This window comes from Hypomesus nipponensis, chromosome 1 (genome assembly GCF_054491055.1).
Source record: "Hypomesus nipponensis isolate SF chromosome 1, ASM5449105v1, whole genome shotgun sequence".
Taxonomy (NCBI): Eukaryota; Metazoa; Chordata; class Actinopteri; order Osmeriformes; family Osmeridae; genus Hypomesus; species Hypomesus nipponensis.
Genome location: NC_140361.1, coordinates 18,089,087 through 18,150,415, shown reverse-complemented (window position 1 = coordinate 18,150,415; position 61,329 = coordinate 18,089,087). Strand labels below are relative to the sequence as shown.

General features: G+C 44.3%; 2 protein-coding genes across 17 annotated transcripts; both read left to right on the top strand.

The window, feature by feature from the left end:
* The first annotated feature begins 6,020 nt into the window (after positions 1-6,020).
* On the top strand, positions 6,021-48,109 carry LOC146302869 (SLAIN motif-containing protein-like). 14 transcript variants are annotated; one of them, XM_084697353.1, is made up of 10 exons: positions 6,021-6,120; positions 6,301-6,350; positions 6,898-7,572; positions 12,833-12,969; positions 36,581-36,709; positions 43,470-43,610; positions 44,922-45,251; positions 46,091-46,237; positions 46,764-47,061; positions 47,204-48,109. In XM_084697353.1, exons 2-10 carry the CDS (start codon positions 6,304-6,306, stop codon positions 47,265-47,267), a joined length of 1,968 nt encoding a protein of 655 aa, XP_084553479.1. In that variant the 5' UTR covers positions 6,021-6,120; positions 6,301-6,303; the 3' UTR covers positions 47,268-48,109. The 14 variants fall into 14 exon arrangements, with proteins under 14 accessions (XP_084553479.1, XP_084553485.1, XP_084553477.1 ...); XM_084697359.1 differs by having other exon boundaries at positions 6,037-6,120; positions 6,301-6,415; XM_084697351.1 differs by having other exon boundaries at positions 6,046-6,182.
* A 412-nt stretch (positions 48,110-48,521) lies between these two features.
* LOC146302868 (zinc finger protein 711-like) lies at positions 48,522-59,434 on the top strand. 3 transcript variants are annotated; one of them, XM_084697349.1, is made up of 9 exons: positions 48,522-48,657; positions 49,971-50,046; positions 50,405-50,502; positions 50,683-51,414; positions 52,150-52,299; positions 52,445-52,585; positions 52,707-52,844; positions 55,955-56,104; positions 56,201-59,434. In XM_084697349.1, the coding sequence occupies exons 3-9, from the start codon at positions 50,424-50,426 to the stop codon at positions 57,406-57,408; spliced, it is 2,598 nt and encodes an 865-aa protein (XP_084553475.1). In that variant the 5' UTR covers positions 48,522-48,657; positions 49,971-50,046; positions 50,405-50,423; the 3' UTR covers positions 57,409-59,434. The 3 variants fall into 3 exon arrangements, with proteins under 3 accessions (XP_084553475.1, XP_084553476.1, XP_084553474.1); XM_084697350.1 differs by having other exon boundaries at positions 52,704-52,844; positions 56,204-59,434; XM_084697348.1 differs by having other exon boundaries at positions 52,704-52,844.
* Positions 59,435-61,329: the final 1,895 nt, after the last annotated feature.

Sequence of the window (61,329 nt, the reverse complement as noted above, 5' to 3'; positions counted from 1 at the left end):
CCCTCCCTGACAGCCGATGACTTCTCCTCCTTCTTTGAGAAAAAAGTCGCCAACATTAGCAGTCGGTTCCCTAAACCCACCTTTTCTTCCATCTCACCCTCCACGACTGACCCAACTAAATGTCTCAACTCTTTCTCTCCCCTGTCCGAGGCATAGATCTCTGACCTCATTCTCTCTCATCGCCCCACCTCCTGTCCCCTTGATCCTATCCCTTTCCCTCTCTTTCAAACCATCTCCCCCTCCATCATAACTTTTCTTCTCCATGTCCTAAACTCCTCTCTTACCTCCGGCACCTTTCCCTCTGCCTTCAAACAGGCCAGAGTTACCCCTCTGCTCCAAAAAACAATTGAACCTGCTGTATCTAACCAACTGTCAAACTCTCTCTCTCAGAACAACCTGCTTGACCCCAAACAATCGGGCTTCAAGATAGGCCTCCCCACAGAGACTGCCCTCCTTTCAGTCACCACTGCCCTCCAGTCTGCCAGAGCGGCTTCGAGGTCATCCGTCATCATTCTGCTGGACCTTTCTGCAGCGTTTGATACGGTTAACCACCATATCCTGCTCTCTAGACTTTCTGAGATGGGCATCTCTGGCACTGCACTCCAGTGGATCTCATCGTACCTTTCTGGAAGATCCTACCAGGTCTCCTGGGAAGGAAAACTGTCAGGCCCTCGCCAGCTCTACACTGGTGTCCCACAGGGCTCCGTCATTGGACCCCACCTCTTCTCTCTGTACACTACCTCCCTTGGACCAATCATCACCTCCCATGGCTTCTCCTACCACTGCTACGCTGACGACACGCAGTTGTACCTATCGTTCCCCCCAACTGATCCGGGGATCTCAGCTAGGATTGAGGCCTGGGGCCGGTTGCACAAAGCACCTTAAGTGAAGATTTTCCTTAAAGACAGAGTTAAGGTTTCCTTAAAATATAATCGGTTGCACAAAGCACCCTTAAGTATTTTCCTTAAGGTTTCCTTAAATGTTCCCTTAAATATTTAAGGTTTTCTCCTTAACTTTGTCTTATACTTAAGGAATCCCTTAAGGAGCGTTGCATGAAAGACCTTAGTAAACAAAGTAAGGAAGAAAACTTAAGGTACCTCTGACTTATTCTTTACCGCAACATGGCTGTGTTTATGGAGATAAATAAACCCATCCCACACCTATGGCACGCTGTTAAGCTACTGTGCTGCAGTCTAAACATGAATAGCTACTATTTAAGCGTCGGCTACTGCTGTAAATAAAGTAGCTATAATATAAATATAGTATAGACTCACGCCAGTAAATGCAGTGTAACTGTTGATCTCATTTTGATCTAGTTAGCTACCTAAGAAGTACTGTAGGCTAGCGCTCACTTTTCAAAAACGTTAGGCTACTGAGTAGCAACAAGACCTATGCTATGAGTAAAGTTGATATCTCCTGTTTTATTGGACTCCCTCCTGAAATTGGTTATCTCTTATTTGGACATAACAGTCAAGTTATCATAGCTAGCTCTAGCATATATTTTTTATTTCTTGAATTGACCGGTTCACCAAACTTATTGAGGTTTATTTTTGATGCAATTTCGTCCTACAATCGTACGTTTCCAAAAAACATTGTTTTTTGTTTGCAGTTATTTGTGGATCAAATTTACGTTTTAGTATGCGCTTTCTTTTTTGTATTCCTGAAGAAGCACAATATTTTCCTCCTCTGACCAATTTGGTTTTCTTGCTTTCTTTTCGTAGGTCTATAAGCTAGCTACTAGCTAGCTCTAGCCACGAAGGTGATGCACTAGATACAACCAAACAACGCGGTCACCGTGGAAACGGTCGAATTTTACTGCTGTAAAATCACGTTAAATGTAGTAAATTCCTTAACGTTTCACCATAGCTAAGGAAATCATTTAAGGGATTCTGTGCAACCCCCTTAAGTAAATCCCTTAGCTAAGGAGAAATTTACCCTGAAGTGTCATACTTAAGGTGTTTTGTGCAACCGGCCCCTGCCTCACAGACATCTCCTCCTGGATGACTGAGCACCACCTCCAGCTGAACCTCACCAAAACAGAACTTCTCATCATCCCAACTAAACCCTCCATCTCCCACGATCTGTCAATCACACTGGGATCTACGACGGTGACCCCTTCATCCTCTGCCAGGAACCTTGGGGTTACCATGGATGACGAGCTCTCCCTTACAGCCTACATTGCTGCAGTCTCCCGGTCGTGTAGATTCACCCTCTACAACATCTGGAAGTTCAGGAGATACCCGTCTGAGCACTCCACCCAGCTGCTAGTCCAAGCACTGGCCCTCTCCAAGTTGGACTACTGCAACTCGCTGCTCGCTGGTCTCCCAGCATGTGCAACCCGCCCTCTTCAGAGGATTCAGAACGCAGCGGCCTGCCTGGTCTACAACCTACCCAGACGCTCCCATGTTACCCCGCTCCTCATCTCTCTCCACTGGCTACCCATCAAAGCCCATATCAGATTCAAGACCCTAGTACTGACCTTCCGAGCGGTGAAAGGGACTGCACCCAACTACATCAAGTCTCTCTTGCAGCCTTACACCCCCACCGTCACCTACGGTCTTCTACAGACAACCGCCTGGTGGTCCCACCTCTCAAGACCGCCCGGTCCCAACACAAGCTCTTCTCCTGCCTGGCCCCCCAGTGGTGGAATCAACTCCCCACCTCCATCAGAGACACAGACTGTCTCCCCACCTTCAAGAAAAGGCTCAAGACGCACTTGTTCCAGGAGTACAACGGTACTTAGGAATGGTTTGCTGAACCCAATGCTTGTCTCCTCAAGGATCACAATGACTCTTGCTTCGAGACTTGTTGCTCTTGGTTAGTGGCAACTGATTTAAACTGTTGTATTCGATTTTTGTTAATTTTATTTTTACTGCTGCTGCTTTTTCTACAGGCACACTTGCACCTAGAGATTCATGTTGTTTAAATTGTAACTCGCTTAACTACATGCTCTTATGGTTCTTCCCTTTGGCACTTATTTTTGGGTTGTTCACAATGTGTGCTTCTTGTTTTGGCTACCCACAATGCTTTGGGGCTATCTTGTTGTTATTATCAGTGACATTTGCACTTTTTAAAGCTCTCTCTTGGAAGTCGCTTTGGATAAAAGCATCTGCTAAATGAATAAATGTGATAGGGTTGTCTCGTCTCGTCTCGTCATCTTCCGCTTGTCCGGGGATCGGGTCGCGGGGGCAACGACCTAAGCAGGGAGGCCCAGGCTTCCCTCTCCCCGGCCACTTCCACCACCTCTTCCTGGGGGACCCCGAGGCGTTCCCAGGCCAGCCGAGTGACATAGTCCCTCCAGCGTGTCCTGGGTCTTCCCCGGGGCCTCTTCCCAGTGGGACGTGCCCGGAACACCTCACCAGGGAGGCGTCCAGGAGGCATCCTAATCAGATGCCCGAGCCACCTCAGCTGGCTCCTCTCGACGCGGAGGAGCAGCGGTTCTACTCTGAGCCCCTCCCGGATGACCGAGCTTCTCACCCTATCTCTAAGGGAGAGCCCGGACACCCTGCGGAGAAAGCTCATTTCGGCCGCTTGTATTCGCAATCTCGTTCTTTCGGTCACTACCCATAGTTCGTGACCATAGGTGAGGGTAGGAACATAGATCGACTGGTAAATAGAGAGCTTCGCCTTTCGACTCAGCTCCTTCTTCACCACGACGGACCGATGCAGAGCCCGCATCACTGCGGACGCCGCACCGACCCGCCTGTCGACCTCGCGCTCCATTCTTCCCTCACTCGTGAACAAGACCCCGAGATACTTGAACTCCTCCACTTGGTTCAGGATCCCCTCCCCGACCCGGAGATGGCACTCCACCCTTTTCCGGTCGATAACCATGGCCTCAGATTTGGAGGTGCTGATTCGCATCCCAGCCGCTTCACATTCGGTTGCGAACCGCTCCAGTGAGAGCTGAAGGTCACGGCCCGATGAAGCCAACAGGACCACATCATCTGCAAAAAGCAGCGACCCGATCCTGAGGTCACCAAACCGGACCCCCTCAACAGCCTGGCTGCGCCTAGAAATCCTGTCCATATAGGTAATGAACAGAATCGGTGACATAGGGCAGCCCTGGCGGAGTCCAACCCTCACCGGAAACAAGTTCGACTTACTACCGGCAATGCGGACCAAACTCTGGCACCGGTCGTACAGGGACCGGACAGCCCCGATCAGGGAATCCGGTACCCCGTACTCTCGGAGCACCCCCCACATGAGCCCCCGAGGGACACGGTCGAACGCCTTTTCCAAATCCACAAAACATGTGTAGACTGGTTGGGCGAACTCCCATGTACCCTCCAGGACTCCGCGGAGGGTATAGAGCTGGTCCACTGTTCCACGGCCAGGACGAAAACCACATTGCTCCTCCTGAATCCGAGGTTCGACAATCCGGCGGACCCTCCTCTCCAGGACCCCTGAATAGACCTTCCCAGGATGATAGGGTGATAGGGTTGTATTTATGTAAATGTCCACATTGCCTCAATATCTTTGTGTCAATAATTCAGATTTCATTTTGACTGATGGTTTTTCAAACCATCAACAAATGATTACATCATTCTGAAGTAGTATCATGTGCAACTTCATGCAATTTGACAGTGAAATGTAGACAGTTTCTTAGCATTTGTCCCAAAGCTGACCAAAGGTAATACTCTGCCCTTTCTATTCATAAAATCTCAACAGTTGATGTGCAGCAGAGAGGATAGAAACTGACTTGTAACCTTATGCTCATGAGTTTAAATCCCCGTTCAGCCTATTGTTGTTGGCCAAACATGAAGTCGTATTGCTTCTACATTGTACATTTTTTAAATATTTTGCCATTTTGCGGAGGAACCCGCATCGCTGCTTGCAGCTATATTTATTCTTGTTGTTTGAGGAATAACGTGGCAAAGAATGTCTAATATAGAAATATACAAAGCTTGCTACATAAAGTAGGGTGAGTTCAGGTAATGTGGGACATCAGGTAAAGTGGGACAGTTATGCATTTTGATGAGTTAATATGTGCAAAACTGACATCCAATCACCAGAGCTGATCTTGACTCATAAATACAACACTTCTAGTCACTATGCAGTGGTTTTTATTTTTCTGACATCATCAGAGTAGGCGTGATCTGGCTTGACAAGAGGTCTATACACAAAAAACGCATTGAAAGTTCAGCGGCATATGACATTATATTTCTCAATGATAAGGCTGGCAAAGGAATTTAAATGAAGTTACAATGTGTAAAATAATGCTTTGTTAGAAGAAAAAAAAAAAACATTTTATGTGACTGTCCCACATCACCTGATCATGTCAGGTAATGTGGGACAGCATTTTTCAGGTAACGTGGGACATCTAGTAATGCTGTGTTTATGCTATGAAAAATAATTTAATTCAACAGTTCTCAAATGTTTAATACCAATGCATCATACTGCACTTAAGTTCCCAACTAAATAACAACTTACAGTGTAAGTCTTACGCTGTCATCGAACCAGCTCTTTCAGACTTGTAAGCGTGACCGTTAACGCTAGTCCAACAAAATGCTAACGCAGCGGGACTAGCTAGCAAGCACATAGACTGCAGATCACTAAGATTTACATCAGTTAAACTTTATGCATATTGTATAAGTCAACCCCCACAACTAAATTAGTCTTGCCACACCCTTGCACCTAGCATTGTTCTATTTAAATTAATTATTATTATATTAGCGGACTAGGCTGACAGACAATGACTGACACACTTTACCAGACAAGCTGTCCCACATTACGTGAAAATGCTACCTGAAAATGCTGCCTGAGTGAGAGAGGGGGTCATGTTATGTTTGAAAGTTTGTAGCTTCTAAAATATTGTGTTTTCCCATTTCATTCCAATGAAAATGTTCCTAAAGCCCTAAAACAGTTTACAGAAACACCACTGGGGCGAATTAACAGTATTTTGTAAGTCTACTGGAGCCTCTACCAAAAAGTGTCCCACATTAACTGAAATCACCCTACCTGTTTTGTTTGATGACTGCTCAGGCATTTCAGATATAAATTGAGATTTGCGCTGTTGTATATTTCTGAATGCCATGGAAACGCTCTTGGCCGGGGTTTCCCAGATTCGTTAAGCTCTTAAAAGAATAGGAACTCAAGCGTCGTAAACAAGGGGAGGAGGTACTGGTAATCCTGTGAATGTGATTGGGCTAACTAGTGTCCATCATCCAGCTCGTTTGCTGGTAACTAGCTAGCTAGAAGCTACTATTTGGTATTAGCTTTTCTTGGAAAAAATCTAGCAGATGGTGTAACTATAGACTTGGCTTAACATGTTGCTTTTTTGTTTGAATTACATTTCAGTATATGGTTGCACTTGATCTATGGACGTACACTTTCGCGCCTAGAATCTTGTGAGTTAGCGATTCAGCAATTACATTTACATAGCGTACAATACAAGACTACACCGGCTCTTCTGGTAGGTTTGTTTTGCTTAGCGTGTTGGCTAGCTTGGTTATCTAGAGATCATGTACCGTTTCATCATTTGAATAGCAGATATACTATAATGTTAACTGGCGTGCACATCATGCAACATTGATTAATGTTTATGTATCGACCGTTGCTTGCGATTTTTGACGAATACTGTAGCTAGGCTACTGTAGCTCGGACAGTTCTTGCTGGTTTGAATGCAAAGTAACCAAACAATAGCTAAACCCAGCTCGGGTACAGCATTTAATGAAAGCATGGAGCAGTATAGTGTCCGTGTGAGCTCCACAACATAGCCTTCCTACTACCAATTCAGTGCAATTTATTACCAAATGTTAACATAACATTTAACAAGTTATATGCCAAAGCGCCGGGTACATGGTGGTGTTTTTGTTTCAACATTTATTGGTTAGGTGAATTAGATCTTTAACTCCTGGAGGCATCTTTTCTCACTTTTCTTTATCTCTTATCTAGAGCAGGTATCATGGTGGTGCCGGATAGTGCAGGAGTACTCCAGCCGCAGGCAGACCATGGCATCAGCACCAGCGGGCTGATTAAGAACTCTGCGCCGGGATATGAAGAGGAGGAACAGGAGCTTGCAGGGGTGGAGCTGGAGGAGGTACGCAAGTTGCAAGAGCTTGTACGAAGACTGGAGGTCCAAAACCAAAGTCTCCGCAACAGGGGTGGCAAAAACATCCACCATGGTGGAGCTACAAACAGCAACCACCCTGTAGGCAGCAACATCAACGAGCATCTCTCCTGTGATGAGGTGACAAACGCACCCCTGAGTTTGGTGGACAGAGTTGAGGAACTGAGTAGCCGTGACTTTGAGCTGTCTCCCCCGCAAGACAGTAACAGCTGCAAGGATATGTCTCCTCTACCTCAGACTAACAGGCTAGAGGAGGATGATGGCGAGGAGGATGGAAGTGCGTGCGAGGGCTTCCTAACCCTGCCCTTCTGTAATGGAGGTCTAGGACAGGGGCAGATTCTAGAGCAGGGATGCCTAACCCCAGACAGCCCTTCTCTGGATAGCTATGAGTCAGAGACCATGGCGGAGAGTGACTCAGGAGTGGACCAGTCTGCTCTGGATGAAGTGGATGTTCTGGACCTAGAAGAGGAGGGGGTGGAGGTTGGGGATGAAGACAGCTGGTAAGTGTCACTAACGGTGTCTGTGGTTTTCACAGGGGGCATTCTACTTCCATTTTCTTTTAAGATACAGATGTGAGGTATCCGTTACTACGTAGCGTAATGGGAATTAGGTTGCGAGTTGGGTAAATAGTTGGTAGGTAGCACTACCGACTGATTAAATAAATATTGTAGTTCATTTCATCATAAACATATGATAAACCCACTATTTTATAGTGTTATTTTTTCATGTCTTTTAATATGTAGATGGGAGGAAGTGCTTACTATGATATTGGATTAAGGACAGCCTCGAACTACATCTGAGGTACATGTCATACTGAGTGTGTGCATGTGTTTGTGAGTTTACCAATATCCTATATCAGTCCTTGCAGCCAAAACAGTCATGTCAGTTGTTCAGAAAAGCACCCATCTAAAACTGGCTTGCTGTTTGCCTGACTCCATAGCTGTTTGGTCATTCAGAAACCTTGACTTCAAACCAAATCTTGACTAAAAGTATATGTTAATCCTATTAAAACTGGTAAATTTAATTAAAGATTTTTGGAAGACTATTTGAATTTTGGGTGAGACATTTTGGCATGCTTGTTCGTTTTCATCAGAGTGAACTGAAGTTGTCAACACACGTGTTGATTTTCTTGTGTCCAGACATAGCTGCCCTGACATATTACCTTAAATAATGTTAAATCCACTTGATATATAAAAATATATATTTTTAACACACTTGTTTTGGATCACTGCTGTGCACAAAGACAGGACTGTACAGTACCAAATGTGCTTGCACAGTTGTGTGTGTGTGTGTAAAATTACTGTGCGAAGTTGAGGTCCATTTAAAAAGCATGGACTATGAATTTATGGTAATGGCATACATTGAGAATGAGTAGGTTACGAATAAAATAGAATGTGACAAAGAACAAGGGGTTGTGAGAGATATGAAATAGAACAAGTGAGAGGAGGAACTGGAGAGAGCAAGAGGAACAGAAGAGTCAGAGAAAAAGGGCAAGAAAAGCCATCTGGGGGTCAGATGGCTGAGCGGTTCAGGAAGCGGGCTATTAATCAGAAGGTTGTTGGTTCGATTCCCGGCCGTACCAATGACGGTGTGTCCTTGGGCAAGGCACTTCACCCTACTTGAATGTCCCTGTACTTACTGTAAGTCGCTCTGGATAAGAGTGTCTGCTAAATGTAAGAAAAAGGGAGACATCCTTAAGACTGTGTGAGGGGTGGCCAGCCAATGCTATTGAGGGTCAGAATGACATGTGAATACTAGAGGCAGTGGTTTCCACAGAATTAGGGTGCTTTGACACCTATTATTCCCTTTGCTTGGTCCAAGTCAGTGGATGAGTTGCTACTTTGTTGCATTTTTCATTAGGTCTGGTTAGTGTTCACACGGTCCTGTTTTTCTTTCCTTGATGGCCAAAAAGCTATTTTTTTTCTCATATGACCAGAGTACTTTCTTCCATATGTTTGGGGAGTCTCCCACATGCCTTTTGGCAAACACCAAAAGTGTTTGCTTATTTTTTTCTTTAAGCAATGGCTTTTTTCTGGCCACTCTTCCGTAAAGCCCAGCTCTGTGGAGTGTACGGCTTAAAGTGGTCCTATGGACAGATCTCCGCAGTGGAGCTTTGCAGCTCCTTCAGGGTTATCTTTGGTCTATTTTTTGCCTCTTTGGTGGGGGGCCCTCTCTTTCCAGGTTTGTTGTGGTGCCATATTCTTTCAATTTTTTATAATTGCTTTAATGGTAGTGATGTTACGCTCGATACCGTGCTCACGAAGCGGTATCGACCTTTCGAAACAATTTGTACCGATACAAACGTGTCGAGCGTAGCTTCAAATGGCCAAAAACCACGTGATCAGAGTCGAAGTGTCGAAGTGATGTCCGATGCTTCGAGCAGCTGAGACAAACGACGTTTATTTCTAACGCTTACAAGACATCAGACATCACTAATATTCGTAGGTTATAAAGAGGAGACATAGGCCTATTTAAGGACACTACATTCAATGACAGAACCAGAGATACAGGTAGATTGCCAGAGCTAGATAGACCGAGATAGATACAAATATGAGATAGTAGGTGTACATAAGCACATAGCCTACATCTTTCTCTAGTTTTACCAGCCTTCAAATGTGGCCATCCCTTTCCCGGTTGCAAAAGCATGTTCCAAAACCTTACCCGCTAGCTTACATTATCATCTAGTAATATATTCTTTCAGCATATACTTCTACTAAAACGGGGTGAGGGGATGCGATCTCACTACATTTGAGTGAGGGGTTGCGCTCTCACCACAAAGCCATACACAGTTGAGGAATGTGTGTAATTAATGTTATAAGAACCCTAAAAATAAATATAATAAATGTAAAATAGCCTAGCAAAGACGTTACGTTGTTTATAATACAACAAGATATATGATAACATATTTTTGACACTTGCAAATCGAAACATTTGTCACATAACCTTAATTTATCAAATCGTCAATGACGATTATGAGACTGACGTCTCGAGGACTTGACGTCACTTGAGTCCTTCCATCGCTCGATACAGTCGCCATACCATAAACTGACCAGCAGATGTCCCTATGGAGAAGATGTATCGAACGCTTCGAAAAAGCGATACTTATTCGAGACAATTGTGTCAAATAGCTTGTTGCTTTGAAAAGCTTTAATTCCCCCATCACAATTTAATGGTGCTCCGTGGGATGTTCAAAGTTTTGGCAATTTTTTTATAACCCAACCCTGACCTGTACTTCTCCACAACTTTGTCCCTGACCACTTAGTCCTGTTGCAGACTGCGACCTTTCAGAACAGGTGTGTATATATATATATATATATATATATATATATATATATATACTGAGATCATGTGACACTTAAATAAAGTCCACCTGTGTGCAATCTAACTAATAATGTGACTTCTTAAAGTAATTGGTTGCACCAGATCTTATTTAGAGGCTTAATAGCAAAGGGGGTGAATACATATGCACACACCATTTTTCCGTTATTTATTTTATGGAATTTTTTGAAAAAAGTTAGATTTTTCACTTTACCAATTTAGACTATTTTGTACATGTCCATTACATGAAATCCAAATAAAAATCTATTTTAATTCCAGGTTGTAAGACAACAAAATAGGAAAAAGCACAAGTGGGGTCAATACTTTTGCAAGGCACTGTACAGTAAAGCTACAAAACTCTTGCTACTGATGTGTTTATTTAACAGATCAACAAACAGCATGGCTCCACAAAACACTTAACGACAGAAAGGCTTGCTTCTACCAGAGGCCTGTTCCATAAAGCGAGTTTACCGAATAAGCCAGACTTATGTCAGTTAGTCTGACTAATTTCTAGTTCATTCGGTTCCATAAAGCTAGCTCAACGTAGGTCGAACTTGGTTACTATGGAAACTTAGGCTGCGAAACTTGTCTGGTCCGGGGCAGGCTAACTGTCAGGCTTAGCATGACTTGGTGCTTAACCAGACCTTCCTGTATAGGGATGGGTATCGTTCATTTTTATCGATATCGATACCATTTTTGAGACTGCTCGAAAATTCGAGTCTTTATCGATACCACTATTGATACTTTTCTATATCTTAAGTAAAACAGATAGAACAAGGGGAAGGTGTTGCTTTCAGGAGGAGGCTGGCTCAAAGGAGCATATATAGGCACAATGGACTGACTGGCTAAATCTAAATCTGTCCACTACAGATGTACTATCCACAACCTGGATGAGTAACTAGACTGTGATTGGTTGGTTGACGAAAAGTGACATTGTCAAGCTCATTGACTTTATGAAAAGTTGTACACGTTTCAACAAAAGGCACCTGATATAGCTAAATGACCAGCTAACCAAACCCAAAACTTCCGTATCTTATCCCTGTTTTTTTCTGTCTCTGTTTTTGTTTAACACTATGCTTAAGCATCCCACAAAGCCATGCTCGTGGTGACTGTTTTGAATGATCAGCAGTGAGGGGGGGGGGGGGCTTGTCTTTACTCACACACTGTGCTCGTAAATAATTTTTGCAGTTCGCGCACACATCACATTTTAGGGGTATATGCGAGTCAAATAGTTGGACTGTTGAGCCCTGAATTGGCTTATTATTGTCAACAACGGAGACTCGTTACGAAGTTGGGGTGCGCTCTCCAGAGGATTGTCCTGCAAAGGCAGCTGGAGTTTGCACCGTTGCGACTCGGACACAGTCAAAGTACTGCATTATCTTTATCTGATGCAGGTGCTTTTTCATCGCAGTTGTTTTCCCCCTTTACAATAAATTACTTTAGAACATATATTGCTCTTTGCTTTGTCTTTATCTTTGGCTTTAATAAAATGTAGCCAAGCATTTGACCGTTTCGTGCGTTCTGCCATCATAGCTAGCAACAAAATGATAAATGAAGCGAAGTAGCGCGTGAGGCAATTACATTCTTCTTTGTTTATTTTAAAGCCGTTTGGCAGTCATTTCAAATGAATTAGTCATTTTATTAGTCAAACATTGTATGTTTGTGCACCAGTGATTTGATTTAAATAACATTAATTGTTTCTCGAAACATAAATCAACGTTACATTATATTACTTGGTCTCGATAGCGGTATCGATAAGCTTGGACCTTATTGATATTCGGGTTTTGAGAAATTTGGAACCGGGTCCTTACAGAACCGGTTCTCGATATCCATCCCTAGTAAAAACAGTTAACACTCAGCTGCTGGTGTCAACTCAAAACGATAATCTGCCCTCATGTGGGATGACACATTTCCAATCAACCCAACAAAGTACAATCAAAGCCGTAGCTGGTGCTGTAACCAAATAAAGATGCATTGCTTTAGGATAATTGTCTCAATGCTCCCACAACCCACTGTCATGTCTGACTTTGTTTTAGGCTCATAACAAATGTGTAATGTTGGTGAACTGAACTCTTCTATCTCAGTGAAGCTAGTAATAAAAGTAAGGCTTGCTGGCACAGAAGATGGCATAGTCCCCTGAGAGTTCCTGATAGTTGGTAGCTTGCAGGGGTCATGTATGGGACATCTGGATGCTAAATGAATCCCTCCCTTCTTTGTCTGCCTCTGTCTCTCTCTTAAAATCCCTCCCCATGTTCTCTTCTCACTTATTTTCTTCATCTAGATCTCTTCCCCTATTTACTCACTTTACGTGCTTCCTTTTTGTAATAACCCTTCGTTTCTTTTGACGAGGATTTAGCTGATCAAAGGGACTCCTTAACAGATTTCATTTGTTGACATGTCACTAAGGCTCCACTTCTCTTTCTCTCTTTCTTTAATGTCCAGGTTATACGTGTCTCCTAAAAAGCAAATAGCGGAGCCTGGTCCAGAGTCTCCTCTCAAGTGGTGCCGAAAGTTTCTGGATCACCCCAGCCCAGAAACAGAAGTGGCCTGCAGAACCCTGATTAACCGTTTGGATCAGAGTAAGCACCTGCATAGAATTATACATAGTAGAGGAAATAAGGGGAACTATCGTTCATTTTGTAATACAAGCATGAAATCCATCCAAAAATCCAATAAGGCAGTCATTTTTCAATAGGGCCGCCAAATCATCGTCATAACGATATTTCTTGCATATTTGGGGAAATATTTCACCAGTTGTGATATAGATAAATATGTTATTTTGTCATTTTTATGTTAACTTTTTGTCATTTTTCTTTGATTTGTCATTTATGTTGTTTTTTTTTAAACAACATATGACTCCCAGACAGCTCCTGCTTGGTAGGCTGTACGTGTTATGTGTTCCTTGAGGGCTGCACTTGTTGGTGGTATGGCATCATATGGCCTTTGCTTGCGGGCAAACAGATGCAGTCGTGCATCATTCACAGGTGTGGCTGCACTTGATAGTTCATACATTAGGACCACAAATCTCTCCAGCATTTGGACGTCATCATCATCAACGGTTGTGGGCCAGTGACCAAGCTTGGTAAATGTCCCTGACACTTCATCACACACATTCCATGTTTGCCATACAGATTTCTTAGCCTTGCCACGGAGTGCAGACACAACGTCACACCCACTAAATGCATGGAAAAATGGTAGGCCACTGGATCTTTCTGGCCCAATTGTTGAAACAATGTCATGGATTGGAATCCATTGTGAATGGGCTCCCTGACCAAAAGCAATCCACAGCTTCTCTGGACTTATTGCTTTGAAGGATTGGAAGCAGGATATTGCTATAATAACAACATCAGTGTCGTTTGTCACTGTGCTTTCCATTTGCTGTTGCATGTCGCACATGGAGAAATATTCTTGTATCTGCCTCTTCTTGGGAGTATGGGGCCAGGACTGAAGATTCAGTGATTTCACTCTTGTCGCTGACTATCTCTTCTCCGTTTGTCACCACAATAGTGCTTTCTGCTACTACTTGACATTTTTTGCTTGCCAGAAAGCTAAAGAGTTCAGTCTTGTTGTCATCATCTCGTAGGAAGTTTTTCCAGTTTAATGGAGCCTTACTAAATTCTATTACCCTTCTTCTAATGGCCTTCCTACGTTTTGCTCTGGTTTCTGACTTGAGGCTGGACTTCTTGTAAACGTTGAAGATTATGTAAACTCGCTTGTACTTCGAACAATATGCCTGTACCTTAGGAAGGAGATCTTCTGCAGCATAGTCCTTGGTTTTTGGTTAGTTTTTGGTTCACGTGGAGGGTTTGCATTTGCATTGATGAAGGCTGACCGATCAATAATGATAGCGTCAGCCTGTGGCTCTACATCAGGCTTGGTGATTCCACATTCCAGTATGTGCAGAAGTTCTGACTTCTGGGATGAGTGAAGCATTCCATTATCACTCAACGAAGCAGGAGCTGACTGGTTTTCATGCATGAAGAATTCTTCCAAGTCACACTGCCTTGTCTGGTAAGAGATGAAAACAACTGACAATCTAATTTAAGGGCATTCTTCTTGGAAACAATGGAAGGAGCTTTAGGCTTGAAGAAAGCAACTAGATTCCTCTTGATTGCTTTGTAAAATGTTGATGCATTGTGATTTTCCAGTCCTTCCATAAAGGTCTTGAACTGTTAATTGTTAACTGCCAAAACAAAATGTTCATTCATTTAAGTATTTTTCGATGTCTGAAAAAGCGACGAGCGAACCAATCTAGCGACTATTGGGGTTTGGTTTTAAAATGTCGCATGCCACAGTGCAAAAAAGAAGAAAAAAAGCAACTAGCCACAAATATAGCTACTATTTTTACTGTTCTCCTATACTGTATATCCCCCAAATACCTCTATCCCTCTAATTAACCATAAACTTCATAGTTTTCCCCATGACCTATAACACAGTTAGCCTATGACATGTTTTAGAAATGTTTCAGATGGTTATAACTGGTTACTCCAGTTTGAAAATGTAAAAAAAAAAAACATACTATGGGATATTATTGACATGTACAAAGTATAGTAAAGAAATGCCAAATCAGTCTAACCATGGTGGCCATCTTGAAATAAATGGTGGCCATTTTTGATTTTCAAGTGGCCCCAATTCCTAAATGGAAGTGACCTTCAAAGATGATTTGTACCAAATTTCACGCTTGTATCACCATTTGAACGATTTCCCAAAGATATTGCAGTTATTTCCTCCACTAACACACACTAATTCCATATTAGGGATGTAATGAACGACAAGTAGCTAGCTACAAGTACACTACTCACCCCCCCCCCCTCCCTTTTTGTCTTTTCTTTGGTCCAGTTTCATGATTTTGTGGCCTTTTATTTTCTTAATTTACTATGCTGTTGCATGTTTTGGCCTTAGATGGCGCTGTTAGTTAGAAATGATACTGCAGTTGCATGACGGTTAGGAAGAAGAAAGAAAGCTAAGCTAGACAATCTTAAAGTTTGAATAAAAGGAGACAATCTCTCCCCGCACACTGCTGAGAGTATCACTTTCTTCAAGTGTGCAACAAAATTGGCGCCCGAACAGGGACCCAACGTGATGCAAAAAGACGTCTGAAGAAAAGAAAAAAAATAAGAAATGTTTGGAACACGCAAAATGGAGCTGGAGCAGCTACAGGATCAGCTAACGGAGCTACTGTGTCGGCTAATGATTGAACAGCTAAAAGAGGTGTGTATCAAAGCCAAAGTTTCACCAGATAAGGAGAAGAGGCACACACAGAAATGAATGTGACAGTGGATAAAGCTTTTGAAGAGGAGGAACATGACGTAGCAGAGACATTTGTGCAAGAGTTGTTAGCTACAGCTAAGCGCTTGAGAGAAACCGCGCCCAAACCAAAGAGGGATGAAGAAAATGATGAGGAGCTACAAAGGCTACAAAAACGGTATGCTGAAATGCAGTTTAATTTCCAGACGTCGACCAAAATGCTCTAGGAAGAATTAAGTTGGCTTCGGGAGAAAATTAACAGAACGCCTAGCCCACCAGAGCTTCCATTCCCCAGAACTCCTGAAGTGGTTATCAGACGGGAGTTTCCAATTAATGGCCAGATCGGTGAGCGGAGGCAGAAAGATAAGTTATCGTACACATACTCATGCACCATATAGACTCTGGAAAACGTAAAGGCCACAGTGATTTTGAAATTGTTGAAGCTGTAGTAAAATTGGCTACACCAGGGCTCAGTTTACATGATATGTTGGAAGCTAAAAGTAATTTGACACTGGCGCATTTGAAGACGATTCTCATAGCCCCTTTCAAAGAAAACAGTACTACAGATATGTTCCACAGACTCATTAACATAACTCAAGATGCAAAATGCAAAATAATCCCCTCAGAACTTTCTTTTGCTTGCAGTTGAACTCAAAGAGAGGCTACTGGCAGCTGCAAAAGATGCCAGCTCAGACGTACAGTATAGGCCAGACCTCATTCAGAAGAAGTTTCTTAGGTCAGTCAGTACAGGACTACTGAGTGATAATGTTAAAATGCAGCTGAAATCTCTCCTGGATGAGCTAGGAATGACTGACGAGATACTAATAGAGAAAATGAATGATGCTGCTGCTGTTGATTGGGAGACACAACAGAAGTTTAAAAAAAGTATCCTGAATAAGCCAGCCAGAATAAATGAGCTACAAACAGAAACAACCACTTACCAGATGTATAGTGACAGGGAAGCAGACTTTGGCCAGCTGTCTGAACACAGCATTTCAGTAAAGGCCAGTGTTAAAAGCCAGAAGATACAAGCTGCAAAAAGTCCAGCAGAAACTGAACTGATGGATGCAGTGAAACAGTTGAGAGAGGAAGTGGCTGAGTTGAGAAATAATGTTCAGTACTCAGCAAGACCATCTCGCCAGTTCCAAAACAGAGGGAAGAGGGCATGCAGAGGATGTCAAGACCGGGGAGAAGATTAACAGTGTGATCACTGCTTCAAGTGCGGCTTGAGTGGATACTTCTCAAAAGGATGCAGAGGCCAAAGGAACACAAGAGGTAACACTGATTCAGCTCATATCAAAGGACAGACCGTAGAATATACCTCCCCTGCCACTCCAGATCAACAGAGCGGGTCACCCAACACCATGACTATTATCAGAGAAAGCATTTTCCAATTAGAAGAGAGACTGCGAGCAGAAAGGTGTTCCCCAGGTGGAAGATTGGGAGGGTCTGCTTATGTTAGCCATATCTCCCCTCAACATCATTCAAAGCTGCTGCATCTTATTGGAAAGAGGTGTGTGGTGAGTTGTTACCTAGATGGACTGAAGACCCAAGCCTTATGGGACACTGGATCGCAAGTGTGTCTCATCAATGACACCTGGAGGAAGAAGTGCATCCCAAAGGTGAAGGTACGGAGCACTGAAGATCTCCTTGGCCCTGGTTCTCTTGTGGGAAAAGCCATCAACCAGACCAACATCCCTTTCCTAGGGTGGGTGGAGGTCACGTTCCAGCTGGACCCATCACATGCTCCAGAGTTCACGCTTCAAGTGCCCATGCTCATGACAGGTGAGAAAGGAGCAGCAGAAGAACCAATCATTGGTTACAATGTAATTGAACTGTTATTAAAGAAGGGTGTGGAGGGTCTACATGAAGAGTAATAACACAGGCTGTGAGCACAGCTTTCTCTTTTAACTCTAAGAAGACTGAAATGTTAGTGAACTTATTAAAAACAGTGACCCTCAGTGCAGTGACGGCCTAGTGAGAGTAGGCAGGCAGAAGGAAGTGATCCCAGCTGGGGCATTTTACAGTTCTCAGGTGAGAACTGTAAAATGCGCAGTGAGAACAGGTCTGCTACTGTCCAGCCAAGAAGCTCTTTTTCTGCCTGATGAACATGCCTCCTGGCCAAATGGCCTGAGTATGTCAGAGAGCATGATGACTCTTAGCAAAGGGACATATTCTCGCATAGCACTGCCTATCACCATAACACCAGCATAACACCTGTCATGATGTCACCCTGAGCCCACGCACAATGTTGGGACAGGTTGAACTTGTCAAGGCTGTCTATCCAGTGTACGCCAAGCCAGTCACCCCCCGTCCAGCTTCTCCCGTCCCTTCCCTACAACTGGAAATCAGACTCACAGATACAACACCTGCAAGACGTACCTATGTGTCGGTACCTAAGCCACTTCACAAAGAAGTAAAACAGTACTTAGAGGACTTGTTAAACAGGGGCTGGATCCAAAAATCAAGGTCACACTACTCATCTCCCATTGTCTGTGTGCGGAAAAAAGATGGGAACCTCCGTCTGTGCTGTGATTATAGAGAACTCAACCGTAAGTCTCTGCCAGATCGCCATCCCATTCCCCGCATTCAAGATATGCTTGATAGTTTACATGGTAGTGCCTGGTTTTCTGTTTTAGACCAAAGCAAGGCCTACCATCAAGGGTTCATGGAAGAGAGTAGTAGACCACTCATAGCCTTTATAATGCCCTGGGGCCTATATGAGTGGAACCGAATCCCTTTTGGCTTGTCGGCCGCACCCTCCGAATTCCAGCGCAGCATGGAAGAGTGCCTATCCGGACTCAGAGATGAAATTTGCGAGCCATATCTAGACGATAACCTGGTGCATAGCCAAACATTTGATAATCACCTGGAAGATGTGAGAAAGGTGCTTGAGCGCTACCAACAGCACAGGGTGAAATTGAATGCAAAGAAATGTGAGCTCTTCAAGAACCAAGTCAAATTTCTGGGAAAAATCGTATCAAAGGAAGGCTACACAATGGATCCTGCAGAGGTAGCTCCAGTGCAAGATATGAAGCAGAGGAAGCCAGCTACAGTGGGTGAGGTGCGGAAAGTGCTTGGATTCATCAGAATCAGAAAGGGATTTATTCGCCATGAAAGTTTGCACAGACAAGGAATTTGCTTTGGCAGGAAGGTGCATACAGTAAACATATAGGAATCTTACATTTAAATATGTGGTCTAACCATACTAAGGATACATAAACTAGCAATACTAAGTGGAATACAATTAAATAAAAATATACAATAAAATATAAGTTGCCATAAAATATAAGTTGCCAATTTACAATATAAACTACAATATAAAATACAAATGTTACAGGAATTGAATGTAGTGCAAAATGTAAAGTTTTAAGACATGATGTCATTAAAGTCAGTGTGAGCTCTTGGCTTTGTTGAGGAGGCCAACAGCGGAAGGGAAGAAACTGTTTGTGTGGCGTGAGGTTTTGGTCCTGATGGACCGCAGCCTTCTGCCGGAGGGGAGTGACTGAAACATGGAGTGTCCAGGGTGGGACGAGTCCGCCACAATCTTCTTCGCTCGTCTCAGGGTCCTCCAGTTGTGCAGGTCCTCGAGGGAAGGCAGATTGCAGCCAATAACCTTCTCTGCAGTGCGGATGATACGCTGCAGCCTACTCCTGTCCTTGGAAGTGGTAGCAGCGTACCAGGTGGTGATGGAGGAGGTGAGGATGGACTCAATGATCGCTGTGTAGAAGTGCACCATCATTGTTTTTGCCAGGTTGAATTTCTTCAGCTGCTGCAGGAAGTACATCCTCTGTTGTGCTTTCTTGGTGAGGGAGCTAATGTTCAGTTTCCACTTGAGTACCTGGGAGAGGATAGTTCCCAGGAAGCGGAAGGACTCCACAGTGTTGACTGGGGAGTCACATAGGGGGGTGGGGGTGAGTGGGGCTGTGTTCTTCCTGAAGTCCACAACCATCTCCACTGTCTTAAGAGCATTGAGCTCTAGGTTGTTCTGGCTACAACAGGTCTCCAGGTTGTCTGCTTCCCACCTATAATCAGACTCGTCTCCACCAGAGATGAGCCCAATGAGGTTGGTGTCGTCCGCAAACTTCAGGAGTTTCACGGACGGATGACTGGAAGTGCAGCTGTTGGTGTACAGGAAGAAGAGCAGAAGAGAAAGGACACAGCCCTGGGGAGATCCAGTGCTGTTGGACCCGGAATCAGAGACTTGTGTTCCGAGCTTAAGGCACTGCTGCCTGTCAGACAGGAAGTCTGTGATCCACCTACAGGTGGAATCAGGCACGTTCAGCTGGGAGAGCTTGTCCTGAAGCAGAGCGGGGATGATGGTATTAAAGGCAGAGCTGAAGTCCACAAACAGGATCAGGGCTCCAGACTGCGACCAAATGGTCGCATTTTGCGACCAGTTTTTGAGACAGTGCAAGCATTTTTTACAAGCACTCACGCATGTGCGACCTACAAGTTTTGAATTCATTGGGTGTGCACAATAGGCGCGTTCGACTTCATGCAGCGCCGGCGGCGCCGACAGTCGGCTGCAGTCGGTGCTGCATGAAGTCGAACGCACCGAATGTCAGCACACGTTAGCAACGACGCATAGATACGACGTTCTAGTAAGACAGCGATATCAGCTTTCCTTCTGTATAAGTACCGTAGCTTAAAGTCTAGGAAAGTTTAGGCTATTTTTCGCTAGGTTCCTACGAACATGTCTTAATCTGCCAGACAAGTAGGTGCCCCTTCGTTCTTTTGGTGAGCAGTTGCACGAGCCCTTCTTACCCGGCGTCATGGAGCCGAGCAGCTAAATACTAATTTAGCACTAGCGTTGCTACTGTGTCCCTGCCTGTGTTTGAGCTGTTGCGCTGTTATACTCGGCAAGTATCGTGTTGTGGTGTTCGAGGACTGATCGAAAAGTGCATCATACATTTCAGTCATTTAGCTTAGACTTGCATGTACAGTACGTAATGTCACATTAAATCATGTATTTAAACTCAAGCTTATATGGTGCGTCGCAGGGGCGATTCTAGGATCAGACCTTTACGGTGCGTGTCCACTACGGAGGAGCGGGCGGCGCGTTGGTGTCGGCTTCCAATTCATTTTCATTGAAACTGGGCGTTGACGCTCGTGTAGGGCATTCTGGGAGCGTACGCAAGCGTCAACGCCCGGTTTAATTGAAAATGGATTGGAAGCCGACGCTCCGCGCCGCTCCGTTGTAGTGGACACGCACAGTCACTGTGCGTTCACACTGCAGACTTTTTTACCGCTCTGCACCGCTGGCCTTCCGACAGTGCTCTTCCGACGCTCAGGGGCGTGTTAAAGAGTTAATACAGAGTTGTACTTCTTTAAGGTCACTGTTGTAGTTTGTGTAAAACGGTGTCATGGACAAGTGCGCAGACTTGGGTTCATGTATTTACAATAGCGATCATTATTGATATATAGGTGCTCCTGTCTTGATACACGACATGATGCAAGAAATCAGATACGCTGACTAGATGTTGCATGATCGTGTCAAATAGGCTATAGGCTACAGTACTGTACAGCACCTCAAACATTTTTCCAGAAACATTCGCTAGGTTATGGCCACTACACATTTACCGTATGGCTGGCGAGTGACTGCCAACCAGCATTTCAACATTGAATGTCAATCGTGTGCCGGGTAAACTAGACTACTGTAGCTAGACTAGTAGTATGCGGCTAGCACAGAAGAAAGTTAGAGCTAAGTTATGTACTGTAGCTAGCTAAAGTGACGAGACTGAATTTAACACACCAGGGACATCGACAACCTTGGCAACCCTGCGCCAGTTATACATTTTTTGTTAACGTCTCTTTAATTGTACAGAGGCGTATAAAACAAGACTGAGTGTGTAGACACACATACAATGAGTTGCTCTTCCATCTTGAATTTGTCAAACCTAGAAATGTTTACCATGACAAACAGTTGCTACGTTACAAGAAACAAGAAACCAACCCGATTGGCCAACGCTAGCGTTTTCACGCTCCTCATTTACATAAAGTTGAGAAAATCCAACTTTCACCGCCCCGCTCGCCTTCCCACAATACCCTACGCGAGATGCGACGCCCCGCTCGCCTTCCCACAATGCCCTACACGGGCGTCAACGCCTGGTTTCATTGAAAATGAATGGGAAGCCGACGCCCCGCTCTGCCCTCCCCGCTGCAGTGTGAACGCACCGTTAGGGGTGCTCAGTCCGAGAATGTGACATGAATACAGTGCCTTGCAAAAGTGCTAAATGTAAACCCCCTTGCTAATATAAATCCCTAATTTCACTGAATAACAATTAATACATGTATGTATTATTATGCAAAATATTGAATGAAAAAACTAAGGATGTCCCTTTCTTCATGAACAACCAGCATCAAATGATAATAAACAATATATTTAATTTAAAAAACATATATATATTAGGAGTGCTTGAGCACTCCTAAAAAGGGTCTCAAATTGCTACTGAATTGTACCCTCTGCAGTTACATTAATAAATGCATTGCAGGTCAATATAAGGTGTGCCCCTAAATCTTCTGCTTGAGCTCCTAAAATTTTCAGTCAGGGGCTACTGTGCTCCCAGTAAAAAAAAGTTAGTCTGGAGCCCTGAGGATCCTGGCGTAGGATGCTGGGGAGTCAAGGTGCTGTACGGTGAAGTGGAGGGCAATATTAATCGCATTGTCCACAGACCTGTTGGCTCTGTAGGCAAACTCTAGAGGGTCCAGTAGAGGGTCTGCGATGGATTTAAGGTGTGCCAGCACCAGGCGCTCAAAAGACTACCACAGATTACCACAGAAGTCAGTGCGACGGGTCTGTAGTCATTATGTCCACTTGTGCTTTTTTGGGCACAGGGATGATGGTGGAGGACTTGAGACAGGCTGGCACATGGCATGTCTCCAGGGAGGTGTTGAAGATGTAGGTAAACACCGGAGACAGCTGGTCAGCGCAGTTCTTGAGGGTGGCTGGAGAGACAGAGTCCGGCCCAGCTGCTTTGCGGGGGTTCTGTCTCTTGAACAGTTTGTTCACTTCTCTCTCCTGAATGAAGAGGGTCGTCACTGTAGAGGGGTGGAGGGGGGAGGCCTCACGGGTGGAAAGGGGTTGTTCAGGACTGTCCAATTGTCTTTCAAAACGACAGTAGAACTCGTTCAGGTCGTTGGCCAGACGAGAGTCGTTAGTGGAGTGGGGGGCTCTGGGCTTGAAGTTGCTGATCTGCCTGAGGCCTCTCCAGACAGAAGCAGAGTCGTTAGCAGAGAACTGGCGCTTCAGCCTCTCTTAGTACAGTCGTTTAGCCTCTCTCACCCCCTTGCTAAACCTGTTCTGCGACTCCTTGAATCTGTCCCTGTCCCCACTCCTAAACGCGGCCTCTTTGTCCAGCCTCAGCCTTCTGAGTTTAGCTATAAACCAGGGTTTACAGCAACACGAACACAACTGGTTGTGCCTCCAAAGTTCCGTCCCCTCATCCTGAGAGAGCTGCATGAAGAGATGGGACACTTGGGTGTTGAACGGCCACTCCATCTAATCCGTGAGTGCTTTTTCTGGCCTCACATGCAGAGAGACGTTGAGCATCACATCAACAAGGTGTGTAGCTGTGTGAAACGGAAAAGACCACAGAAAGCAGTGAGAGCACCACTTACCAGTATTGTGACAACATACCCCTTTGAGATGGTCTCAATTGACTTCATGCACCTAGAGAAGTGTAAAGGAGGATATGAGTACATTCGGTTGGTCAGGCGTATGGCGTAGGCGTATAACAGTGCTCGAACTGCAGCTGAGAAGATATTTGGTGACTTTGTTCTCAAATTCGGATTCCCCAGTAAATATACTGTGAAAAAATACTGTGGCATCCAAGGTTCTCGCACCACCCCATACCATCCACAGGGGAACGGTCAAGTGGAACGCTTCAACCATACCCTGCTGGCCATGCTGCGTAACCTGGATAATCAAGCTGAAGCAGGAAAAACTCTTGCCAAAGTAGTACACGCCTACATTTGCACGTGCAATGAGTCCACCGGATACGCACCATATTTCCTGCTCTTTGGTTGAAACCCCAGATTGACATCTTGTTTGTTATCCCTCACAGTGATGGCAGTGCATCTCATGATGACTATGCAAAGAAATGGAAACAGAGGATGGAAGAGGCGTACCAGTTAGCCTCCAAGGCTGCAAAAGCAAGCGGAAACGGGGAAAAACCTGTATGACCAAAAGGTTCAAGGTGCCGAGTTGTATCCTGGCTGCAGAGTTCTCATAAGGAACTTGACCGAAAGAGGTGGACCCGGGAAACTCAGGTCATTCTGGGAAGAAAAAGTCCATGTAGTAGTCAAGAGAAAACACCCAGAGAGTCCAGTTTACGAAGTACAACCAGAGGATGGCCAGGGTCGCACCAGACTGCTTCATTGGAATCTGCTGCTGCCCTGTGACTTCCTGCCAGTTGAGTCACACAAGCTTGAAAAGAAAAGAGGTGAGAGAACACACAAAGACAAAAAGACACCAACAACACGGAATGCAGAACATGAGTCTTCATCTGACTCTGAAGAGGATGACTGGCGATGCATGTCTGGATGGCCCCAAGGAGACTCCCTAGCACAAACCAGGAGCAACCTCAGACCAGAGGCTACAGCCTTCCAGCCACGGGCTGCAACACCAGCACCTGAGGGAGATGATGTGATAGGAGAACAGACCCTGTGGACATCAGATGCAGACAGAGAGCAGAAATAACAGATTGGGACTGAAATGGAAAATGAAGTGACGGTGACAGCAGGCCCGAGTGAGGACATAGATGCTGAGCTGGAGACAGCAAGCAATGAGGGAGAAGTTTCTCCACCATATTCACCACCTGCAAGACAATATCCTTTGAGAAAATAGACATGCTCCCAAAACATTCACATATGATATTGCAGCGTCATGAGAAGAGCTGACTAGGGCAGGCAAGAGTGAGGCAGTGCAACGGGGTGGGAAGGACCACGCAAAAACAGGTTCCACAAAAAGAAGGCACTTTATTTCCGGGAGCAGACAACAAAAATCTACTCAGGCAGGGTTTTTTCTTCCAACTTCCACCAGCCAACAAAAATCCACAAAAGTTTAAACAAAAATGACTTTCCCTCTTCAAAAAGCCGTCCGTCACTCACCCAACTTCTCCCCTGGTCCAAACCAGCCAGCCATGTGCCCTTTGTCTCTCTGGTCGCTCCTCCTGCTCTTTCCCCTCCCCCTTTTCTAGGCCTAACTTAATTAGGTGGCTCACACGTCTACACCTGTCCACTTTGTGAGGGATTCTGGGAGATGTAGTGTGGGCCATTGCCACCATTTTGGGGTGTTGCCACCTCTGGTCCAGGGATGTAACATCCCTCCACTACCTGTCCCCTGGTGATGTCACACATCCCTCTACCCAGGCCTGACGTCCTCGGCAGGGTAAACAAGGCCCAGAAGGCATCACGGCGGGACAGGGCGTCTGTGTTTCCATGGCGCTTTCCGGGTCTGTGAACAACAGAGAAGTTAAACTGCTGGAGACTTAAGAACCACCTAGTTACCTTGCTGTTGGTTTCCTTGTTTTTAGCCATCCACTGCAATGGCAAATGATCTGTCACCAGAGTGAACCTCCTTCCCAGCAGGTAATACTTCAGAGTTTCCAGGGCCCATTTAATGGCGAGGCACTCTTTCTCTACTGTGGCATAGTTCTTCTCCCTTGATAGCAACTTCCGACTCAGATACAGAATTGGGTGTTCCTCACCTTCATGGATCTTCGCCAGCACCGCACCCAGACCCACCTCAGAGGCATCCGCCTGGACCACAAACTCCTTATTGAAGTCGGGGGCCGTAAGGACGGGTTGCGAGCACAAGGCCCTCTTTCGACTGCCAAACGCTTCCTCTGCCGCCGGGTGCCACTTCACCATCTGCCGGTGTTTCTTCGTAGTCAGTTCTGTGAGCGGAGCAACAACTGTAGCAAAGTCAGGGATAAATCGCCTGTAATAACTTGCCAGGCCCAAAAATGACCTCACCTGTTTCTTGGTCCCCGGTTGGGGCCAGTTCTGTATGGCCCCAAGTTGAGCTTCCTGAGGCTTCACGAGGCCCCGCCCGATGGTGTACCCAAGGTAATCGGTTTCACAGAAGGCCAGCTTGCATTTCTTGGGATTTTCCGTCAAGCCGGCTTGTCTTAGGGAATCCAGGACCTTTTTCACCTGAGGTAAGTGGCTTTCCCAGTCTGGACTCTGAATCACCACATCGTCTAAATAGGCTGATGCATAGTCCTGAGGGGGTTTGAGCACCTGGTCCATCAAGCGCTGGAAGGTGGCCGGAGCTCCAAACAAACCAAACGGCATGATGTGATACTGCCAAAGGCCTCCAGGGGTGGCAAAGGCAGTCTTCTCCTTTGAATCGTCTGACAAGGGAACCTGCCAATACCCATGGGTGAGATCCAGGGTTGTTATAAACCGGGCCTGGCCCAGGCTTTCGATTAGCTCGTCAACTCAACGCATGGGGTAGGCATCAAAGTCCGACACTTCATTTACTTTTCTGAAATCGTTACAGAATCGTACCGTGTTGTCAGGCTTGCCTGTTAGGATGATGGGACTAGACCAGGCACTCTTAGACTTCTCTATCACATTCAGCTCACACATCTTTCTGACCTCCTCCTCAATCAGTTTCTTGCGGGCCTCCGGCACCGGATACGGCTTTAGGTTGACCGTTTTTCCTGGAGGGGTGCGTATTTCATGCTCCACTAGGTGGGTGCAACCTGGGAGGGCTGAAAAGACATCCTGATTGCCATCCACTAGCTCTTTGGCTTGTTGTAGTTGGTGAGGGGGAGAGGTCTGGGCCCAACTGCACTTCCTCCCTGGCCCGTTCCTTTGACTCCTGGGGGGCAAGACACAACAACGTCTCCCGAGCATGCCATTTCTTTAGGAGGTTCACATGGTAAATTTGCTCAGCTTTCCTCTTCCCCGGTTGTCGTACTTTGTAGTTGACCTCCCCCACTTTTTCGATTACTTCAAATGGACCCTGCCATGTTGCCAAAAACGTACATTCCACCATGGGGACCAGAACCAGGACTCTGTCTCCTGGGTTGAATTATCTCAGTCGAGGGGTTCGGTCATAGGCTGCCCTCTGATCCCTCTGAGCTTTTTCCATGTGTTCTTTCACCATGGGGATTACCGCGGCCATCCGTTCCCGCATCGCCCCTACATGTTCAATCATGGTACGATGCTGACAGGGTTGCTCCTCCCAAGTCTCCTTGGCAATGTCCAGAAGACCCCTGGGTTTGTGTGAATACAACAAGTCAAAGGGTGAGAAGCCCGTACCAGAGTGCGGAACTCCTCTTGCCGCAAATAGGAGGAGAAGCTGGTCCCAGTTTATTCCGTCTTTGTTGATGGCCTTTCTCAACATGGCTTTGAGGGTCTTATTAAATCTCTCCACTAAACCGTCCGTCTGGGGGTGGTACACCGAGGTCCTCACCTGTTACATAAAGGGGTCCCTTGATCAGTGAGAATCTCTTTTGGAATCCCTACACTACTGCAGAAGAGAAATAGCTCCTTTGCTATCTGTTTCGCATTCGCCTTAAGGGCACAGCTTCTGGATATCGGGTAGCGTAGTCCACGATGACCAAGATGTATTGGTGTCCCCAGGAACTCTTGGGTAGGGGCCCCACGGTATCCATCCCCACCCTTTCTAAGGGTGTTTCTATGATGGGTAACGGGACCAGGGGGTTCCTGTAAGTTTCCTTGGGCGCCTTGACCTGACATTCCGGGCAACTGCGACAGTAGTTTTCTACCTCCTTGTGAACGCCCGGCCAAAATAACCTCTGTAATACTCTTTCCTTAGTCTTCTCCATGCCTAAGTGGGCCCCAAGCACGTGAGTATGGGATAATTGAAGGACTGTGGGACGATGAGGTTGTGGCACCAGGAGCTGTTCAATAACTTTCTCATTACTTTTTATGGCCTGGTACAAGAGGCCATTTTTTATGACAAAGTGAGGGTAGGAAGGAGCCAACCTGGTTCCCACTAGAGTTCCTTCTAGGACCTGAACATTTCTTAAGGCATTGCTAAGGGTAGGATCCTGTAGCTGAGCGGTTCTGTACTGACCTTGGAGCGGTGGCATGGTTCTAGAGCCCCCACAGTCATCTTCCATTGGCCCCAATTCTGACTGAAATTGGCAGGTTGTTGACAACCCCCACCTCCACCGTAAACGTTCCCTTGGTGGTGGTTAGTTTCACCACGGTACTCTGGCACTCGTGGGTGTCTCCATGGACACAATTACTGGAATTGGTTCCCCCCGAGCCGGGGAAGAGGCCTCCAACACAGACTCATTGATCAGGGTCCTGGCACTTCCCGAGTCCAGCAATGCTTCTTGGTTCTGTTTATTTACTGTTACCATGCATTCACACTGCAGTGACGCGAATTGCTTGCCATCACTCGCCTTCCCACAGTTCACCACGCTGAGGGGCGTTTTAAACAGATTATGTAGAATGTAGTTCTCTAAAATCACTGTTGTAGTTGTCATGGCCAAGTGTGCAGACTTGGGTTTACGTACTCGCAACATCAATCAAAGTACAACTTATATACAAAATACAAAACTGTTTCATAAACATACACGTTGACATGTGTAAAAACGTTTTATTGTATTACTCAAAGTCTCTGCTCATCTGTCGATACGACCAGGGAGTTCCAGCCGGGCTACTACTGTACAGTAACTAGCTAAAACAAAGTTACGTAATGTGACGAGAGAATTTGAAAGTACAGAAAACCAACCAGGAGCACCGACAACGTCGGCAAACCTGTGGCAGGCCTTATTTTTTTTATTAATGTCTTTGTACAAATACAGGGACGTTTCGTACAGGACTGGATATTCAGCCACACAGGCGATTAGCTTCTCCATATTAAAAACTGAAAGCTAGAAATGTTTACCATGGTTGCTACGTTACGAGAAACAACAAAAAAAACACTGCGATTGACCATCGCTAGCAAAAATCGCTCATGTGCATAAAGTTGCGAAAATCTCAACTCTGTCGCGTCGCTACTCACAATGCACCACACAAGCGATTCGCCTGGCTCCATAGTAAATGAATGGAAAGCATGTTGTCGCTCGCATCGCGTCGCTGCAGTGTGAACGCACTGTTACTGGGCACGTCGGTCTGCAGTCTTTACTTTCCCCCTGGAGGGCCGCAAAGTGTAAATGAGGGCTTCTGGTGGCCTCGGCGAAGGGCATTGGCTCATCTGGCTTTCCACACTGCCAGGAAATATTGCCAAACTTACCACATCGAAAGCACTGGCGAGGCTCAGGGTTGGAGAACCCCTGTGGCTGTGTTGGATAACCAGCTCTGTTCAGGGGGCTGGACTGAGGGCTGACGGTTTGGCTTGTTTTGGTCGTGTCCCACTGGGCTGATCAGGGACTGGAGATCTTTAGGGGTGGAGCAATTCTGAGGCAGCCTGGTACTGCTCTACTGCTTCCACTAGCTCCATGGTGGTTGTTAACCGTTGGGAGCTAACTATCCTTTTGGCCTAATACGGCAGAGCTCTCAGATACCGATCCATAACCAGCGTCTCTATAATGGCCGCCAGGTCTCTCCTGTCTGGTTCCAGCCACTTTTTGGTTGTTCGAATCAAGTCATGCATTTGTGCACGAGGGGTTATCCCAGTCCGGAAGGTCCAGTAATGGAAACGTTGGGCCAGGCTAAATCTGGTAATGCCATGTCGACTCAGAATCTCTGCCTTTAGCTGGTCATAGTCTTGAGCCACACTGGTCTCTAAATCCTGGAAGGCCTTAAGTGACTCCCCGGAGAGAAAGGGGCCAAAAGTCCAACCCACTGCGTCTTCGGCCACTCCTCCCGAGTGGCTGTAGCCTCAAAGTCATACAGGTAAGCTTCCACATCATCCGTTGCTCCCAGTTTTGGGATAAACTCCCCAGCCTTTGGCTTTGCCCTGGCCAATTGTTGAATCTCCAGCTCTTTTAGGCGATTAGCCGTTGTGTGCTGTTGTACCAATGCTGCATTGGTTTCTTGCTGAGCCCTCAGGTTTTCCACAAGTATCTGTAGCAGCTGCTCCATGTTTGTGTGGGGTTTGCTTGCCTGGAGTTTTGAAAAACGTTTGGTCAAGTCGTCTATATCCTCCCCACTACTCATCTACACTCCGCCTCAGTGCCCGCATTCTCCACCATCTGTAGCGTCACGAGAAGAGCTGACTAGGGCAGGCAAGAGTGAGGCAGTGCAACATGGTGGGAAGGACCACGCAAAAACTGGTTCCACAAAAAAGGGCACTTTATTTTCCGGGAGCAGACAACAAAAATCAATTTAGGCAGGGTTTTTTCTTCCAACTTCCACCAGCCAACAAAAATCCACAAAAGTTTAAACAAAAATGACTTTCCCCTTCAAAAAGCCGTCCGTCACTCACCTAACTTCTCCTCTGGTCCAAACCAGCCAGCCATGTGCCCTTTGTCTCTCTGGGCTCTCCTCCTGCTCTTCCCTCCATCCCCCCTTTTCTAGTCCTAACTTAATAAGGTGGCTCACACATCTACACCTGTCCACTTGGTGAGGGATTCTGGGAGATGTAGTGTGGGCCATTGCCACCATTTTGGGGTGTTGCCACCTCTGGTCCAGGGATGTAACATCCCTTCACAACCTGTCCCCTGGTGATGTCACAATATGTTGGGGCAGCCCACCGTAACTGAATTAAGTTTGAGATCATATGATGCAGTTAAGAGATGCCAGTTCTTGCTATCCAGTTTTAGGATGGCTGCAATTAGTAAGTTCTTGTTCATGTCAAAGTCATAGGTTGGAGTGAAAATGGAAATGTGTTGTGAAGAAAATGTTGAGAAAAGCTACTTTTAGTTTGTATAGGCCCACACAAAGTCAGTTTGTACACTGAGAATCGCACAAGGATAATTGAAGAAGAAATGGTGGTTGTAAGATAGGGTGTTTAAAGGAGTATGGTTGAAAGGACTAACTGCGAAAGTAATCTTATAACAAAACGATATGAGGAAAAGTGATGTGTTATTAGTTTCATTGAAGTATGAGATTCTATGTGATGTGATTACACTACAGGTCAAAGGTCACGCCAAGTCCAGTCAAGACAAGCTACCCGTGAACACAGCGGAGTAAATGGATGGTTGACGTAGTGCACAATGACTTCCCCTGTTTAACACATGGCATTAAGTTGAGATAGATGTGATGTGAAGTCTGTCATTAGATGTGTGTCTTGAATAATGGACTCAAACCTGTAAGTGATCACACGGTTTAAAACAGAAGGAACTGAGCCGGGAAATGTCGGGACGACATTTAGTTAAGCAGGGGAGAGTGTGGCATACCCCTTCCCCCCCCCATTTAGTCTTTTCTTTGGTCCCGTTTCATGATTTTGTGGCCTTTTATTTTCTTAAACCTTGTGCTGCCTTCGGGTCACATGACCAAAAGGTTCATAACGAACCATCGCTGTGTTTACCCAATTTTACCCAATACAAAAGCAAATAAAAAAAAAATTATTTTAACCTTCGCAATGTGGGGGGTCTGAGACAGCCCAACGGTTAAAAGAAAATGCTTCACTTTGTTTTTGTATGCGGTAAAGTTGTCGCAAACAAAGGTGGGTCACAATGACTGATGGGTCAGAATGACCCGAGGAGAACACAAGGGTTAATTGACTATGCTGTTGCATGTTTTTGCCTTAGATGGCGCTGTTAGTAAGAGATGATACTGCAGTTGCATGACGGTTAGGGAGAAGAAAAAAAGCTAAGCTTGACGAGTTCTCGAGGGAAAGAAAAATAACCTGTCATTGTTTGCAAGTGAGATCTTAAAGTTTGAATAAAAGGAGACAATCTCTCCCCGCACACTGTTGAGAGTATCACTTTCTTCAAGTGTGCAACATTAACTATATTTATATCTTCCGACAAAAACTCATATTCTGCATCATATGGGACAACTGTGGTGCTGCGGGTACATAATTACGTATTGGTTCCGAAAGCATATGCCATAGGATGAACAGGGATAGGTATGATGGGTTGATTTTCTTCCATATTTAATGCAGTTTGACGGGTTGAAATTGAGCGCAGCCATACTCGTGACGTCAGATGTGTACGTCATTTAAACATGGCGGTGCCCAGTTCTTTTTAAGTACATAATTTACACTTTAGAGATTTCGATTATTTATAGAACATGGCATACAGTCGTATGTTATATATTTTTTTAAAGTCATTAAATGTATATACTATTATAATATCACTGTGTCTAATCGCAGTTCAGTTCCACTTTAATGGTTTTGTAGGGAGTCCATTGTGTCACTTTACCAGTACCTTTAAGTTTCTAGGGTTGCCCCGGATGAACGGTATAGAAATATCGTCGTCGTTATCTACCGCTTGTCCGGGGGTCGGGTCGCGGGGGCAGCGACCTAAGCAGGGAGGCCCAGACTTCCCTCACCCCAGCCACTTCCACCAGCTCTTCCTGGGGGACCCCGAGGTGTTCCCAGGCCAGCCGAGAGACATAGTCCCTCCACCGTGTCCTGGGTCTTCCCCGGGGCCTCTTCCCAGTGGGACGTGCCCAGAACACCTCACTAGGGAGGCGTCCAGGAAGCATCCTTATCAGATGCCCGAGCCACCTCAGCTGGCTGCGGTTCTACTCTGAGCCCCTCCCGGATGACCGAGCTTCTCATCCTATCTCTAAGGGAGAGCCTGGACACCCTGCGGAGAAAGCTCATTTTGAACGCTTGTATTCGCGATCTTGTTCTTTTGGTCACTACCCATAGTTTGTGACCATAGGTGACGGTAGGAACGTAGATCGACTGGTAAATGGAGAGCTTCGCCTTTCGACTCAGCTCCTTCTTCACCACGAAGGACCGATGCAGAGCCCGCATCACTGCGGACGCCGCAACGATCCGCCTGTCGATCTCGCACTCCATTCTTCCCTCACTCGTGAACAAGACCCCGAGATACTTGAACTCCTCCGCTTGGGACAAGATCTCCTCCCCGACCCGGAGTTGGCACTCCACCCTTTTCCGGTCGATAACCATGGCCTCAGATTTGGAGGTGCTGATTCGCATCCCAGCCGCTTCACATTCAATTGCGAACTGCTCCAGTGAGAGCTGTAGGTCGCAGCCCGATGAAGCCAACAGGACCACATCATCTGCAAAAAGCAGCGACCTCATCCTGAGGTCACCAAACCGGACCCCCTCAAGGCCCTGGCTGCGCCAAAAAATTCTGTCCATATACGTAATGAACAGAATCGGTGACAAAGGGCAGCCCTGGCAGTCCAACCCCCACCGGGAACAAGTTCGACTTACTACCTGCAATGCGGACCAAACTCTGGCACCGGTCGTACAGGGACCGGACAGCCCCGATCACATTGCTCCTCCTGAATCCGAGGTTCGACAATCCAACGGACCCTCCTCTCCAGGACCCCTGAATAGACTTTCCCAGGGAGGCTGAGGAAATATTCAGTCTAGAAATATTCCTGTATGAATTTGTACATCTTGCCAACTGCGGAGCGGCAGTAACAGAATCTTTCACAGTAGTCTGATAGTCTGAAGGATTAAATGAAGTCATGCGTCAAATGACATAATGCACACAAACACACAGAGGCACCTCAACCCAGCTGTCCATGACTGCCCATTAGCACACAGCTAAAGGCAAACAACGTCAGTGCTTCCTCTAGGAATCTTTTTAGCAGTGGGGGCAGGTCTGTCCGAACCCCCCCCCCCCCCCCCCCCCCGGCCAAAACAAAGTGCAAACCCTATACTTCGGAGCAGGTTCATGTAATAGTCTAATAGCTAATGTAATATTGCACACATTTTCGTTCTATTTCCCTAAATCAAGTTAGCCTACTTTAAGACACCTTACACTCAAAGTATGTTGTAAATGGCATAAATGCTACCAATTGATTGACTTAACAACTTATTGTTAATGGTCAGTGACCTAGCCTATCGATTAAAGTAGGTCACTCGGAAGCATGTACAATGTCTGCTTCATTTTATCTTGATGGGCTGGAAATTCTGTAGCAAATAATATACCCACTATTTAGTAATTAAAACTAATACAGCATAATAATGCACCTAAAATACAAACGTGAGCAACGGCAGCAATCGCTATCGAATCAACAGACGTGCAATTTCAAGAGCAGGGGAACAATACAAACAACAAAAATCACCAGTTAACTTAATTTAAATGTGCAAGAACTATAGACTAATACAAAAACAAGCTTAAATGAACTGACAACATAAGTTATATAACTTACAGTTCTCAAGGACGCACACATGCAATCTCAACTGCGCTGTTAAGCGCGTGTCCGTGGCATTCTCCGACATGCACTCTAACAATCACGGCAGACAGACGGCCAAACATTTTGTACAGCCCTATTTCTGATACTGTGGCGGCAGAAATGTTGCTGTGGCGGGTCGCCACGACAAAATCAACACAGCGGAAACACTGAATGTTGTCTAATGATACTGATAAAAGTGAAAATGCATGAGATCAAAGAAAGTTTACTGTTAAACACAAACATATTTTCATCCCTCTGTATGTGTTATATAGGACGCTATGTTCTCGTACTTGTTCAGAGGCATAACCTGCCCTCCCTAAAGCTTTTTGGGGAAATGTCCCTCCCTGCCCTAAAAAGTGGGCGGTACAGTACAAGATTCTGAGATATTTTCCTCAAAACTTGAAACTCATCTCCAATCAGTCAGTTGTTTCCTCTGTCAGGTTGTAACAGCTTATAACTAGGCCTGTCGCGATAGTCAATATATTGACTTATCGCACGGTATATGGAAATGAGCGCAATCATTTTTGGTGCTGCGATATATTGCGACTGATAATTTTTATAGCAAATAATGATTACATTAATTTTTACATAAGAAGGAATGTCACCAACATTTTAGTCGATCCCGCTGCCTCAGACATTTTCTCTGCTTTCTGTTTCGAAAGCGTAGGCGGGACTAGCGTCTCCACACACAGAGCGGACACCGACAGGTGAAGAGAAGGCGTGAACTCACTGTGTTATAAAGTGTTCTGTTTCGTGACATCTACAGCTAGTTAGGAAGAACAAGTTAAAATGGACTTGGTTTCAAAACCGCAATCTTCAGCTCCGGTGAGGGAACATTTTGTCTTTAAGACAAATGAGATGAGAGCCAATTAACGTCAACGAGCCGGTATGTCAACTTTGTTTAAAACAAGTGGAAACGAAAAGAGGCAACTAGCCTAACATCTCACCGAGCAATACATAACTGTCTATCCCACCCAGTTTTTCAACCTGTGAACAACAACTGCAGCTGGAAAGGGGTCTTCTGTTACAGATGCCTTTTCCCGACAGTGCAAATGTAAACGTGACAGCACGAAATGGTGTACACTCACGGATAGGGTAACTCGCTATATAGCCAAAGAGATGCAGCCATTAAACACGGTCAAAAAACCAGCATTTACAAATATGCTGCAAACTTTTGACAAACACAGGGCTGCCAACTCTCACACATTGGCCGTGAGACACACCTTGTATCCACCTTATTCTCAGGGGGTCTACTGTAGAAATTATTATGGGTGCAACTTCCGGTGATTAGCGGAAGTTGCGGTTTGCTATACGTTAGTCCCAGCCAGCCGTCAACAGTGATTCTTTCGAAAGTAATTTCAACTGTAATTTTACTAAAACTGGTTTGTTTTTAAACACTTGTCATTTAATTGTTATTATCATTGTTATAAAATGTCATTGCGGAGCTCTGGTAGGCTACCTGTTACGCTGTTTGCGGCTTTACTAGCTAACAACCAGATTTAGCTAAATCTGTGGCTTCAACGACAGTGTGTTGAAACACCCACAACAAAAAGGGATTTCTTGTGACAAATGGTACAGTTTCCTTCGCCTGCCTATAGATGAGGACTACAAAAGAATGTAGCTGAAAAACCCAGCCTTGAAGAGACCACCCAAAACTCTATCGTATGTGTACTCATTTCATTTTGTGGCCAAAAAGCCGACGGAGGAAATCTGCATCCTACTTTGTGTTTAGGCTACGAAAGACCTCCACAGATTTAGTTGCAGTACTGTCAGTAAAGGTGGGATGCAATTATTCATATATGAATTTTTGTGGTTTAGTAGTGTTCTGGTCCAGCTACACATGAGCACCCAGCCGTTTCTATTTCACCTGACGATGAAACTAAAACCTAGGACCGGTGATTTTTGAGGCTCTGACTAGGCTCTATGTCTGCTTTAAGGTAGATAAGGTTGTGTCCCACCTCCTTTATTAAAATGCGACCAACTTTATTGCTGTGGAGGTACCTAGCTACTGATAAGACTCATAGCTTTTCAGGTTATTTATCGCTTCACCGTCCCTATCAAGAGTTAATAAAGTAGCTAAATATGCTATTGTACGTTATTTGAGGCCACTTTTTCAGGTCGACCTCCCATCCTTCGATAGTAGAAGGCAGAGGTATGATCAAACTGTCCCGATTCTGGTGTAACAGGCTGTGTTCCCACATGTTTAATTTTGCATCAGAATTAGCTTACGGCAATTACTGTTTATGAGCGTTACCATGACAATCGCCTGCTCCGGAAGTCGCGCCCATAATTCAGGAAATGGATCATGGGAGCGGTCATTATGTAATCAGTGGCATAAAATGGACTGAAAATTACAATTGACGTGTGTGCAATAATATCGTTTATCGCAATTAATTTTGGTGCAATATATTGCACAAGAAAAAGTAGTTATCGTGACAGCCCTACTTATAACAACGACCTGCCAGTTTTCTATGGTGCTATGATGTGACGCGGCTAATCAATGAGCTTTGTGAAGTCCTCAAGATGTATCTTATGCTCTTATGTTTGTTTATTCTCTTATTAGTTTGTCTATTTTCTTATTTTCTCCCTTGTTCCTCTCCTCCTCCGTCCATATCCTACTCCTCCCCTTTCTTATTTACTCCCTCCAACTGCTGTTCCCTTCCCCTACCTTTCTCCTTTACTCCTCATCATCATTCCTTTATCCTGTCCTCTCAATCTTCCTCCCCATGTCCTGTCCAGCTTCTAGGTGGAAGAATATCTACAGTAGTCCGTCGACCTCGGTGGAGGCTAGCTGCTCGTCCTCAGGCTTGCTGTCTCCTGGGTACCATAAATCCACTAACAAACCTCTACTAACGTGTGGCAGCTCAGGTATGGCATGATAACATTAACACACATCACACTGCTGCTTCTCCTCTTCCTCTGTGTTTTGGGGTTCTAGAAGACGGTGGTGGTGGACATTGACACCCCTATGTGTATACAACCCCAATTCCTCAAAAGTTGGGACGTAAAATAAAAAACAATACAATGATTTGCAAATCTCATGAACCCATATGTTATTCACTATAGAACATAGAAAACATAAAATGTTTAAACTGATGAAATGTACCATTTTTAAGGAAAAATACGGTAATTCAGAATTTGATGGCTGCAACACGTCTCAAAGTTGGGACAAGGCCATGTTTACCACTGTGTAGCATTACCTCTTCTTTTAACAACAGTCTTAATATGTCTGCTGAGGAGACCAGTTGCTGGAGTTGTGGGAGAGGAATGTTATCCCTTTTGTGTCTGATACAGGGTTCTTGCTGCTCAACGATCCTGGGTCTACTTTGTCATATTTTTTGCTTTATGATCCACCAAAGGGTTTTAACTGGTGAAAGGTCTGGGCTGCAGGCAGCCCAGTTCAGCAACCAGACTCTTCTATTACGAAGCCATGCAGTTGTAACAGATGCAGGGTGTGGTTTAACATTGTCTTCCTGAAATATGCAAGACCTTCCCTGAAAAAGATGTTGCCTGAATGCAAGCAAATGTTGCTCTAAAACCTGTCAACATTGATGGTGGCTTTCCACATGTGTAAGTTGCCCATTCTACAAGCACTACCGTATTTTTCGGAAAACAAGCCGCATTTTCTATAACCCACAACCCACCAGAATGGGAGCTTTGTGTTTGTAAATCGTATTTTAACCCGCACTGAAATATATGCTGCACTTGATACGGGAACAATGATAGAGCTACCAAGCAATGCACGAGTAGGCTATAGGCAATCTTACAGCATACCGTAACACACTTCGGTTGTGGATAGTGTGTCCATGCGTGGCAAAATCCATTGTTATGTCTAAAAAATTATTTTAAATATAGTAGAAATTTAACTAGCTTGCAAATCCTGAGGATAGCCTACCGAAGTTAAATTAACGAATGTCATTAGCGATGCTAGCTAACGTTCGTTTGCTAGCTGCATATAACATTTCACTGGATCTTGCAGATGTTTGATTTACTGAAATTATTATGAAATGTTATGTTCTACTAGCCATTTGCCTACTGTAGCAAGTCACTGTATTTCCAAGCCCAGAAACGACAACAGTAAATAATTCCTCTTTCAATTCCTCTTTCAATAGAGGGTTTTCACGACGCGTCATCAGACCGGAAGTCGCCATATTGGAGGCACTCCGCATCACAACAAAGCACAGGCACTGAAGTATATACCGAACGTGGTCAAGGAAAATGGTTAAAGGGGCAATTGACCGGGTTTTTGGGGTATTTCACACTGTTCCTTAAGGTCTCCGAATAGGGTATGTAACATTGGTTGGGTTGAAAATGGCCCGGGTGCTCTTCTATGCCCACTGACAGATCCTCTGAAATGATCCCAGGAAAAAACACTAGCTTTTCTCCTTTTATGGTGTGCTCATTAAGAGTGAAGCTGGGGAGCAAAAACGCAACACGGCCAACAGCAGCACTCGCTGAAACACCGAAGTTGAAGACTTGAAATAAAAACTATCTATTGTGTCTACACAACACTGTTTTCAACAGATTGACTATATATCATTTGAAATGATAACATTACTTGTTTCCACTTCTGTTGTTGAAGCAAACTGGATTGACTTGGGTGGGTAGAACGTTAGGCTACAGCTTAGCAACCAAACCATATCCTAATTCTACTCGGCTTCAGTTAGCTAGCTAGCTCTAAATAACTTGCTGAAAAATAACATGACCAAGATCTGGACAAACATGCATCGTGAATTGTAGATGTACATTTCACAGGTTATTTATTTGAATGAAACACAGTCAGGAACATGAATCAACGTTAGCCCCTTTGCCAATAAACTAGGCTAAATTATCACACATTCTAACTATGCTCTTGCGTTAGCAAGCTAAACTTGTTTACATGCCTACTGTTACTAGTAACAGTTACTAGCAATGCTAACGTATCCTGTATCAAGCACCTGCCTTTCTCCAGTTCTTTCAAATAGATTATCTAGACAGGCGTTAACAATAAGCCAGACTGCTGTTCGTTTTCTGGCTATTTTTCGGAAGCTTCCCTTCTAATGCAGACAACAGCTAGTCTAGCTAGAGTCATTTGATGTGTGTAGAAACTTATTTAGCATTCTACCTGGTATGCTATATTATACAGGAAACGTTAGCATTGCTAATAACTGTTAGCACAACATCATACTGTCCTTATAGCTTGCGGTTGCAACGAGCATACGGTCGGAACAGCACCTCTTTCCAGGTTCAGCTTCCTAGCAAGTCCTGCGTGCAATTATCCAAGGTTGTCAAAACTGTCTTGGGTGAAATGTTCAGAACAAATGAATGATTGAGTGTCGAACTTCGCCAAGATCTTCTCATAAGACAACAGCAGCCATGCCTGTTGAATGTTTGGCTCCTTGGGAAGACTGTGAGTGTTAGCCTTCCCTGTACAGCTAGGAACACAGCATTTACGACCGTGGTCCATTTTCATTATCCTTGTTATAATTCAAAACGTTCTTCTTTGTAATTCCTTATAAGTAGCTTACACAGAGCAGCGTGCAGCTAAACTAGTATCGGACATAGCTACCACGCTACCTCGGGCTGGTCTGGATGTAAATTCGGGGGCGTGACAAAGATACAGACCAGAGCCAAAAAGGGCGGTCCCCGGTCCTACGTAGGACCGGTAGCTTTGTTGAAAAGCTAGCGTTTTACAGCCAAATTTTTTCTTTTTTAGATTTGAATAGGAAAGAGTTGTCAATGGACTTTGATATTCACGGTATGTTCATTTTACCCACCGAACTGTCGTTATTCAACTATGACAAGGTAAAATCGGTTTTGCAGTCAATTGCCCCTTTAAATATGGCAGTGTTTCAGGTTGTACCAATAGGACAGATCGAGAAAAACATTTTGAATATTATTGACTTCCAAAAGTTATTAAAAACCAGGGAGAGGAATGCCAGAGATTATCAAAGGAAAGGAGGCGCTTGTGGTTGGCAATGCTCAACCAAGATCTACGAGGGAAAAAACACGATTGACAGTGACTTGGCTACACCTTGAGTATTGCAATGATATCATACAGTTGAGGTTAGGTTGGTTAAAGACGTTATTGCATTAACTTACTTTGGCCTTCACAACACAACGGTCGTTGATAACTTGGTACTGTACTGCGTTTCCCTCACCCATCCACACACCATCTGGCCTCCAAACCTTAGTTGGATTCAAGGTCTTCCGCTGTGTATGGACTTGGCGAGAAAACCAGATAGTTGACTATATCGGGATATGCAACTGAAGGAAAAATCACTGGGTCGTCACAGATCCAAGAAGAGGGAGCTAACTCGTAGGGATCTGCACCGCCAATAAATCGTAATTTCTCGAAATATTGCATCCTTTTCTTGTGGGTTAAGTATATGCCTTTGCATCTTGGACGTGTATTAATGAGCGTTTAGGTTGTTTAGACATGGCTGCATTCACTTACACAAGTATCCAAAGCGCACAATACTCCATTGTACTCCGTTCAGTTTTTTACATCGAGTGCCTCCACAATGGCCGCGCATCCGGGTTACCGCCCCAAAACGTGACGTCGGTGAAAACCCTCTATAAGCCCCCGTTCCAGTGTTGAGGATTAAATTAGCTGCACGGTCTATAGAGATCTTGGGACAAAGCCAATTTTTTGTTTTAAAACCGGGCTACACGCCTCTTCTAAATATAAGCCGTACAACCACAAGAAAACTGTAAAATCGGGGTCCCGGTTTTATTTCAGAAAAATACGGTAATGCAACCCCATACCATCAGAAATGCAGACTTTTGGACTAAACACTGATAAAGAGCCGGATGGTCCCTCTCCTCTTTAATCCAGAGGACGCAATGTCCATGGTTTCCATAAATAATTTCAGATTTCCATTTGTCTGACCACAGAACAGTTTTTACACTTTGTCCATTTTAAATGAGCTTTTGCCCAGATAAAATGGCAGTGTTTCTGGATCATGTTCACATATGGCTTCTTCTTTGCACAATAGAGCTTGAACCTGCATTTGTGGATGGCACGGCAAACTATGTTCACAATGAGTTCTGGATGTGTTTCTGATCCCATGCAATGATTTCCATTACAGAATCATGCCTTCATGCAGTGCCTGAAAATCACAGGCATGCAGAATGTATTTTCTCCCTTGTCCCTTATACACAGAGATTTCTCCAGAGTCTCAGAATTATTTTATTATGTACTGTAGATGATGAGATATTCAAAGTCTTCACAATTTTACGTTGAGGAACATTATTCTGAAATGGTTCCACAATATGTAGATACAGTTTTTTGCAGATGTTGAACCTCTGCCCATCTTTCTTCTGAGAGACTCTTTACATACCTAATCATGTTACTGACCTGTTTGCAATTAACCTAGTTAGTTGCAAATGTTCCTCCAGCTGTTTATTTTTAGTAATCCTTAGTTTTTCCAGCCTTTTATTGCCCCTGTCGCAACTTTTTTGAGACGTGTTGGGGCCATCAAATTCTAAATTACCTTATGTTTTCAATTTTCCATTTGATGTTTTCAAAGATCTATTGTGAATGACATGAGTTTCTGAGATTTGCTAATCATTGCATTCTGTTTATATTCTCATTTTACACATCTTTTATGGAATTGGCGTTGTCCTGTAGGATTCTTCACTGTCGTGGCGAATAGTTGTGTAACTGAACAATATAACTTTTCAGAGGGTTGCGTCTTGTATGGCATGTGTGAGAAAGGAATGGAGGAGTTTTAGTCCGACATCTACAACCTTGGCAATAAAGTATTTACCAGCTCATCTTCCAGTGGTGTGAATTTACGATACTTTGTACCTTTGTCATACTGTAACCCCATCCCCCATGTGTCCCATACATAACAAACCCCCAGAGCAAACCAACAATGCCCTGTTGTTGATTTGAATTTTAAGTAACCGTTTTTGCATGTGAATGCTTGGCTTCCCTTTGGTGACTATTAGAGCTGCACGATTAATTAAATTTTAATCACGGTCACGATTTCGGCTTCCCACAATCAAATTTGCGTGATCGATATTTAAAATGCTTCATTCCGTTCATAGAACACTCCATATCAAAGTGTTTTTGCAAAGCCAATCTAGCGCTCCGTAAACCAATAGGTGCGTCGACAGGCTGCGGCTTTATGAAACGACCAGCGAGAGTTGCCGCTCGCAGTTGGGGAGGAATTATAAACTGCTCCGTAAGCTCGGAGCAGTCCAATCTGGCTGCAGCCGGCTGCGGCGCTGCATGGAGTCGAATACGCCTAATGTCTGATCACGTGCCTCCATGAGCCAATCAGAGTTGTTCCCTGCACCACGCAGCTTAGTTCCTAGATGTAGAAGGTTACAGAGTAATATGAGGAAAATTCCACAACAGATAGCAGTCGGTCATAAGGCTACTATCTTAACAAAGAAAACCAAAAACTGTCTAACAGACCAGAGGGCGAGGCCAAGGGCCTTATCCCGAGAATCGGATCGTCATCCATTGGAAGCATTTTGGGTTCAAGGCAAGTGACACAAAACAAGAACATGTCATATGCAAAGAGTGCCATAAAGTTAGCGCTGCAAAGCAACAATATTAACCTTTTAACCACTTAAAAAAACATCAAAAAGTTCAATACGATGAATGTATGAGGGCCAGAAAATGTTGACAGGTTAGTGTTTCTTTCCCAAAACCTGTAAACTAGTCTTGTCTGCATGGTTCTGAAATGTTCTCATTTGGTTACATTCTGTTATGGAATATTTGTTTTTTTATTGATTGTATATTTTGAGTTTTTTTCACATCCATTATGCAGGTACATTGTGACAATAAAATTTGATTTGGTTAAAATCAACAAATAATCGTGATAATTAATCGTGATCTCAATATTGATCAAAATAATCGAGATTATCATTTTGGCCATAATCTTGCAGCCCTAGTGACTATCTAATGCCAGATCCTTTACTAAACAGCCCAAATACATTTGTTAAAGACACTTGTACTAGTCTAGGCTCAATTATGCCTACTTAGTGATGCATCACACACACACACACACGCATACATACATACATACATACATACATACATACATACATACATACATACATTGAGTCTTAAGAAAAGCATCAGATGCATAAAAAGTTTCCCCTTGACAATGCTAAAATGTAACCCAAATACCTGTAAATCATGGAACCTTGTTTAGCCATGTTCAAAATACATTTGATGACACCACTGACTTCACACTTGTCAAGACAGGCTGCGTTTTTCCTTTACTACTCTGTGTATGTTGCTAACTGTAGTTAAATAATGTTGACAGATGTACAGTAGTAGGCCTATAGTATAGCGTATTTAATCCATAACAAAGAGTTTGGGGGTTTTGTCCTGTGTCTGGGTCTGATTACACTCTCAATGAGAAACCCTGCCATGGTTCACTTGGAAGTGGCCCCAGACCACCCATTTCAAACGGACCATGGTTCTTTGGTTCACAACCGGCTGCTATTTTTGTGTTCTAACCTTACCAAATGAACTGAAGTGAAGTGATAAATGTTCCAGAGTGAAATTGACTTGTAGAGATAGGTGTGAAAGCAAACTTAGAGTAAGGTGGGGCTAGTTACCATCTCAGAGGTGATCTGTCAGTTTGAACTTAAGTCGTGGTGGTGGTTGTGGTGTTATTTGCAGGATACATGAGCATTCATTCGGCCCTGAGCTCCCAGTCCTCTATAGACAGTGAGCTAAGCACCTCAGATGACTCCATATCCATGGGCTACAAGCTGCAGGACCTCACAGACGTCCAGATCATGGCCCGTCTGCAGGAAGAAAGTGAGTACAGCTTCCAGCCTCCTTCAACTTAACACATTATCACCTTACGGTGTGTGACCACTGGCACTAAGCGAATCACTAACAGTTTACCAGAGCCATCAACTGCTCTTCGCTCTGGGGGTGTCAGACAGGTGACTGCAGAGTTGTGGTTCTCACAGATGTCACGGCTGTTCGAACTGATGGCCAGGTAGGCAGATTTCAGTCAGAAAAAGTTTTTAGTTTTTTTTTATTGTAGTTGGCTCTTAGCTAGAAATGTTTATCATGATAAATGTTGGAGTCAGGTGGCTGAGCGGGTAGAGCATCGGGCTAGTAATCTGAAGGTTGCCAGTTCGATTCCCGGCCGGTGCACATGACGTTGTGTCCTTGGGCAAGGCACTTCACCCTACTTGCCTCGGGGAGAATGTCCCTGTACTTACTGTAAGTCGCTCTGGATAAGAGCGTCTGCTAAATGACTAAATGTAAAATTACTAAATGTAAATGTTTCTTGTGAAGTAGAAACGTCAGCAGTTTGGCCACCGCCTGGCAAATTCTCCTAATTCGAATAAAGTAAAAAATATTTTGTTTCTGTTTACTTGAATCGCTTCACCATTTGTCTGGCTGCATTGAAAATGCAGCTTTGCTCGATGTGCTTCGCACCAGGGGACATATTAGCATGGCTCTGCCCTCCTACGGACTTCCGTTCAATTTTCATTTTGCTTCTGTACTAAGTTTTCGGTATATCAGTTGTTTTTTGCCAGAAAGATTTTGGGCGGCCCAATCAGCGAACAGAGGGAGTGGCTGAGAACGATGACGTTGATGAATTGTAGTTGATGAGTTGTAGCCCTAGTTTGAGTTGTAGTTCAGTAATGGCAGCGGAGAAAGGTGCGAGCGAAGCCATTTGGTCTGTTGTGGCAACGCTGCCAAATATCCAGAAGTTAGAGCCGGAGGAAGAAGAATCTTGGCTAAGTTTGGTTTGTGGCCATGATGTTGTGGCCCTCCTCCCCTCGGGGTTCGGGAAAAGTTTGATTTTCCTGCTCCGTTAGCGGTGAAGGAGTTGGTTAAGACGAACGCTAGCGATTGGTTATGGCAGATCCAGAGTGGCTCTGGGCAGATCCCAAAACTTTTAAACTTCAACAGAGTAACTTCAAGGAAGTTAACGCTTGTCAGTGGAGCGATCCCAGACTCTGTACAAATTAATTGTACGAGAGTCTGGTTAGGACCTGGCTAGGGACACATTCCTTTTGAAAAAGTTTGTGCTTATGCCTCCCATAAGATGGGCTCTTTAATAGTATGTCTTTTCATGTGCTTTTGTGTGTGTTTGTGCTTTCCCAGGCCTGCGCCAGGACTATGCCTCCAGCTCGGCCTCTGTGTCTCGCCGCAGCTCTTCTGCCTCTCTTCAGTCACTGCGTAGGGGTGGGACCTACAGCGACCAGGAATTTGACAGCTACAGCCTAGAGGACGAGGAGGATGCATGCTGCTCCCTGCCCCAGCGTCGGCCCCGCTATAGCCCATCTCCTCTGGGCTCTCCCCGCTGCCTGTCCCCCTCTACACAGGGGCAGGGGGAATACCACCAGAGCCGGCTTGGGGCCACCAGAACAAGGGCTCCTCGGCGCTCACTACAGGGACCCAGTCCAGAGTTGCTCAAGTTCGCCAAGAGTGAGGGTAGATGGAGATTTTGAAATAAACATATCAAACTAGATTTGCGTCCACACCAACCTCAACCATTAGCTTCTCACTATGTTGTTGCCATTTCAAATGCGCGGGCACTTGAAATTCAGATGAATTCTGAATTGTCAGTGTTGTATAGTTAATCAACTGATGTTTTTTTTGTTTTTTTAAGTGATCCCAATAATATTGTTCCGCTATATTGTTGTCGTTATCGTTGTGGTCTCTGCTATTGTTTTAAATATAGAACAATTCTTTAAACTATCTTTATAGTTATTGTTATTGTTTGAAGAGGTCTGTCATTAACAATAATTAACATTAATAAATATTACAAATAATGATTACCAAGTGTCATGTTCTTATGAGCTAATAAAGCAGGGTATAGATCAAACATTGTTTATTATATTTAGAAACAGTACAAAAGTAATATAGTAATCATTATTTGTAATCTTTATTATTGTTAATTGATCAATGGTTAATGACAGACCTTTTACGTTCTTGGTGTGAACAGACCTTTTAAGTATTGTCCAAATATAAAGTGTTTATATAAACTATATAGTACATACATTTGGTTATATTAATGAATGATGGACTATATGTTCTAGTATTCTAGTTTGCTATAGATATGTATATGTATTCCACACACAAAAAAACTTTCAACGATCGTCTGATATTCATTGCATTCACATGCTTGGATCTGCTACCCTGGATTGAAAGCAGATAGGATTTAGGACAGTTTATGTACATTGGTACTCACGGGTTTTACTGACAAGTTTGTTCCAGTTCAATTACTGCTTTTAAATATTCTGTGCATGTCTGCCTGTGTGATGTTCCAGAGGAGTTGAGGCACAGCATGCCTAACCTTGCCCCCCGTACCAGTCTGCGTACACTGGAGGCAGTCAGGAACAGCCGTAGCATGGAGGCTAACCTTCAAAGCTCCGGCGGCCGCATGTCCCGCCTTACCCACTCCTCCCCTTCCTCAGGTAACCCTTCCCACTCTCCCCTCCTCAGGTAACCCCTCTCACTCTCCACTCCTCAGGTAACCCCTACCACTCTCCCTTCCTCAGGTAACCCAGTCCTCACTCACTCCTCCCCATCTTTAGGTAACCCCTTCTTTCTCCTCTACAATTAGCACCTTAAACTTCCCCTTACAATTTCCTCAGTCCTCTACTGCCCCCTGACCCACCCCCCGACCCCTTGAATCAAACCCCTATCTCCACCAACCCAGGGGTCAGAGCCTAAAGCAAGGAATAAAAATTAACTTCTTAGTTCACCAGCCAAAATGACTGGCAGATACCCGACTTTTACCAACCACACATTTTACCAGCTCTCTGTGTAATATACCAAGTATATACAGAATGTAATAGCAGAATTGTTGCTAAGTCATTCAGCCATGATGGTGAGGAGAAGAGAAGGTTTACTTTCTAACTTCTAAACATTACTATACCCTGGACTATAATCTGTTCAGAGATTTAACCTTGGCTCTATGCCTTCCTTGTGCCCCGCTAGGTATTAACTCCAGCAGGCTACGCAGCAGTGGCCAGTCCCCTCTCTCCCTCAGGGCCCCAGTCAAGGCCATAGGCCCTGTGAGCTCCATGACAGGGGTGCGACGGCCCTCCAGGGGCCTGCCTGTGATGCAGAATGCTGGCCCTACTGGAGGAGTGCGGAGGGTGCAGTCTCCAGGCCAAACTAACAGTGGAGCCTACCCAAGTGGAAGAGCCATGCCTGGGGCAGGTAGACCGACGACAGCCCGGGGACAAGTTGGAACTACACCAACCCCCGGGGGAAGAGTCTCACAGACACCCAGGTGAGGGAGCTTGGAGCAGTGTTGATCAGTATTGATGTTACCGGTGTATTAAGTACCAGCCCATACTAGGGGGAGAATTTCAAATGAGGAATCATTTATTTTGTGTTCAGTGCTGATGTGAGTGCTAATTTGTCATTTCCAGGTCTTTGGGAATATCCAGTCATGGGCCTATGCTAGACGAGTCATGGAAAGAGGGCTGTTACTGAGTCCTAAAAGTGATGGCGTACATCTCAGATATTCCTCTGTACCTCACCTAGCCTGAGCAACAATCACCAATGTACTGTAACTGGGATGCCAGAACACTCCCCCGCAGACAGGCTACAACACTGGAACTTTACTGCTCACCCATCAGTGGCCAGCAGCAGACTCCTTTCACTGACACACACACACTGCAAATTTTCGCACAGAATTTTAGTTTCCAAAGGAAGTTTTTGTGTTTTTAAACACTTTTATTTCCAGTCTATTATGTATTCTTTCAATGGGAGATTGCTGGAATTTGCCTGTAAGAGTTGTCATTTGTTGCTGTTGTTTTGTAGTTCTACCTGGAATTAAGATATGGGATGAAGTGTCTTGTATCTCTAACTGTGTGACCCTAACAAATGATGGTGATCTGAGTGTTGCATGGTTCTGGTGTAGTTTAGTCGTTCACCCCTCATGCAAATGTACTAATCGGTTTAAATGTGATTAGTAGTTTTGATCTTCAAGCTAGCTGCGTTTATATATTAATGTTGTATTGTTTTGCTGGCTCAGCAATGCAATATGGTTGGGCCGCACACTTCCCTTACAACTACTTTAAAATATAATCCTAGCTGAACCAATGTTTCTAAATTCTAAAGTACACTTAAATGGTGTGCGCATTTACCAGTTGTTTCTATGACAAATTGATAGGCCAAACTTGAGTCTTGCTTACGGATACCACTGTAACAATAAAGAAATTGTTCATGCACAATGCTAAAATGAACATGCTTTTAATCAGCTATGCACTATTATGTTGAAGTAGTGTCTGTAGAAATTAGAAGTAAAATTACAAATAAAGACTACCAAGAATGTTATTGTATTTTATTTTTACGCAAATCGTTGTGATACTGAGGATTCGGCTATGTAGACGTAGGCCTATGTATAAATGTTATACACTATACACTATCTTATGATTCAAGTACACAATTGAATTGTATTTCAGCTCTTTATCCACTGGGTGCACACTTCACAGCCACGCCCAACCGCATACGGTGCACTCTCGCATTCATTAATTCTGAATTATATTGTAATCATGCCCGGCAATGTCCATACCATTGTTCAAATTGTAAAAAACCTGAAAACAGAATGGGTCTCCATACCCTTTTCCCTTTGCGTGACGCAAATTCACCAGGATAAGCGGTAAACGAGACCACGCTTTGACTGCCCCCCACCCCTCCCCCCCGCCTTCCTCTGGTTGTGAGCGACGAACCTGATTGGCCGAGGCCTTGCAAAGAGTGCCCGGGGATCCAAAAGTACAGGCCGCATTTAGCTTACTGTCGAAAAATAAACCAAAACAATAACAGACTAAATCAAGAAAGGATAAAAATCTGCGATATATTTGAAGGAGTTCATAAGCAGGTAAATCATTTCAAACTGATTGAAAATGTTGACCGAACGTGAGACTACGGCCCAGTCGGCCGTTGCGGGCCTTTTGGGGAAAATTATTATGCCGCATGCACTAGCTTATTAGCTTTTTAGCTTGCAAGTCAGCTAAATCGTCGCCATACAACATCTTAAACGCATTTTGCACGGAATCTGTATTTTCAGTTTAGTCTGTGTATATTTTGTAACTTGATACTTATTGTTCAATGCAACTATTGATGCAAAATCTACAGTACTTAAACGGTGGACGATTGCTAGCCGTTTTAGCACTTGGCTAAAGAAAATGGCGGATTGGAGAAAGACCTCGCCTACTTGCTAGCCCTATTGCTTGTGGGCGCTGCGATTCAGATAGAAATAGATGTTCCAGAGTGGGGGCAAATGTGGAAATCGCACAATATCTTCTATTATTCACATATCTAGACGTGTGCATCATTGCTTAAATGCTCGGTCTATGTATTGTGGATCCAGATGTCTGAATCTGCCGCATAATTCTACCAAGCCTGACAGAGCTAGCTCTAGCTAGCTAGCATGGATATTGTGAACTTATTAGCTAGATAGCTCAAACCACGGTTGTGTCCATATGTGTCCCTCCTCCGATTCGAATTCAGCATATACGTTTAGCTAAAAAGCCCAAACTGCCAATATAGTAAGACTTGTTGTATCTTAGCTACTGTAATGCATTTGTTATTAGGGACAGGAGGGAGTGTGTGCAGTCACAACCCACTAGTTTGCCACCATACAATTGCATAACAGTATTGTACCGGTCGACATCCTTTAATTTTTGTTTGCAAACCATCCAAACAATGGATGGATTCATTAATGTGAAATTAAACCCGTGTAGTAAAGCGCAAACAACAACGCGTCTTTGTTTCCATCAATGCGTTTGTAACTATTTTTACCTAGTCGGATCGTAGTCAGAGTCATTAAGTGTAAATGTTGATCTAATGGTAGACTTGCAACTGGGGATATTTATGTCTCATCTAAATGAAGAAATAAAATGTCCTGCTTCCATAGTACTACTTCCCAGTTTGTTGAACGGTGCATCTGAGCCTACCAGCAGCTGTGGGTGGCTGTTCTGTAGACAAGATGCTACAAGTGTTTTACATGTATACTGTTTAGCTAGCTACTAATTGCAGCAACAAAGTACATTGTGTAATGCGTGGTACTATTGCATTTTCCTTCTGTATTATCTCACTGTGATAATGTTCATGCAGACAAATGTTTCAAGGTCCTTCTTTAACAAGGGTGATCTGTTGTTCTATAACACCATCTTTCAATTTTGAACACAGGACTATCCATCCCAATGGAAGAAGGGATTAGGGACAGAACATTGTTGCTATTTTAGTCTTTGCATCAAATGTGAAGGTACGCATCACATACACTGTGTTTCAAATCTACAATCTAGAGGTGCTCCGATACTAAGACGAGTATGGTACGAGTACTAAGTGTTAAGTTTTAGAGAATTGGTCGATACTGAGGAAAGTATGGTAGATATTATTTCTAGTTACTCAAAGAAACTGTTCAATATTTGAAATGTAGAAGTGTGTGCCTTCTTCACAATGCCAGTAGCCAGCTACAAACAGACTGGCTGTCTGGCTAACTGACAACAAACATTATCTTATCAACGACTAGTATCGGTGCATCTCTTGTCGTTGAAATTTTCAAATAAAATAATGAAAATAAAACCATGGTTGACTGGTGATCGAACGCCTGTCTATCAAAGCCTTCTTTAGACGCTAAAGATGGACCACGGTGGAGGGGTCTTGGAGCTGCACACCCAGGAGTTGAAGATGCCCCATACAATGATAATGCAGGATTTTGGTATGTAGTTTTCTATAGCAGTTAGTCCTTAACAGGAATGTTTGTAATGAATGATAAGGGTGTGCTTTATTGCTATACTGCTTCTTTGGAGGCCTTTATGTGAAACCTCTATTTCTGCTATCCTTTCTTCCACAAACATGAAACACATACATTTACATGTATTTTCATGTGTGTTTGTAGTAGCAGGGATGGGAGGCTTGGCTCACATTGACGGGGAGCACATCGTAGTGTCTGTGCCCGAGGGCATACTGCTGTCTGACGTGATGACTGATGAAGGCATCCTCCTTGAGCATGGCCTAGAGGTGGAGGGTCTACAGACGGAAGTGGACGTTGATGGCTTGGAGGCACATGTGGTTGATGGCCTGGAAGAGGAAGTGGAGGGCTTAGATGCAGAGGTGGTGGAAGGCCTTGGAACAGAGGTAGTGGAGCTTGAGGCACAAGTGGTGGATGGCTTGGAGGAGGAGTTGGAAGTGGAGGAAGAGGGTTTGGAGGCAGAGTTTATAGAAAGCCTGGAAGCAGAGGTAGAGGTTGAAGGCCTCCAGACGGAGGTGGAAGAAGAGGAGCAGGACCTTGACCAGGAGGACATATCTTCGGATGGAGTGATGATGCCAGAGTCCATCCTGGGGTCAGAGGTTGCGATAGATGATGCCCTTGACTCTCACCACCACGTCCTGACCTCTGAACTTGTCCATCACCATGACAACATGCCAGACCAAGTGTTTGTGGCAGAACTGCTGTCAGAGCACCAGCAGGGAGTGCTAGATCAGGAACTGGCTGAAGAAGAGGTGCTAGGGGAAGAAGAGGATGAGGCCCAGGATCGGGAGGAGCTGGGTGGGGAGGCTGTGGCTCTACAGACAGACGAGGAAGAGGAGGATGTCAGGAGCAACTCCGAGGACTACCTCATGATCTCCTGTGAGTTTGACGGACACCTCTGTTTTAGACTGAGTAAAAGTAGTAGTATTTTCTGTGAGGTCATTTTCATTGAGTGATGGGTAGTACTGACCTTGCAATCAGATTGACTGATTGTCATGGTATATTGATGATAGACCATAGGTAAAATCATTTTGCAGTACTAGTAGATATATTACTGCGCATCCACATGAATTATCAATACACATATTTATTCAATAACAAATAGCCAAAATACCCTGCATCTCTACTGAAAGTATCCACTTAATATTGTCTTGCTGCTGGTTGCCTAGTCAGCATTTGCATCCTAAAGGAAACCATTGAAGCAAGTTGATTCAGACTACTATCCCAGTGTTGTGAGTCTGCACTGCTCTTCTGGCTGTAAAGTGATATTAAAATAAGCACCTGCTATGGGGTGGGGAGGGAGGCGACTGGTCAACGTGAGTAGTATTCTGGAAATTAGTTTAGATAGATTGCCTATTAAATTATTGTCCAACATCCCTTTGTCTCCAGAAGTTATTGTTTATTTCTAGCAACCAGGATACAATTAAAATGACTAGTTTGAGGACCAAGCTAAATAATAAATAAAACATTTAATACACTAAAATGCTAATTGTTTGTTTTTAAAAAGCTCCATATTATGTAACCATTGTATAAAAGCAATAATCAACATACCATGGGTTTTTTGTAAATACATTTTAACATGTGAAGCTAATGTGTGTGTCTGTGTGTTTCTAGTGGATGATGTGGGGGAGAAGCTAGACATCGGAGACACTCCTTTAGAGATCAGCACAGAAGGGATAGAGGATGAAGAGAACAAGCAGGATGGATCTGAGGTCATCAAGGTCTACATCTTCAAAGCCGAGGCCGATGACGACGTGGAGATAGGCAAGCAGACATGAATGAATCTGTACTTTATGTGCAGTTTATTTCAGCAAATATGACAAAAAGTGCATCTCAACATTACCGACCCTGCCTAAGGAATTATCTAAATAGATCTGTAACCATGTTTGTGTCTGCTCTGGGTCTTCAGGAGGCACAGAGGTCGTGTCAGAGTGTGACTTCCAAAACGGCCATGCAGTGCTGGAGTCTGGGTCTGGGGCCCGGCTGGGGCGAGAGAAGATGGTCTACATGGCTGTCAAAGACCCTGCCCAGGGAGATGAGGAGGAACTCAGTAAGTATGGATCAAAGTGGTGCTCAAATCAAAACATGATACTTTATTGATCTCCAAAGGGGTAACTGTGGACAGGGGAGGGGGTAACAGATCTAAATGATTGATTGTGTGTGTGTAGCAGACGTATCGGACATGGCTGAGCAGGTGTACATGGAGGTTATAGTAGGAGAGGATGAGTCAGCTGCCAACCAGGACTCGCACTTGGATGAATCCCCCAACAACAAGATGTTCGTCCCCGTGTCCTGGGCTGCTGCCTGTGGTAAATTAATCCAGAACGTTCCTTGGATGACACACACCGCTCATATTTGATATCATAAAGAGCTAGTTTCAGACACAGATGAACCTAATACTGGTTGAAAAAGAACAGCCTGTAGCTGTTATAACTATAATCTGCTGGTAGCTATAGCTGGAATTATTGTAGTAGTATGTCATTCTGTTATTGGAGTAGCTAGCAACATTGCTGCTTGATACTTTCGGTTCTTCAAGGTTTCAATACCAACCTTCTAGTACCGTATTTTTGGGAAAATAAGCCGCATTTTCTATAAACCGCACCCCACCAGAATGGGAGCTTTGTGTTTGTAAATCTGAGTATAGTGTTAAACCGCACTGGAATATATGCCACACTTGATACGGGAACTATGATTCCAAGCAATGCACGAGTATAGGCAGTACAGAATGCCGTAGTTGTCGCCTAACTGGTTACCACGCTAACTGGTTCCCCAGCTGTGCGTTCACGTATCAGTCTTCCTCCAACACCAGATTCGTCACAAATTCACTTATTACTGGCGATTTTCAAGTTGGATCTCATATTTGCTGCGGCGAGTATGAAAGTATAGGCTACGTGCGCACTACATTACATCCATTCACGACAATAAATAAATAAACAGAGATAAAATATTTGCAGGCTCGCATGAAGTGGGATTCGATCGCACTACAGCAAAAAACACGTTAACGCAAATGTTCATTGCTTTACACTGCGATCTATTCTGGCTCATGAAAAAGTTGCTAAATCGTTACGTGTTTATTTACTACGTTTGCCTTCAGGTAACATCTAGTTTTGGCTTCTTCTAAAACAACTGGTTCCCATAAACACTACCCAAGTAGTCTACTAATTACGTATTTGGGGTTGTTTCGAGGCAATAGCAGTATTTTCCACGACATCACAGCTCCTTCTGGCACCACATATAAAAAATGTATACTAAGACCGTCGCTGCTAACCCAGACAATACGATCAAAATAGCCTACGCTAACCCTTTGAAACACAACATGTGTCTATTCATTTCCTATGCAATTTTGTGTTTGGCTGAGTGTTTCTTTGCTGTATCTTTTGAAATAAATTAATTTCATAGTTGTGTAAATGTAGTGAGCACTACATTACAGCCATTCGCCACAACAAAATAAATGGAAGCTAAGAAAATAAAAGATTGGAGTGGGATTCGATCCCACGAACAAAAACACACCCATCATTAAAGTTTTTTGCATTACCACCGCAACCTACTGAAGCAGATGGGAATTTCAGGTATTCAGTCACAAATGTATTACCTATGATGGACTTCAGGCAACATTTTGTTGTGGCTTCTTCTGAAACAATTTGTTACCGTTGACATTACCCGAATGTAGGCTACTAAACACGTATTTGGGGTTGTCTCGAGGCAATAGCCATATTTACCAAGATATCACAGCCTAATGACACCACATATTGCAAAGTAAGATTGTCGCTGACAATATCAGCTGAAATGCGAACACTGCATGTGTAGTGCTTCACATAATAAATGAAATATGATGGTAATACATGTGTCGTGTGTTTGTTAGAAACCGAACCCTAATGTAGGCTACTATACACAGTAGTGGGAGTCAAATTATGTTGTGTCCTTGGGCAAAGCACTTTACCCTACTTGCCTCGGGGGGAATGTCCCTGTACTTACTGTAAGTCGCTCTGGATGAGAGCGTCTGCTAAATGTAAATGTAAACACGTATTTGAGCATCCAGCATCCACTTTGGGAGGTTTCGATGATACATACATTTGTATTTTGTTTCTAACAAACACACAACACATGTATTGCCATCATATTTCATTTATTATGTAAAGCACTAAACATGCAATGTTTGCATTTAAGTTGATATTGTCAGCGACAATCTTACTTTGCAATATGTGGCGTCATTAGGGGGCTGTGATATCTTATAAAATATGGCTATTGGCATCAGATTGATGCTTTAAAATATTGATTTTGATTTTTTTTTCTTATGGGGGAGTATGCACCGGGACGCCCTTAGAGGGTAATACCTAGGACTGTCCCCACTCAGTTGACTAGTCGATTTTCTGGTCGATATGTTCTTGGTCGACTAAGATGTTTGTAGTCGAGCTACCGTATGGCAGTGTGAGATCTGATTCCCGCTTGAGTCATCATTGCTGAATTAACTAAATGTTCTACAGAAATTGTAGATTATATTATTTAAGACAAATAAAGCAACTCTTAAAATATATAATTTAAAAGAAAAGGTGTTTTCCCTTTCGTTAATCTGCGCTTTGTTTTGGTTTGGTATTTTGCACAAGGCACCAGCACAATTGGCTGCAGAACTACAAACTCTGCCATAGCCTACTTTGTCAGTGTTATTAGTCAAAATGGCAAAGAAATCTGTGGTATGGCAGCATTTCATAGAAGTAGATTTACATTTACAAAGTACCGGGTGACTCGAAAAACGTTAAATGCAAACTCTGCCAACAACGGTTTACACTGTATTTTTCATAGTTCAACATCGAATACGATGTAGCCTACCACCTGAAAAACTCAAGTTGGCCTCGCCCTACTTCGCTCATGCTAACGCGCTGGGTTGAAAAAGGAATAAGCCTATTATAAGAATCACATCCAAATCGAATGACATTATCTTCTCCGGCCAAGACAACAATCTTTCTCTGTTGCACAGTTCCCCTAGCCTGGTCCTAACCAGATTCTCGTACATTTCATTTGTACAGAGAGTCTGGCCTCGCTCCATTGACAAGCGTTGACTTCCTTGTAGGCGGGTACTCTGTTGAAGTTTAAAACTATTGGATTTGCCTAGAGCCACTGTGATCTGCCATAACCAATCGCTAGCGTTCGCCTTAGCCAATTCTTTCACCACTACTGTAACAGAGCTAGCTGCCGTAGCTGGGGGGGGGGGGCAGACGGCCTAACATTTTGTACAGCCCTATTTCTGATAACGTGGCGGCAAAAATTTTGCCGTGGCAGGCCGCAAAATCAACATAGCGGAAACACTGATATGTACACAGATAAACATGTGACTGTGTTGTACTGTATATTTGAAAACCTCTTTTTGTGTTGCTGATGTGACCATTGTAGGTAACGGTATGTTTGTATCTCTGTGCTACAGGGGTAACAGGTGTAGGAAACAACCCAGACGCCATGAAGAACGGCGCAGCCACACCCTACCTCCAGATCAGAGAGAGCCTTGCGGCCAACCGTATGCTCAAACAAAAGACCAAGAAGAAGAAGAAAGGGGAGGCTCGACAATTCCAGACCGGTATGAAAGTCATAGATGAATGACAGGCTTGCGCAACCCGTAAACATTTCTCAGAAAGCTGTGTTCTCTAACTCCCTGTCCTTCTGTGCTTCTCAGCAGTGATCATTGGTCCCGACGGCCTGCCTCTCACCGTCTACCCCTGCCACGTTTGCGGCAAGAAGTTCCGCTCACGAGGCTTCCTCAAGTGCCACATGAAAAACCACCCAGACCATCTGCTCAAGAAGAAATACCAGTGTACTGACTGCGATTTCACCACCAACAAGAAGGTCAACTTCCACAACCACCTGGAGAGCCACAAGTTGCTGATCCATCGAGGAGGTGGGAGCGGTGGAGGCGAGCGTGGCGACCGCAGCCCGGAGTATACAGAGTACACACGGCGCTACCATGAGGCAAGTCCTTTAGGATCTAACAAGCTCATCCTGAGAGATAAGGAGCCCAAACTCCACCACTGTAAATACTGTGACTATGAGACCGCCGAGCAGGGCCTGCTCAACCGCCACCTGTTGGCCGTGCACAGCAAGAACTTTGCACACGTGTGCGTGGAGTGCGCCAAGGGCTTCCGACATCCATCAGAGCTAAAGAAGCACATGCGCACGCACACAGGAGAGAAGCCCTACCACTGCCCGCACTGTGAATTCCGGTGCGCCGACCAGTCCAACTTAAAGACTCACATTAAGAGCAAGCATGGGGCAGACCTCCCCTACAAGTGCAGCCATTGCCCTCAGGCCTATGCCGACGAGCTGGAGCTGCAGCGACACATGGAGGTGGTACAAGGCCACAAGACCCACCAGTGTCCACACTGCGAGCACAAGAGCACCAACTCCTCTGACCTCAAACGCCACATCATCTCAGTGCACACCAAGGACTTCCCCCACCAGTGCGATGTTTGCGAGAAGGGCTTCCACAGGCCCTCCGAGCTCAAGAAGCATGCCGAGTCCCACAAGGGCAACAAGGTGCACCAGTGTCGGCACTGCAACTTCACCACCTCCGACCCCTTCACCCTAAGCCGGCACATCTTGTCAGTGCACACAAAGGACCTCCCCTTCAAGTGTAAGCGCTGCAGGCGTGGTTTCAGACAGCCAGTGGAGTTGAAGAAGCACATGAAGACTCACAGTGGCAGGAAGGTGTATCAGTGCCAGTATTGCGAGTACAACAGCACGGACGCCTCGGGGTTCAAACGTCACGTCATCTCCATCCACACCAAGGAGTACCCCCACCGCTGTGACTACTGTCTCAAGGGGTTTAGGCGGCCCTCTGAGAAAAGCCAACACATAGCTCGCCACCACAAGGACATGCTGATGTAGACCTGGGGAGGAGACAGAGGCTAGAAGCTCACGGAGACGCTCCTCTCTATTGTCGATCTGCTTCACATGAGACAGTTAAACAAGGTGATGGAACACCTCGACCGTTGTAAACAATGAAGATCATGATGAGAACAATATTCTAGCTGACCAATCTCTGTTCTGTGGTGATGTGAAAGTAGTTCTTAATGAACCCAACATCACCTTATATCCCCTCTTCCTCTTCTTAAAAGCAGTGGGAGAATATATGTGGGTGGGATGGGGTGAGGCAAGGTGTGTAAAGACTGTATATCTGGTCGTTGTTGTTAATGTTTTGTTTTTGCTGCAGAGGAAATTGCATATGAACATTTATTCAGGGTTTCGAAATGTCTATATTTTTATACAGAGTGATCTGCTTGGCTGCGAAGCTGAGAAAACAACGTCCTTCAAGACAGGACGTGGTGCTTAGTGACCATCTCACACTTTCTCTTTCCAGATATAACGGACTGATAAAGATGACCCCATTATCCCTCTATTCCCTTCCCCCACCCATTAACGTTTACCTTAACATTTAGTTTTAAATGCAATTGCAATCATGTGATGGTCAGTGGACAGGTTAGTGAGGTCAGGAACAATGTGGAACAAAGTTTACAAACACAAAGGCACCTTGAAGGGATGCTCCAGCAGTTTGAACGATTACTGCTCATTTTCTATTTGACCCTGGCGAAGTCTGACAAGAGCTCTTGTCTTGTTTGCTAAGGCTGTGGTTCTCAACGCTGTCCTCAGGGACCCCCTGTCCTGCTTGTTTTAGATGTTTCCCTGCTCCAACACACCTGATTCAAATGCATTTTTGTTACCAGGTTTCTACAGAGCTAGATAACAACCCTTTTATTTGAATCGGGTGTGTTGGAGCAGGGAAATATCTAAAACATGCAGGACAGGGGGTCCCTGAGGACAGGGTTGAGAACCACTGTGCTAAGGGATTAGCCTATAAAAAATATATATATATATATATATATATATATATATATATATATATATATATATATATATATATATATATATATATATATATATATATATATATATATATATATATATATATATATATATAATAAAGTTCAACACAGACCTATGATGTTTCTGGGGAAATTATCACAAAGGACCAGGGTGAGTGGAAAATTAGGTGTGATGAGGTGTGTTAAACTGCTGGAATATCTCTTTAATGTATAAAATATTGGTGCCGATTCTTATTAATCCTTCAATGTATTGATGTCAGTGAAGCTTGATGGCTGGAAAACGTTAAAAAGTTTGGTTTGAACTCAAACCAGTCTCACCTCTGTCCCTTGTGAATGCCACTGTACTTTGTGTATGTGTTCATATGCAGTATAAACACGTATGAAAAAAGCATGTTTACCATAGCCAACCAAGGGATCTATTGGTCATGCCTTACATACGTTCTGTTCTCCTGCACTGAACTCAAATCAGCCGAAATATTGAGCTTGACATCTTAATCAAATCCTGTCAGGTGATGAAAGAAGCAGCATTCTCAGTGAGATTATATCCATGTTTATGTCTGTAGGAAGCACTTTAACTGTTATTTTTCACTACAAAAGGGCGATATATGTATTCCCTGGATGTAATAAGACAATTACTGGGCTTTCATGAGTGGATCGTGTTTGGTTTGGATGCAGCCTCTGGATGGCAGGAAAGATTATTCATTTATTAATAACAAGTTGTTGTTGATCCTTGTTTTATTCCCTGGTATGCAACTGACTCGTCAATGGTTGGGCTTTGTTTAGTTTGTTGTTCACTGCCCCCACACCTCCACCACTACCCATTCTCACACATAGAATGGTTAAGATATATTGATGAGGTATATTTCTCTTAAGTATTCCACATAATGCTGTTTCCATTCAATTCAATTAGTGTTTGAAGAAAATAAATCCACAAAATGCATTTCTTCATGTACCTTCTGTTAATTTTTTTTCAGTATGATTGTTGACAAACTACTGGTGGGGAGGAACCAAAATAAACAAATATCTTTTTATTTTCTAGTGTCCAGTCTCACTCATCTGTCATTGCATATCTTAACCATTGTTGCATTGCCAGTGACATTGTTTTAATATGGGTAGAAAGTCAATCTAAAGGGTAGCCATGGAAAATATATTGGGCGGGCCTTAGAAGATATGTTTGGCTGAGAAGACCAAAGTTAAAAGGGAGGCTTAGCCCGCAAATATTATAATTAACATATAGCCAGGCTAAATATGTTAATTATAATATTTGCGTTTTCGATCTTCAACATGCTTTCCCCTCCAACTTTATAAGAGGTTACAGAACATTTGATGACTATCCCACCAACTCAAGGCTGTCTCTAGGATTTATTCAGTAGTGTTTGCGTCCATATTTTGCTCTGTTGCTCAGTAATCTGCTAGCCTGGCTCTGCCCTCCTACGTACTTCCGCTCAATTTTGATATTGCCTCTGTACTTGGTCTGGCCATTCGGTACGCAAATCAGATTTTGCAGGTTGATTTTCTACCGGCGAATCAGCGAACCGAGGGAGTGGCTGAGAACGATGACGTTGATGTCGTGCTCTTGTTTTTGTTGTAGTTCCGTAATGGCGGCGGAGAAAGATGCAAGCGAAGCCATTCGGTCGGTTGTGGCAACACTGCCGAATATCTATAAACTAAAGCCGGAGCAAGAGCAAGTTTTGCTGAGTTTTGTTGGTGGCCATGATGTTGTGGCCCTCCTCCCCACGGGGTTCGGGAACAGTTTCATTTTCCAGCTACGGCAGCTAGCTCTGTTAAAGTAGTGGTGAAGTAATTGGCTAAGGCGTACACTAGCGATTGGTTATGGCAGATCAGAGTGTCTCTGGGCAGATCCAATTAGTTTTTAACTTTAACAGAGTACCCGCCTACAAGGAAGTCAACGCTTGTCAATGGAGCGAGGCCAGATTCTCTGTACAAATGAAATGTACGAGAGTCTGGATAGGACCAGGCTAGTAATCTGCATTTTCTTGACTAGAATAAATCAAGTAGCTCAAGTTTTCTTTCTCCTCTTCCTATACATATTCTAATCTTATTTTGCTCTACTACACAAATATATATATATTAACAAATTTTATAATCTCCTTTCCTACTGATGAAGAAACTGTTTTGTCCGTCTCTTCATAAACGGAGTGACTAAAGTCCTGGATTTTTTTAAGTAGTAGTATTTTAAGTATGATCAATTTGCATATTGGGAGAGAAAACCAGACCCCTGACAATAAATAACAACACAACACCTTATGTCTCAATCATGTCTCTCTCCGCTCTGAAGGCCGGAGGACCATCTTTTATAGGGCACAAGAATGTCAACATACATAGTGACAGTCAGGCAGTAATGACTTTACAACAGTCTCAGAGAAAGAGATTCACAGCTCCCAACACATGACCACTCTTAGACTAGAGAGATCATAATTGGAGCTCTCCTGAGGCCTGTTCCATAAAGCAAGTTTACCGAATAAACCAGACCTATGTCAGTTAGTCGGACTAATTTCTAGTTCATTCGGTTCCATAAAGCCAGCTCAACGTAGTTCGAACTCGGTTACTATGGCAACTTAGACTGCGAAATTAGTCTGGTCCGGGGCAGACTGTCAGGTTTAGTGTGATTTACGTAGCCTATCGTTCACGTCAATCATGGCGTGTTGTTTCATTTTGATGAAGAGGTGGATGAGGGAGCTGTCATAGTACAAGGCCTAAAGCAACGTTCTTTCTGGAAAAAGTCACGTGGCCGTTTGCATTGCTTTTGCCGTCGTGGATTGTATGATCCATGTTTTACCTCTCGGGCTGCTTAAGAATAGGGTGCACACGCAATTAGCTTGACTACTTAAATGTGACTTGAATTAGTAGGACTGCATGAGCTGAAATGGGCCTTTATGGAATCGCTTTAGCCCCGCTTGACTTG

Excerpts from the sequence above, each read along its gene's own strand:
- LOC146302869 (XM_084697353.1), top strand. The coding sequence starts at position 6,304 with ATGGTTGCACTTGATCTATGGACGTACACTTTCGCGCCTAGAATCTT. Across the intron at positions 45,252-46,090 it reads CAAGTTCGCCAAGAGTGAGG|AGGAGTTGAGGCACAGCATG; the intron begins GTAGATGGAGAT and ends GTGATGTTCCAG. Across the intron at positions 47,062-47,203 it reads AGAGTCTCACAGACACCCAG|GTCTTTGGGAATATCCAGTC; the intron begins GTGAGGGAGCTT and ends TGTCATTTCCAG.
- LOC146302868 (XM_084697348.1), top strand. The coding sequence starts at position 50,424 with ATGGACCACGGTGGAGGGGTCTTGGAGCTGCACACCCAGGAGTTGAAG. Across the intron at positions 50,503-50,682 it reads AATGATAATGCAGGATTTTG|TAGCAGGGATGGGAGGCTTG; the intron begins GTATGTAGTTTT and ends GTGTGTTTGTAG. Across the intron at positions 52,845-55,954 it reads GTCCTGGGCTGCTGCCTGTG|GGGTAACAGGTGTAGGAAAC; the intron begins GTAAATTAATCC and ends TCTGTGCTACAG.